General features: G+C 38.0%; 1 protein-coding gene across 1 annotated transcript; it reads left to right on the forward strand.

The window, feature by feature from the left end:
• The first annotated feature begins 8,804 nt into the window (after nt 1–8,804).
• Nucleotides 8,805–34,625, forward strand: GPM6A (glycoprotein M6A). The gene is made up of 5 exons (XM_074154266.1): nt 8,805–8,894; nt 23,374–23,527; nt 25,192–25,268; nt 26,505–26,570; nt 34,473–34,625. Exons 1-5 carry the CDS (start codon nt 8,805–8,807, stop codon nt 34,623–34,625), a joined length of 540 nt encoding a protein of 179 aa, XP_074010367.1.
• The last annotated feature ends 37,464 nt before the right edge of the window (nt 34,626–72,089 follow it).

Below are 72,089 nucleotides of genomic sequence, written 5' to 3' on the forward strand. Positions count from 1 at the left end.
CAAGACACCGGCCCAGGTTGCCCAGAGAAACTGTGGCTGCCCCGTACCCGAAAACATTCCACGTCACGTTGGATGAGGCTCTGAGAAACCTGGTCTAGTTGAAGATGTCCCTGCCCATGGCAGGTGGGTTGGACTAGATGACCTTTAAAGGTCCCTTCCAACCCAAACCATTGTGTGTTTCTATGAAATCAGCAGCACGAGGTAAGTTTGGTGTATTTCCCAACAGCGCCTTTTCACAGTTTCTTCTCTTTAGTATGCTAGGGCAGTTAGTGCCATCTGTCACGTTTGTGATATATAGGCCACGAAACAAGGGAATCACGCTCTTACAGTGGAAAATGAAGAAATCTTCCCAGTAAAAACATTAACAACATTTTCCTACCACCGTCAGAGCTAATTCAGGTCGTTGTAAATTCACTTCCTTTTAGACGTGTGAAAACAAATAGTAAACTAAATGAAGTTACAATCTGCAAATTTGTTGTCACTGTCTACTCTGTTGGAAGTGCCTCAGACGCTCTACTGGAGCCACCTTCTTACAGCTGAAAATTTCCTTCCTTTTGATATTCTACAGACAATCTGCTCCCTGGGTGTTTTTGAGAGGTAAGCACTGAAGATGAGGTTCGGAGTTGAGCGGAGGAGTCGTATGGTTTCATATACACTAGAAAGCAGTTTTTTTCACTGAACCCAGTGGTAAAAAGACTTGTAATTTGGCTAGTGAAAGTTCTCACTAATAGCCCCCTTTGAGCTTTTGTACCTGGATTCTGACCCTGCATAGAAGAATGAAGTTATCCCTGCAGGAAGACCTGACTTTGGCCCACGTCTCCTTCTGTATTATAATTTGACAAGAACTACCAGAGAGAGCACAATATCATCGAAGATGGTCAAGGTCAAGTTGGATGGGGCTTGGAGCAACCTGGTCTGGTGGGAGGTGTCCCTGCCCAGGGCAGGGGGTGGCACTGGATGGTTTTTAAAGGTCCCTTCCAACCCAAACCATTCTATGAAGGATGCTATGAAGGATTCTATGAAGGATTTCATTTTTAAAAAATGCAGTTTACTTAAGGAGAAGAGTTTCTATTTCATTGGAATGGTTCAGTCACACAGAAAAAGTAAAACTGGACAAATACAGCACATTAAAGATTAGATGCAGAGCACAGCATTTTAGATCTGGTTTCACTCAGTAGATGGACCAAATCTGACAATAGGTGCCAGCACCGGAGAACATGACCTTTGCAAGATTATACACTGCTGAAAACTCACATTTCTGACCTTCTCAGCTGTATTGTGTAGCCCTAGTGTTATGTATTCTGAGAAAAGCAAAAACAGTAAGAATATATGTAACGAAAATTTAGGATTTGGGAGATAACTGCAAAATTGTGGTCCTCCTTTCATGAAATAATTCAATAAGGAAATTCCTAGCAGTGCATGTGAATAACAGCAGAATGATCTTATGTAAAGATTTTTTTTTTGGTCTTCATCTGTGCAGATACAGGCCACTACTTTTAGGCAGAAAGCTGTATTATTTATTACTGCATTAATCAGCTCTCTTGGTTGTCTGGAATTTTAGGTTGGCCATAATCAGTGCGTGCCTGTGACCTGAAGCGTTTGCAGTAGACCTTCCTCAGCGGTCAGTTAATCTGTGTAGGAAATATAATTTTCTCTTTTAAGTGCCTTTATTTCCTTATTGTCTTAGTTAATAAACACATGAAAAGGAAAGCATATATTCCTATGGAATTGTCCCGGTTTGAAGTAAAACCGAACCAATTTTCTGTTCTGTAACTTTACATCCTAGCTCGGCCTCCTCTAACTGAAATTAACAGCATATTGTGGAGAAAACTGCTCGTTCTCAGAATGATGAGCCCAATGTTTGTGCTCCGTGCCAAGGGATGGTGAGCAGGGAGGCACTTGCTTATCCTTACTGCTGTAACAACCAAGGGCAGCCAATTTCGTTATTTGCCCCCTTAGAGGGTCGGAAACGGAAAAAACGTAGAGGGGTCACATCAGTGGGGAGGAGTGGACAGGAGAGGTGACCCAAACCTGACCAACTGGGGTATTCCATCCCGTCTGCCCCATGCTCAGTATAAAAGCTGAGGGATCAAAGGGTCAGCCCCCTTCCTGCGATGGCCGACGTCCAGAGAGGACTCTGTCTGTTCATCTGCCTTTGATCCCGATCCGTGTGTTCCTGACTCCAGAGCTGGAATCCAGTTCCCATCCGTCGCTGACTCCAGTCTGGGACTTCCCCAGTGCCTGCCGGTGACGTGACTGTCATCCTGGGAGCTCGATACGGTTTTGTATATATTGTATCTATTTCATTATTTTCTTCTTTATTTTTATTTTAATATTAATTCTTCATTAAAGTAGTTTAGTTCGTTCTAAACTTCTGAATCTCCTTATCTCTTTCTCCTCCTCTCTCTTCTTTTTTTGGGGGGAGAAGGGAGGGGGGAAGGGCCATCTGTCGGTCTGGTTTTGGTAAATTAGGCCAAAACCATGACAGGACTATACGTATTGCTGAATCTTGCTTCGGGTGCCGTGCAAAGCTAAGATAACTGGCCTTTCCCCAGGAGATCCGAAAAGGGTAAAATTAACTATTACCATCCCAGTCTGGAGTTTTAGCATCGAGTTACCAGTCTTACGCCATCAGTATTTACTCTGTGTGATTCCAAGTTCACATTTGTAATAATGAAATACTTACTAATCCTGTGATATGCTTTTGGCACATCTTTTTGCTCTTTATTGCTACGGAAAGTTGCTGGGAATTCAGTATCCATAGTGCACAACACCATCCCATAACTGCCAGAAATCTGCATGTTTCTGTGCACTATTTCCGATATTTTTTTTGGCTGCCTTCAGGAAAAGAGGGATCCAGATTTCTTCTCTAATTAGCATCTTCAAAAATGTTTCTAAGAAAGTAGTCTTGCCTAGAGGTGAGCAGACAGAACAAGCCTAGATTATCAGAAACAACTCCTAGTAAGCGGCCTCATCCATGCCGCATACTCAGAATTTTGTGGTTTGGACTCAAACATTTCATGATTATTTAATGTCTTATGCTGAATCCTTTCCTTTTCCAAAAAAGTGACAAGATTCGCAGGGCAGAAATGGGGTTTTCACTGTTCTTGCTCCTCTTCCATTGGCTTGGGAATTCTCTACTGCTTTGAGAGGTGCTCCATGAAATCTCGACTCAACTGTCTCATTCCTAGGAAGGAAGCAACCATCAGACTTTTTGAGGATGATGATTTAGGGTTGTGTTCTGCATACTTATAGAGAATTGCATGCCACAAATCAATCTGCTAAAATCAGTGGGATCTTATGTCACATCACCTGCTCGTCAGACAATAACAAAATCTGGCCCTTGCAGAATGTGAGTGTTATAGTGTGATGACTTGTTCTTTGTATAATTTATATAATTGAGCAAATGATCTATATGATTCCATACAAAATTTCTTCCAGAAGTACAGAATCATAAGAATTCTGATTTTAGAATTGTCAGAGTTGGAAGGGACCTCTAGAGATCACCTAGTCCAACTCCCCTGCTGAAGCAGGATTGCCCAGAGCACATCACTCAGGGTTACATCAAGGCGGCTCTTGAAAATCTCCAGAGAAGGGGACTCCACGACCTCCCCGGGCAGGCCTTTTTATTATTAATTTCTTTTTATTATGTTTTATTTCTACTTTAATAAAAAATACTTTTAGGTCCTTGTTGCTCTTATCCTTTTTCTTCTGTTAATCCTTTTCTCCTTTTATCATTTCCTGACAAACATTAATTGAGCATTCTGTACTCCAATTTTCTTTTCTTTCCACCTGAAATGTAGAAGTTTAGACTCTGTATTAACGTAATCTCAGAAAAATCCCCCATGGACCTGTGCTGACATTTTCTTCCTCGTTTCATTTTTCTCTTCTCCACAGTGAGGATATTTCAATATCTTTTACCTCATTTATGTCGCTAGCTGGAGATTTTTGGTCTTACTTTGCAGGTAGTGCATGATTATTAATAAATCCTTCTTTCTCCCTGTGGGCTGTATGTTTTCCTTCTGAAGTTTGCCTTTGCTTGTCTATTCCCTACGCTTCGTGGTACCAACATCTTTGCACAAACTTCTTAAGTGTATGATATCATGAACTTACACCAAGAAAACTGTTCCCAGCTGGTTTGCAGGAAACCAACACCTCTTTTAAAAAATTCCATGGGGCATGGCTTCTGCATACACTAAACAAACCCTCCGGCTTGAAAACATCCCTTTATGTCTTGTCTCTCTTCAAAAAAACACATTTTTGAAGCTGTTTCTGCGAGTTGGAGGTAGCTGGAGGGGGCAGGCTGCGATCTCAGCCTCTTAACAGCCTCTTGGGATCAGTCCTGTGGAGGGCAAGAGGATCAGCATGGAGGCCAAGACTGATTTTTTTGCAGAGTAATTTGGAGATTATCGTGCATTCTAGATGTGAACATCAACTCCTCAAAGTCCCTTGTGATTGAAAAAAATAAATTCATGGAAAAAAACCCCACCCACCCCCAAAAGGCAAAACTAACCTACCCCAATGGCAGTGATTACATGTATTTCTCATCTTTCTAAATTGTCTATGCCAGCTATTAAAAAAAAAAAAAAAAAAGCTATTTTTAATTAGGAATTGTACTATGATAATCTAACAAATTTTTTAGTACTTTGATAGCTTTGGTATTTTATTTTCTTTATTGTGGTTTTTTAGCTTGGAAATAGGTATAATTGCGTGGATCTACTTGCATTCAGAGAGTATAGGTACAGTTCGCTGGCAATTATGTGCTATTCAGGACCTGTAGTATCTGAATGTCATTATCTGTATTTGGAGAAGTTATGTTATAAATTCGGGAAAAGAAATGTGAAGATGATCCATAAATGCTGGAAAACTAGTTCCACAGTAATACCTAGTGCCCTGGTGGGCGAGGCCAACCAAAGCCTCTGTAACAGTAGGCTTATATCTCTTTTCAGGCTGAAGTGTAGACATACATTATTTGAATAAAAAGCTTTTCTGGACAGCGTGAGAATCATGTGTCACAGGGCAAACTAATGTGGGTTATTTTGTTGCTACTAATTGCAAATAAATGTCTGCAATGTATTCCTATATTAACCAAATTAAAGGAAAATATCCCGAGCTAGTATGTAGATTGTTCCAAAGCAATATTAAGTAATTTTGATAGAAAAATATATATTTGGGTGCATTAGCTGAGGGCCAGCCTTCAACATTGAGGGTAGAAAGTGTACCATGATTAGACTGAATAGTGTAAATCCTTCGGGGTTTCTACAATTTGCATTTCCTTCTAGGACACACAGTAAAATATAAAGGGTCAATGTTAAGTTCTTGACTTATCTGTTGGGGTAGTAAATCCATTTATTATGGTGGGGCAGTACTGATTTATTCCAGTGAAGCAACTGGTTCCTCAAGCTCAATATATTATTATTTCTAGACAGAGTTAACAGAAGATAATTATGAATATTGAAATACTTTAGAAACAGGATGTAAGAATTGTGAGCTCAGTTGATTGAAGGAGTCTCAACAACAAAAAAATAACCAATTTGTTATAACACACTTTTTGAAAAAGCCTGCCAAATGTACACATGACCATTCAACAATTAATCTTTTCCCTTGATGATTATTTATTTTATTTTTTAATCCTTGAATTTGCCAAAGCACCATGAAAATACACAGCAGGAAATCTGCAACGTCGATCTGACTCCCTGAGAATGTTTTCCCTCCCCTCTGACTTGTCTCTGCTGGAATAGTCTGCTCCGTACTCAGCGACAACCTGTTCCTTGAGATGTTACCATCGATGGCTTCCATCAGTACCTTCTGTCAGAGGAAGAAAGTGTTTTCTCTAGAGCTATTTTAATATTCATCTTGTCGGATAGAATCCAGACTCAGATTAATGAATTAGGAAGTTGGCTTAATATGAAATAATTAATGACCCAGCAGCAGGAAAGGAACTAAAAATTGAAAGATCAGCCTGATTTAAATCACAAATTGAAACCAGTGATGTTTGGAAATCAGATCTGGAACCCCTGGAGCCTCTACAAGATTAGGGCAGTATGCTAAATGTGCCTTAGATTATTCTGTAGAAAAAAAAAAAAAGGGCTTTTACTAGTTTCAAGATGTTTTTCACAATTTATATTTAGATAATCATTTGGCTTATTCTGCCTGGCAACCCAGGTTAACCTGATTGTCCTTTTCTTTTGTCCTTACCCTCCTCGCCCGCTGGCTCCCATTCATCCTTCCCTTCTCCCACCCTGCTTGCTCTCCTGCTCTGTCTGCAGTGTTTGAGACTTTGCTGAGACACAGATGGCAATTAATCTCCCGGAGTTCACCCACAGAGAATCAAGTCTTTATTTTAAAGAGAGGCAACCTCCCTTATTTTATTATCTATTCTAATTTATACCTATATTTTATTATCTATTATGCCTATATTTTATTATCTATTCTAATTTCATTGGAAAAATCAAAGTTTATGTGAAATTTATTAGATGCTGCAGAATAATTTAATACCAACACTATCTGCAAAGCTATATGTATATAAAATGTTACTGTTGTAATATGTTCTCTTTAAATACAGCACGCACTAAATGGAGTTATATTGCAGTACGATTCTATCTGACTTTTAAAGAGGTAGTCGAGTGATCGTTCCACAATTTTAATTTATATTTTTGCTCTTTGCATTCTACAAGATCCTTCCTCCTTGGAGTAAATCTGGCTGTTTCATCTCTTGTGGTCTGATCAGGAGAGGTTTTACTACTTCTCTCTGTAGAGGGTGTGTAAGGGAGAAATTGATTTCTATATTTGATTAGTGTATAGCTATATATATTTTTTTTCCTTGTAGAAGGCTTAAGTGAAAGTTATTCTTTTAGTTACACATAAGGCTGAGGAAAAAGTAGAGCTCTTTTAGTAAGCTTTTTGATAGAAGCGGCTCAGTGGGAGGCTCAGCACAGATGGTTTAAAGGGCTGTTGCAAGGGCTGAAATAGTCGCTGGACTTCCCAAAAACCCTTAATCTCTTTAGGGAAAGGAGAGCTTGTGATTTCTCCAGCACCAAGCACGCTGGGGTCTGTGGGGAGATGCCGCTGGCAGAGCTCCCAGGCTTCGGCCGCTGATGGAGGTCACCATTTTATAAGGTGTATAATATCAGAATTGGAAGAGATCCCAAAGTTTCTGTTTGCACGTTTCTTGTAAGTTTATTTTCATCAATAATGACTGGATAGGCTTATCATTTTCCTGTTAGAATAGTGTTACACTGGCTGAATTACTATAAAATTAGGGGAATGGGATTTTTGCAATGAATCAGCACCTATATTTATTAAAATAAATTGCATCTTTGCATGATCTAATAGTGCCTATAGGGTTAAATTTGTTTTGCCCCTGTGAATAGTGCATGTATTTATTCCATACAGATATACAGGTCCCTTCCAACCCAAACCATTCTATGATTCTGTGATTCTATATCAACTTACCCAAGTTTTCACTCGAGCATGAAAGAAAAAGTGCCGTAGAGGAAGCTGAGAGGGCTTTGTTATTGGAATGCCAGAGAAAATCATCTCCTGTCTCATTCCCAGAACTCTTCAGTTATTGCCCGCTGAAAAATGCTCCAATAGGTGCCAAGAACATTCATTTGTTATACTTCTCCCACCCCCAATCAGGTCATAAGTTTAATTGTGTTTTTATAAGACTAATGCAAACTTAAGGTACGTTCAGTGAAGTTGTAGGCACAGTCATTCATCTGAAATATCACCCATAAACAGGAATCTGACTTTGACTCTTTTGAAAACCACCCAAACTCAAAGATATTTAAATGGGGGTTTGAGCTTTGTTATTGTGTTGTACACGTAAAACATGCGTTGATAGTTGTCTTTTGGGTGATGATGAAAATTGTGAACCTAAAGGAATGTTACTGTTAAATATTTCCTTTAATAGCAATAAAATTATTAATCTTTATGTCTTGAGAAATGTCCAGTTTGGGTAGTTGTTTGTTAGATGTCAAAAGTCATCTTGAATTTTCATCATTCAATGGGTCCCTGGTTTATTTTTTGTCTTACTTTTTTATGAACTGTTGCTGTCTTGACCTGGACAATAGGACTGGAACTTACTAACATCTTAAACCTGCTTATTACCATTTTCTGAAGAGTTACACAAGTCCTGCTGTGTCGTATGGATAAACTGGAATCTTACTGGGGCTGGTCTTTTAGAGAGGCCCAAGCAGGACTGGTTTGAAGTTAAGGGATCTCTCTTGATGGATTTATTATTGTGTCTGTTGGAGAATAAGTGGAAAAATGATAACAAGGAGAAGACAGCACAGACTGGCGTTACAGCTTGAGAACTACCTGTACATGTAGAAAGGTTTATTGAAATTGTGACAAAATACCTTTTCTATAACCTAAGTGCTGGATACAACATGTTACTCAGGAGATGTCTCAGATTCTTGTTTTCTTTTTTTTCTTTTTTTTTTTTTTTCCTTTGCCACTTTATATAGAGGAAAACTAAAATTTAAATTATCTGACTTTTAAATTATTCAGACAAACTGTTCTGTCTTACCTACACAAATCCATTTTTACATTTTATTAAATTAAATAACCCAGTGTTTCTTATATAAATACTCTTTTATTCCAAAATTCACTCCTCAGCTCACTCCAGTGCAGAAACTTTGAGGCTTAGTGGGTCTGATTATCTCACCCTAAAACTTCAGAGTCAGCTTTAAATATTTATGCAGATAAATAATTTTTTGCTGTTCCTTTACAGGATTGACATCTTCAAGTATGTGATATATGGTGTAGCAGCTGCTTTCTTTGTATATGGCATTTTGCTGATGGTGGAGGGATTCTTTACGACTGGTGCCATCAAGGATCTCTACGGGGATTTCAAAATCACCACTTGCGGCAGATGTGTCAGTGCCTGGGTAAGTGGTACTTATGATGATTTCAACGTGGTTTGTATATTCATAGTGCTTTGTGATGTTTATTTTTTGTTTCTTTAATGTTTTTTGATACTTCACTTTAGCGGTTCAAAATTATAGCAATAATTAGAGAACAATTTCTAACACTCTATTAGAGTGTTAGAGTGTTAGAAATGTTCTCTGTATTGGTTAATCTCTAAGAAACTCTTCCTGTTTAGGAGCAATTAATTCCACCAGTTGTTTGGGAAAGCTTCTCTCAGCAATGTAAGCTGTTGGGACAGGACTAAAAGTGTGTAATGCCTTCAGCGGTACTGGACAAGAACTATTTTTCTTACTAATATTTTCACTGTTATTTTAGAAATCTTGCCTGTTCCTCTTGGGACGAGCTGAGACCCATCATCAGCTTTTGTTTTGGTTTTAAATGGCAAACAGTCCGTTATTTACTCCTACCTTATCTCTGGTTTGGAGAGACCGTTCACTTATGACCCTGGGAAAGCTAGATTCAAACCAATTCTGATTTGTCCTGGGACTTAAATGGAGGTTGCTCATACTAAAATTGATGACTGTTTGAACTGGGTTTATTTTAAGATCTCACTTCAATATCAGGTAAGTAACTTTTTTTGATATTTGACTCTTCTGCATCTAAGGTAAGAGGCCTGGACACTTGGTTGTTGTTGGATATTTCTGCAACCACCACCAGTATCAACAAATCATAATATCTGATGGAAAATAAATTATTAAATGCAGCCAGGTAGATCTGGGTGTTAAGGTACACCTAATGTTATCATATATTTACAATTACTGATACATAAAATAATAGCCAGAGAGGGTTTCCCACTGTACCCTCCTACAAATATCAATATTTATTAAACTGCAATACAGACTAGGAACAAATATAGGCAATAGAGAATACTTTCCAGTCCCACTAAAGCCTATCAAAACTAGTATTTTGGATGTCCTGACATTTAAGGTTAAACTAGACACATATCATCTACACACTGGAAATTGGGGAATACGGCACGTATCCCATCCCTACATAGATGTAATGTGCTCCACAGAAATGCTGCTTTTTTATCTTTTTTTCCTTTATTCTTGTCAAATGTCACTATAGGATTTTGGCACTTCGACTGAGTATTGTTCTAAAGCCTTTAAATAAATACATAAATAAAGATGGGGAACATTTTAATGAAGAACAACCATTGCTTATACCAACGCTGCTTTCATCTCCTGGAAAGAAATCTCTGATCCATATTCACTGAGAACCTACTGAGCTGGTTCAAATTCTGTACAGAGCAGCACATTTTTCAGAAGGTTATTATTTTTTCTTCACAGCTCCCATAAAAGCCTGTCCTTGGTATTGCAGCAGAGCAAAGCTGCATCCTCTCGGTTTTGATGCCCTCGCAGTATAAACTGCAATTCTGTAGTATATGTCTAGAAGAAATGAACAGTTAAACATCTATTCTATGGTTAATATCACTGTTGTTATTAATGATTCATTAAATTAGTTCCTTCAGCATTTTACTTTCCTCATCAGTAATTTGTAATGTTTGTGTTTCATAAAATTCCTTGGCTTTCACATTGTGCAGCTAAGGTTAGGGCTGTATACTGTTGATGACCACAATTAAAATAAGCCATCAATTATTTTGAGTTAAAAATACATTGTTGTTATTATTCTTGAAGTTAGTAGAAGTTTTTTCTTTCCACTGGAAAGGAAAAATAAATCTGCAGTTTGATTGCTTGCCTTATTCTGATGATATATTAGTAAGGTTGCTATGCAAATGTCTGGAGTTATTTGGAGTTATTATTCTGGATTTTGCTTCTGTGCTTTAGAGGTTTGAGAACAAGACAGTATATACAGCATTTTTGTCAATTAAAGCTTGAGATTTATTTTGATTATCTCATATTTAAAATTCTTAAGTGACAAATAACAGTTTACATTAAAAAAACCCCACATTTGGAATTAGGCAATATTTCAGTCCAGCAGTGACATGTTTCAGTTCCTTAAATCATGCAGTGATATGAAGAAATATGTTGTGACAACAACAAAAAGATGACTGGAGAGGTAAATCGAACCTAATCAGTATCCTTGAGTGTCAAGCCCAGATTGTTCTACTGCTATGCAAATTTGCTGTAATAAATTCTGTGATGTACAGTTGCCAAAATGAGATCATGCCATTGAAGAGGATTGGCAGATACTACATGTTGCCAGAAAGCTTCCTTGTGTACAATTTTGAGATGGAAATTTTGTAAATATCAAAATCTAAGCTGTCGAAGACTAAACAGTTGGTTTCTTTTAGCAATGCCTTCATACTAAGAGAAATGTACACACAGGATATTTGTTGTTCTGAAGAATTAAAATGACAAAAATGGCTCCAAATCAAAAATACCTTTGTAAAAATACAGTTGTGATGATGATTTCATATGAAATTTGCTGATGTCTTTCTAAAACCAGTTTAGCATGTGGAAGTCTGAAAATGAAATCCTTCTGCTTTACTGTTGTCATCACTTTCTTCTCATTAATATTTTTCATGAGCATGTTTATTATGTCTGTGACTAAACCACCTATTAGGAAAAGGGAGGAAAAAATATCAACAAAAAAATTCAAGGAGGAAAATCTTGTTTTACCTTGGCATGGACAAGCTGTATTTCTCACTGGAAATCTGCAAAGTAACGTCCTTTCTTCTTTCTTATCACAACACCCTTTGAAAAGCAGACTTTTAAGAAAGAAAGGCAACATCTAGAGAAACTTTTCCTGTGCCCTTCCTGACCCCCCTCCTTCACTCTGACTAACTCGCTTTCTAGATCTAGAAAGGGAAAAAGGAAATTCTTTTCGCCTGAAGTAATGGAAAAAGAGCTATCTCCAGTGACTGTACAGGTGATTAATTGGGCTCTGTGAGCATCCAGAACCGAGCATCCCAAGTGTTCCCTCTCGGGTGGGAGCGGGGGCCTGTGAAAGTGCCCGTGAAGAGGCTCCTTGGCAGAGTTTTTCAGAATTAATTTCCTGTGAAAAGTAAAATCAAAGGGGTGTAACAACAGCGGTCACGTTTGAGGAGGGACCGCTGGGTTTTCAGTCTTCATTTTTCAATGCCTGAACATGCTTTTAGAGAATCAAATAAACAGTTGTATATAATGGTGCTGCAGCGTGATTAGCGAAGGACAAGACGGGTTGACATAGTGCTTAGAGACATAGTTGAGGGGTTCTTTTGTATGGTTTTCTTTTTTTTTTTTTTTATTTTATCAGAGTTAGGTTGATGGTTGGACTAGATGATCTTAAAGGTCCCTTCCAACCTAGACAATTCTATGATTCTATGATTCTCTGACAGGAGACAGGCCTGAAACTCTGACACTGTTTGTATATTTGCGATTTAATACCCTTCCTATTTATAGTCAGAGAGCTCGGTCACGGAAAGCCTCATTTACACCTTGTTTGAGAATGTCTGCTCACAGAGGCAATAAAAAAAATGAAGAAAGAAACACAAATGAGGCTGTTTTTTCGTTGAAAAGTTTTACTCTTATGAAAACTTAATGCTATGAAATGGGAAAGTGCTTCTTTTTATTTCATCAGAAAACGCTGGCTAAAGATTTCATTCTGGCAGTTGCATTTCTATTTCTTTGTATCTTAGCTTTTAAAAGAAACATGTTAAGCCTCTAAAGATAGATGTTTTGCATTCCACGTTGCACTGACTAATGTATTTTCTGTATCTTGAGTATTTAGGAAGCTTTTATTTTAATGAGTGAAAGGGATTTTTCTGCCTTTGAAAATTATTTTGCCTACCTGGATACCTATGTGCTCTTCAACCCCCACTTCTTGAGCGCTTAAACTAAAACTTGAACTTTCGCAAATATTTTTAGATTTTTTTTTTGCAAGAAAAGCCACAGAAGCTTTGCAAATATTCTGAAAAATCCTCTGGAAGGGATGTGAACTTGTCACCGCGTCTTGCCCGCGCCAGACTGGTTATTCCCAAGGCGGTGAAACTGCATCATATTGACCTTTGATGCTCTGTGTAAGGGGAGGAGGAGAGTTCGGTGCTGGCTCAGCTGGCTTTCCCACCCCCAACAGATGCGTCCCTTCTGAATGCTAGAAATGAAGCTCTCGTTTCTGAACACCAGATACTGTGTTATCTGGATATTCTGGTGGCAAAACGCTCAGCTGAGAGAGAGAGGGACCTTGCTTCTGATGGGATACTGGTGCCTCTGAGGAATGCGGGATGCTTCATGCCACTGCTGCTTCATTTGTGAGAAGGAGAGAACCTTCTCTTCGAGACAGCAGATGTACTCATGGATCTGGGATCCCTTGATCCCATCTTAAATAAGGAAAATGTCTGAAAAACCCCCTGTTCCCATAAATGTTAAGTAGCATACGCCATCAGTAGTTTCACACACTGGCGTGGGAAATGGGGAAGGTGGGATTCGTATGGTGGCCTGACCTCTCAGACCGCATAGTTAAAAACCAGAATCATCAATTATTGCCACAAATGACCCAAAAGGTGATGGAGAAGTTAATTTCAGAGGGAATATATTGTGACATGGATGTATCCCACCTAACTAGGAATGTCACTAAGGTTGCCAAGAGAAGGAGTCCTTCAGTAAAGGAGGGAGAGGGTGTTATCATTAGCGAGACTTTCTCACATGAGCTGAATATTTCTGCAAGTGAATTTCCTATTTTCTGCAAAGAGAATAACCCTCAAGTCTTTTAAGTTGGGTCTTTTACATTAAGCACTTCAGTCAACTACCTAAATTTAGGTAAATGTATCCTGCTTGGCCTCTTAATTGGAGTGTAGGTGAGTAACATTTGCTGCCCGGACACTGCTGGAGTTAGCAAATAAAATAAAACATGTCAATGATTTTAAAGGTTTCTGGATCTTATCTCTGGATACCAGACCGGTGTTGGAACTTTTTTGAGAGGACTGGGTTCCTTGTAATCTTCTGTGCTTGTTCTTGGCATAGGAAGGAGAAGTACTGAAGTACTTCAGTGGTTTCAGAGGTTCTCTCATCTTTATGCCATTACTGTCCCAACTGCATTGTTAATATACATATGGATTCTTCAAAAGATATAAGAATGAAAGTTATTATTTTTTTTCTCTCTATTTGTAATACTTTTAGAAATCTTTTGCAATGAGCTCAGAAATCCTTTTGGGATATATTTCTAGATGCTGACTGTACTTTTGGTCTGTCTTATTTCTGTCATCTTTTTTTCTTTATTTTATACTTCCAGATTTTCTCACTCAGGGATATCACACTTCTAATATCACTGTTTCATCTGTTTTTTCCTCTTCTCCCATAATTTACCACGTGTTTTAGATGCAGCCCTTTTGTTGACCGCAGTGTCCATTGCTCCCTTTAAGAGCGGTGCCAGACAGTGCAACGTGCCTTACCAGCAGCTTCTTGGCTTCTCTCGGTCCTGCGTCCCATGGACTGAATTTGTTTTGTTGGTGATAAACTAGACCAAATGGTTTTGCTTGAGATTGTGCTGTCGGTGTGTCTTTCACATCAAGGACAGAATTTTTCCTTGGCAATGCAAGCTCAGTCAATAACTAGGGGTTTGTTTTTCTAATGAAACTGTTTTCTGAGAATGTGCTGTCATACATTTCTAATGCGTGCTTGGCTCTGGGATCTGTTACACTTCCTCCATGGCTTTACCTTTCTATTATGAAATATCATAAATTGTTCAAGGTGACAGTTTTATTTCCCCCAGGTTCAGGAAATCCTTCTCAGCTTTAACTTGAATGGCTTCATCAGATAACCACAGTTTCCCCTGAACATTGTTCTCCCCTGGCTGCCTTATTCTTTTTCACTGCATTTACACACCTTGCTCTATTTATAGTTATTTAAACCTGTGAATGACAGTGGCATTAACATAAATTCACAATTTTGTGGTCAAAGATGTGTCTTTTATCCACTCCCAATGGTATCCAGCCTGCTTGTTTTTTCAGTTCTCCCACTTAAAGTTACAATTCCCAAAATCCACATAAATCATATAAAGCTTTTTGTTCTTCATATCAACTGCATCTTCCTATTGATGCCTTATAAATTCAAAGTTACCACTTTCAATGTTTTTTGGTATTCCTTGTCCAGGAAGAAGGAGGGAAATTTTCCCCCTCACTGCTTATATCCTTTTATTCCCACACGATGATTCGCATTCAAGTTTAGCTGGCCAGACCTGGCAAAACAGTATTTTTATCAATACTTCTTTCATTTGAAGAGCTTGAACATTTAAGGTCACATTTTTAGAATCCTCTGGATGATTAAAAGCCATGTTATTGACTTTTGCTGCTTGACAAGACACCAAAGGTGAAAGGGAGGTCCCTACCCTTTGATTCTTCGCAGGTCCCAGTAAGAAAAATCAGGAAAGAACACATGCTCTTATTTTTGACAGCCAAACATTCACTTAGAGTGACACATCTGTTTAAAAAAGTTATAAGACTATTATTTCTGCTTTCTAGTTTAAGCTTCACTGTCTTGTTCCCAAAATCACAGTCTCAGCAATGCAAAATATGTAAACAATCTGTATCATGCAGTTGTTTCCCATCTGGCTCTTATCTTTTTCTGTGTATAGAAAACTTGTCGTCACTGAAACCCATTATAGTATGGATCAGTTTTTTTAGAAATAGGTTATCAGTAATTTGGAAGCGAAATACCTGGAAAATTTACTCCTAGGACCTGTCTACATTGCCAGGGAGTGGGTCGTGATAGAACTGATTGTTTTTTATATTTTATGTCTTTAAATTGAGTAGGTATGTGGCGTGAAGCCAGTCTGAAGAACCCATGAAGGAGCAGTATTTAATGAAGATATCTACTCCATCTTTTTTTTTTTTTTTTTTTAAAAAAAGCAGTTTTAAAGCCAGATTATTTACCTGTAATCACATTTAAATACAAAACTACTATTTTAGTTATATTCCCAGAGAGCACCCCAAAGTGTTAGAAACACCACTAAAAGAAAAACAAAAGGAGGAGAAAAACTTTGAGAAAGTGAAAATATAAGCATATACATTTTGAGAAAAAGTAATTCCTATCTGGAAGATTATAAAATTAAATAGGAAATTCAGCTGCTCTTCAATAGCAGATAAGATCCAATGCTCTCTGTAGGACTTCAGAAGCCTGCTGGATGACAAAAATGATAGTCTTGCCTGAAGGTCATATAAAATAACTAGCACTAATGACTTTAAGCAGCAGAATGCTACAAAACCATTGATGTTCTAAAGAAGATTCAGAAATAATAAAAAAAATGGTATAATTGATTTATAAGGAAGTACGGAAAAGATGAATTATAAAATCTTCAGGGAAAACCTAGTCTTGCATCAATGCAAAGTCATGTTCTTCAAACTGAGTATGTGTTGACAGTGAGTGGATTTGTTTACAAAGCAAAGTTTCAAAAAATGAATCATTTTGTTAGAGAATCTTCTATTTTTATTTCTGATACAGCTGTGGAAATCTCCTCCCCCACTGCTACCAGTAAATCAATTTGGAGTAAATCAGAAAGTAAACTAGATTTTTTAGACATCTAAATAGTTATAAAGCAATAGACATGACATGTAGAATATTTCAACCTTGAAATAAGCTTTCAAAGGAAATTTTAGAAAAATGTACATACAGATGAGAAGCAGAAAGTAACAGTAAGAATTGCTATTAATTTTGTCAAAAATCACTTTTTCATCCACCTAACATGTCTGTAAAAGAAAAACATAAGCCAACCAACCAACCAAAGCAGTTCCCTAAAATGGTTGCTTCAAAATTTAGGGCTTCAGAGATTTAATTTTCTGGTAATAGACTTTAACAATCTAAGGAATGTTGCATTAAGTAGTATTTAGTATGTGGAAGAATTGCAATTAGGTAAACCTGAGAAGTATGTACCATTATGAGGAGAAATTTGGACCAATATTGGCTTTTATTTTTTTTCCTCTTGAAGCAGTTGACTTGAACACGAGCCAAGAAAAATCAGCCACATGACAGTAATGGCAGAGCATGAAATGTATCCATGTTTCAACAAGACTCCTGGAGCTGTGCCTGGGAATATAATATGTCAGGGAGAGAGAGATGGGATGAACATGTTTTGGAGAGGCAATAATAAATGTCCAACAAGTGATTGTTAACAATGAGAGTGGTATTTTAGACCAAGCAGAAAAGACTTTGTCAGTGTGTCTTTTCTGTGATTTATAGTGCATTTAATGGTAATATCAGAGCATCAGTCTCTTTCTTCCAGCAGCACTGTATGTAAAATGAGATAAATTGAAATACTTCTGCTTCATCTTCTGTTCAGGAGTGAGGCATGAACGTAGGAGGTGCTCGTTAGCACAGACACAGGAATGGTAGAGAAGGCTATTCGGGTGTAAGCTAATTAACATTCTTTCTTAACCGTGTTTAGATTTCATACTGTGTGGAAGGAGAAGGCGCATGAATACCACAAGAGGTCGGTGAGGATGGCAAGGGGTTATCTGTAACGTTATTAAGCATTGATATATCAATGAATTTAAAGACATCTGTATTATTTTTTCAGTTTCTCATTTGACTATTTAAGGAAACATTATGATTTATTTAGATTTAAGTAAATAAGAATAGTCTTGCTGGTTCTGGTCAACCTAACATTTTTAATTAAGCAGAAAAGGCTGGTTTAGGTCTGCAATGTTAAAATCCTTTCCAGAGGAACCCAACGAGTTTTCCACTTGCTTTCTCCAGTATTTGCATATGGGGAACTGTACATTTAAAATGCTGTCGCAAAAAACATTGGGAAGAGGTTGAAGTGTTTATGTAGAAATTCCTCCTTAAAAGTGCAAAAATTGCAAAATTCTATTGGATGAATTCTGAACCTCCCAAAAGTAAAAAGCACTAAACACCTTTTAGATTGCGAATACAAGAATACAGATTGCGAGCAGGAACAAAATATCTAATATTTACACTAATCTATGATAAAAATGTATTAATCAAAGCAGGTTACTGAGCTGGGACCATAGGTGTAAGGTGGTCAGCAGAACCTTTCATTATAGAAAATATAGAATGGATAATAAAAATATAGAAAATAGAATGCAAATAAAGGATAGGTCTGAGGCAGGAACACACATAGTGCTTTTAACTCTGATTTCAGGTAAACTGCAGAAAGACCTCTCAGTGCAACTTCATCCAGACAAAGTTCAGCACTTGAGAAAATCCATGGTGACTACAATGAATAATTGAAAAGGAGTACGTAAATCTGCTTGTGCAGAATGTGCACAGGGCAAGGAGGCGGCAGCATTAACTCGGAGGAATTTCTCCAAGGAAAAAGGGACCAGACTGAGGCTGAAGGCCTGAAAACCAAAGGTCATTTATAAATTTAAAGCTGGGCAAAGTGTGAAAGCTAAATACATTCTTATTTGTATTGAAATCAAACCTATAGATGATTGAATGTTAATAAGACGGGTCAATTCATGAAGAAATTGAAAAGGTCTTCCTGTTCACGCTCCTGGGTTGCCATCAAATGACACAAGGGACCTTCTTCTGCCCTGCAGTTGGGAACCAGGACTACACAACGCACTGCCAAGGGCAGGTGCCCCCCAGTTAGTCCAGTTAGAGACAGCCAGGCTCCTCCCGGCCTCCTCTTCAGGTGATGTTCTGCACTGGTTTCACCATGGTGAAACCCATGTGAAAGGTTTCATCATGAAGCCTCAGAGGCTTTTGGCAGGATGGAGGTACATGGTCTCTGTAGATACAGGTTTGATCTCTGGATAAAACTGTCCAAGAGAATTTCTCAGCCTGTGAAGAGATTTGGAAGGAACCTCTGAGATCATCCAAGCTGAGAGTACACAATGAAGTTATAGGACAATAAATCTAGATGAGACTTATTACACCTAACACAAGGTGTGCGTCTTCTTGCAACTCTCTGGGTTGACAGCTCACCTCAGGGAGTTCATATAAAATAAGTAAATGACAAAATTGAGAGTAAGTGTAAATGTAAGTAGCGAGTGGTTTGGAACAAAGATTAAATTAGGTTTCTGGAGTTAAGTTTTATTTGGGCACTTCTGAATTTCTTGCTACACTTCTATATTTATTTTTTTTTGTAGTAAACAGCAGTGTCCTCATACACTAAAACAACTAGAGTCTACTTTATTTCTTTTTCAGTCCATCTCTGTAGTAGCAGTATCTTTTAGATATGATTTCGCCGTCTCCATCCCCAGGGTCACTGCAGCAGTCATATAGTGTTACTTCAGGGGTGTTAAAATATTTATAACAAAACTAAAAGAAGAACAGTGTTTGAAATTTAATGAATGTGCTTTTCATGGGACAAGTACCCATAAATTTTAAAAGGAAAGCAGCAACTGAAATCTTGATCTGATTAAAATAGATAGATTTGAGTAATGTTTTCAGTGGAAACAGGATTTCAGCCAGCGACGACCACCATGAAAGCTGTTGTGCTCCCTACAGACCATTTCAGAATGTCTTCTGGAATCTCTACTTGACATTGGTGTGGGCAACAGATTATATAAAAAGTATCTTTCCAGAAGGGTTGATAATTTGCTTATTTTAATAATTTATTGTTCAGGAAAGCCATTACTGGCAATGAAAAGCCTATAAAATCTGGCAAGAGGGTTTCCCAGCCATGGTGTTGGTACAAGAAATTAAGCGCTACAGAGGTTAAAGATTTGGTTTGTTTACTTTAGATTTTCTTTCCCAATGTGAACCTAGTATTGATTAGTGAACTTTTCTCTTCATGATTTAGTAGATGAATTTTGCTATCACTTACAGTTTGTTTTGGGTTTATGTGTTTGGCTTCTTACAGTGAGAACTGAACTGATCAGAGAAAGCAATTTTCACTACCAAGGCAATTCATAGCATACTAAAGAACCAGCTGTGATGCCTCTTTAAGATGCTGTATTGCTATTTCATAAATCTTTGGCTTGTCACGTAGCAGAACGCTACTTCAAAGGAGGAAGATCCCTTTGAATCTCAGGAGTTTGAGTTCTGAATTTAATTCCTGGAGTGAACAGGCTCCTTAAGCATTTCGTGTAAGGTCTCTAGAGCAAAGAGGGAAGATTGTAACAGCAGAGAAAATTATCTAAAAAAAAATACTTTAGTCCTTCACCTGTGGTTTAAAAAAAAAATATAAATTCACAATTTCTTTCTGTTATAACAAGAATTTATAAGCTAACACCTTTTGTTGCTAGAAAGTAATAACTTGTTGTGCGAGGTTAACCTTTTGCTTTTTCCTGCCCCTACAGCAGAAAGTGTTTTATTGCCCAGGCCACATTTTTGTGGTTTGCATCACTGATAGCAGCTTCCAGGGATAACTCATAGCTGCTAAGTGATTTAATGTGAGGTTTTGCATTTTAGTTATTCTTACATAAGACAAATAATATTTCTCTACTTTTTTCCCCATATCATCTGGGTGTTATGACATGAATTTGGGCATAACATTGGCTCTTCAGTCAAAAGTGACTGAGAGAGGAAAGATGAAGCTCTTCCTTTTCTAAAATATGGTTTTTAAATGAAATTGGTGTTTGATTTGCTTTTTCTGAGATACTCAGCAAACAGATTTATGTTTTTAAAAGAGAAAATCCCTTCATAAACAAGCAGTCAATTCTCTCTGAGCAGGCAGCTCCTGTGGCTCCGGGCAGCGATCATCTGACAGATTTCTCCTGCTCTGATTCTGTGCCCAAGGCAGATTTTTTTTTTTTTTTTTTTTTAAGAGGCTAATAAGCTCTGTTTTTTCCCCTTTTTGCTATACCAAGGCTTTGTATTATCTCAGTGCAGATTTTTAAGCAAGCTACTCAAGCAAGCAAGGCTACAGAGAGTGGCATCCCTACTACAGAACAGAAAATAAAAATATATTAAATAGGAATTGTAATGCTCATAGTAAGGCTGATGTTTTTCCTCCATTTGATGGTAATCCCAGAGTAGGAAGATTCCTGACTCTGTGCAGAGCCCAGTCTTAAAAACAGTTACTACAGTTCAGTAATGTAACTACCATAAAAGATTTAATTCTCCATTAAATTATTATGCATGTACTCCACTGAGAGATGTACTAAATTTATTAAATATTATTTAGTTCAGAAATTCTAGAAGGCGACTCAAAAGTAAGGCTTCAGAGGTACCTTATTATTGGCAAACTCACAGAATATAAACTAGGAGGCTGGTTTTACTTTTAAAATACTTCTAGAAAATAGTAAACTAAGAATTTAAAGCCTTTTTTTGAGAGCACACAGAGAGCCTTCTTTCTTATTTCTTGCTCCTGCTTTAGAAAAATTGAGTGCAACTCTTTAGCTTGATAATAAATTAAGATCAGACATAGCGTTTTACTTGGGAATTCATAGCCCTGAAGTGAATCTACATTTCCAAGTAATTTTCCAAGTAATTATTTGTGAATGAGTGCCTGGGGTTGAACCAGATGTTGTCTCATTAACTTTAACACTGTAATATGGAGAAAAAAAAAGAAAACAGTAAAGGAGCAATAATGAAAAAATAAACAGGAGTGTGTACAGAACAGCATTTACTTATATTGACTATTTCCTCTGCAATAGGTGGAATAGAATTTCCGTTATATAAAGCAACTGACACACAGAAAATCCTACTGTAACATTCAAGAGTGTATATTTATTATAGACTTTGCTATCACTTTCTCTAATTTGTCAGTTGATTTTCTAGTGAGTGGGGTTTTGGGAAAAGTTGGAAAGGAAGACAGCCATTATCTGCAGGAATACATTTTCAAAAATATTTAAACATAAATTAGATGCATCATTTTCCCTTTTAAACTAGTTTTATGTTAAGGGGAAGGTTGAAATGGTTCATAGCTTACAAAATGGCAGGTAAGGCTGAAACGTTGAGTACTAGATGAAGAAAAAGATAGAAAGCAGATACCCAAAGTATTAAACAGAATACTTCTATTCCTTGTTCTGCTTTATCTTTTACTTTCCTGCATCCTTCGGGTAATTATTTTTAGAACTATAAATTCTCCAGGTTTTCAAACTACTGCTGGAAGTGTTATCTACCTAGGGACTATCAGGAAAATTAATCTGAATTGAATTTTAAACTGGATTAATTAAACTACATTAAATTCCTACGTAAATACACTTCCTCAGAATTAAAATGGCTTTTATTTAATATTATTTGGAAGTGAGTTAAAGTAAATCAAATTAAGGTCTCTTTAATATTGCTTGAGAATGTCCATCCCATAACTTCGAAGTAATAAAAGTGCCTCACCTAAAATTCAAACCTTTTGCTGGTTTGGATTTCTTTTCCTGCTTAGGTCCACATGGACAAGCCACCCCTCTAAAAATTTTTACAACCATTTACACCCCTTTTGAATCTGACCTTACTTGATTTCCATAACTAAAATATGTATTTACAATAGGCTTTTTCCTTGATCACCTGATGTGAGAGGTCTTACATTAAAAAAGAACTAGAAAAAGTCTTCCATTTTCCTCTTATTTACTCTTTAAGGTTTAATTTTAAACAGATTGTGGACTAGATAACTCAGCTTTCAAAAACAGCTCTTATTTCTTATTCTCAGAGTCAATGTTTTTCTGTGGTAAGCAGCTAGAAAAATGTTAGAAATATTTTTGTCTCAGTAATGTTTTTAGATTAATTGGCATATCTGAAGCCATCAAATCTTGGGGGTATTTGAATGCAATTTTTAAATGCTGACATCTTCCCCATTTAAACATGTCGCATCTTCACATCCTTTCCACAGCATAGAGTGAAAAGCTAATTTGTTATTGATGAATGTCTCTGCTGGTCATCTCAGGTTAGCAGCAGAGCGGTAACGTGCCATGCTTACATGTTTAGAGAAGCTGGGTGTGCTGGAAAAACTACTGGCCCCGATGGCAAGTAGAGTTTTATACCTCCTAGAAGCAGATTGCTATTCTCTGGAGAGCATAAAACCAAGGAAATGTGTAGACTTTGGAGAACACATGTTGCAAAGCATGTAATTTAATGTGTTTATTACTAAGCGCCCTAGTTTGTTCTCAATGACAAATTCCCATGTATGAAGACCCCAAATATGTCTAAATACAGTAAGAAAAGGACAAATATATTGTCCTATTGGTTCAATGCCAGTGAGATCCTGTGGCAGCCATGGATAATGACTCATTTTTATGAAGACCCAGATTTTAAAAGCAAGCAAAGCTATAGTATTTCATTCTAGTTGTTTGCCTCATGATTGGTAGTGGAAAAAACAACGACATGGCCTCTTGTCTTAACTCTGAAGTAGCAGAGATGGGAAAGAAGGAGAGACGTTCTTCCCAAAGCCCGCAGTTCTCTGGGCTGCAGATGTGGGGTTGTGGTCCAAGGGGGACCAGAGACTGGAGAAAGATTATGTTGGTGGAAACGTAAGTACTTGTTCTTCAGAAACGTCATGTTGGTGCTCCATCATGCACTTAGACCAGATCATGAATTGATTATCAGACCAAAACGAAACCGAAATGCGTTTGTTACTTCCCTGCGATTCCCTTTTTGGCAATGGAGCATCGGTTAAGCTCAGATTTACCACTGGTTTTGGTTTTTCCCTCTTTTGCTGCAGTTTATTATGCTGACATACATCTTTATGTTGGCCTGGCTTGGTGTGACAGCTTTCACTTCTCTGCCCGTTTACATGTACTTCAACCTGTGGACCATTTGCCGAAATGCCACCGTGGTGGACGGAGCTAATCTCTGCTTGGATCTTCGCCAGTACGGTACGTGAAGGAACAGCACTAAATATAAAGCCAAGATTTCACAAAACAAAGCTTCTGTGTATCTGAAACGAACTGTTTCAAGTGTTTCTGAAACAACTGTTAAGTATCTCTTTCTACCATTTTACCCACTCGTCAAGACAGTTTATTAGAGACGTGCTGCATTTCCAGGCCTGACACCACTGAATCAGGGGAGACCTTCTTGCTCTCTACAACTCCCTGAAAGGAGGGTGTAGCCAGGGGGTGTACGTCCCTTCTCCCAAGGAAGAGGTGATGGGACAAGAGGAAACGGCCTCAAGTTGTGCCAGGGGAGGTTCAGATTGGATATTAGGAGAAATTTCTTCCCGGAAAGGGTTGTCAAGCCTTGGAAGAGGCTGCCCAGGGCAGTGGTGAAGTCACCATCCCTGGAGGTATTTAAAAGCCGGGCAGACGTGGTGCTGAGGGACATGGCTTAGTGGTGGACTTGGCAGTGTTGGGTTAACAGTTGGACTCAATGATCTTTCCAACCAAAATTATTCTATGAATCAACATTGTCCGTTGTCCCAGAGTACTGAAAATTTGGCTTGGGGCTTCTGTGTAGTCTCTTCTTTTGGAATTTCTGGAACTTGTCTAAAATGCTTGATTAGTCATTTATTTGGAGAATGACTCTTTAATCTTGTGATAGGCCACCAATTTGGAGATGTGAGATCCTAGGTTATCATCTGTCCCTGCAGAGAGGAACCGGGATAGGACAAGATTTGTTGCTTGCAAAAATTTTGATGAAGAGGAACAATACAGACACCACCAGTCTAAGGGGCTGCAGAAAAAGAGCAGGGCTAAAGCCTGAACTGGAGGGGTTGAGAATAAAGTGGGGATACAGACATAGGTGTGTTCTGAGGGGATGGGAAATTTGGACAAAATAGGGTTTGGAATCTTAAAAAAGTCTGAGAATTCTTGTGTTGGTGGTGATACTGCCTGCAAATAATTTTTCTGGGGTTTTGATTACTGCGCTGATAAAAATCTGGAATGAAGGTATTTTCAATAATGACTGAAAAATTATTCTCTGCATGGTTCCTACCAGGGCTTTTAATAAACAGATGATGGGTTAGTTTTGTGATGGCTGAAATTATCATAGAACCATAGAATGGTTTGGGTTGGAAAGCACCTTAAAGCCCACCCAGTGCCACCCCCTGCCCTGGGCAGGGACACCTCCCACCAGACCAGGTTGCTCCAAGCCCCCTACAGCCTGGCCTTGAACCCCTCCAGGGATGCGGCAGCCACAGCTTCTCTGGGCAACCTGGGCCAGGCTCTCACCACCCTCACAGCAAAGAAGTTCTTCCCCAGATCTCATCTCAATCTCCCCTCTTTCAGTGTCGAACCCTTTCCCCTCATCCTATGGCTCCCCTCCCTGATCCAGAGTCCCTCCCCAGCTTTCCTGGAGCCCCTTTAGGGACTGGAAGGGGCTCTAAGGTCTCCCCGGAGCCTTCTCTTCTCCAGGTTGAACCCCCCCAACTCTCTCAGCCTCTCCTCACAGCAGAGGGGCTCCAGCCCTCAGAGCAGCAACAAAAAAATGAATTTGTTGTTAAAAATGGTTCTGCAATCTGTATTTCTTAGCTTTTTTGGCTCATAGGAAGTAAGTTGCTTTGTACTGGGAATACTAAACACTGTCAATATTTCTTCTGCTCCAGGTATTGTAACTATTGGAGAGGAAAAAAAGGTTTGCACCTCATCAGAAAGTTTCATCAAGATGTGTGACTCGAATGAGGTGAATAAATGTGACCATATTTTTGACAAAGCCATACTGTATGTTATAGTAGTTAGTAACTTGTGTGTGCTTTTTAGAATATTCTTAATGTGAGAGTATGCTAGCTATGGTGATGAAATAAAATCCCGGTGGAAAATACAGTCAGATAGTACTTTTCTTAGTCTTTTACCACATACCAATTTTATTCAGTGCAGTTTCCCCAGCCACTTGTTTTCTAAATACACTTGCATTTTTATTTTTTTTTAAGAATTCTATTGTCATGTATATTTTTACCAAGATGTTTTTGAAAGCTAGTGCACCTGCTGCATGATGAATCGGTCTGTAAAACGAATCACTGTTTGAAGTTCTCTGATTACTGTTGTGACAGGAGAGTAAGGCTTTCAAATGGATTTGACCAAATCTCGCAGAGCATTAGGATAATAAATCCCAGTGCGTTTCTTGTATTATTTTCCCCTTAGGCAAATACCCCCTATTTCAGTGCAGTGGAGGTTTTGGGGTTTGTTTTTAAATGATCAGGGATGAAGACAAGACAAGACAAACAAAATTACATCTCTCTAAAACAAAAAGAAAGGCTAAAATCTTGATCCCTTTGACGTCAGAGGTTGCTTTGCTAAATGTTTCACTGGGTCTTAAATGTTTGAATAAATCTTAGCGTGAAAGTACACAATCTGCCCTTATATCAAAAACATCAAAGAAAATGCAACCCTTGCTGTGAAGGTGGTTAACCTGGGTTATTTATTTAACCTGGCTTATATTATATCACTATGAACAGATTTTATGGGCATATTTGGGAGGTAAGTAAATCAATATATGAAGGTGGAAGGCTACAGCTAATGAAGGGGAGCGGGGTTTTCTTAGGCTGTCTCTGCCACTAGAGAAACTACCGCAAACGTTTCTAGATCTAATAAAGTAGTATTGTAACTGAAATAAATGAATAAATAAAAATAAGAAAAGTGCTGGATGGTTTATTTTTAAATAATAGGTTTTTTAATATTTTATAATTTAAGTAGAATATTTTGAAATAGAATTATGAATTATCCCTGATATGAGTATTGTAACAAAACAGGCACAAACACGATGTCATGTAGCAATGTCAGTCTCTTAGAAAATGTAATATTAATTGTTACTTTTGTAGAAGGGCAGCACCAGGAAGGTAGTTATTTGCTCTATGTTATTTTGTTCAGTTTCTGCTTATGGAACGACCACGAAAGTCCTTTGCTTTGTTCCCCTTTGCAGTTAAACATGACGTTCCACTTGTTCATCGTGGCTCTTGCTGGAGCTGGTGCAGCGGTCATCGCCATGGTAAGCCACCCAACGCTCAGTTGTCTTCCCAATTGCTAGTTTCTAGTTATTTTCTGTGAATGTGTCAGTTTTTCTGTCAGGACTAATTTTTTATATAATGAAGATTACTTTGAATTTGATGACATTTTGCTAGTGAAAATGTTCCACTGAGAAAAAATTGTATGAGCCGGTGCCCTGCTCTTCCGCCTGTTGTTTGCGGTGTCTGCTTAACCATAAAGGTGTTGTTAGAATGGGGACTCTGTGCCAGTGTGGGATTGTGTGACACGCCGGAATGGGAAATGTAAAATGACTCTTACTTGGTACTGATGCATTCCATAAGAAAAGTTTGTGATGGTGATTACTATTCCTATTGCTAGTAGAAACTTTTCATTGAATCCCAGCATCATAATTTTTTCGTTTTACTTAGAATCAAATTTATAAAAAAGGACAGTCAGTGAATATTCCATGAATCTAGTGTTCCTGTTGCATTAGGGATTTTTTTGTTTGTTTTTCTCTGCCATTTTTTTAGTATTAAATGACACCCTGCCAACACAGCAGAGATAGCTAAACAAAAGAAATGTATTTTCAATGTAATTTTTGTTTCAAGACCACAAATAATAGGTATAACCGTAGAATATAATTAATATTAATAACTTAACTGATTTTCCAAACAGAGAATTTTCTGCTTCCAGCTGAAAAGATGGTGACCAAATAGTAATTATTATAATATATACATTACTGTTAGGTAGGTATATCCAAGAGACCATTAGTTCTCCAGTGCATTGCTGTTTTGAAGTATATTCAGAGTAGTAGTTATCAAATGCTAATTTGTTCAGATAACAATTCTGCATTTCAAAGAAGAGTTCTGAATCAGAATAGCCAGCAAAAGATTTTTCAGTGAAAACAAACACATCGGTGGAAGCAAATTAAATAGGTATGTTGAGCCATGTAGTTTAAATACATGATACATTCAATGAAGTTTAAAAAAAAAAACCCTTCAAAGCTCAAAGTACCGTACCAAAGATGCCATAGATGTGTTACACCAAGCACTGATCCGCTAGGAATTCACTTTGATGGCTCAGTTTTATTCACATATTTATGAAAGGTCACCCATGCCCAACTATGCTTTTTATTGGATTCTGTGCCCAGAGCAGGCAAGATAACACTCTGACTGTTTCAACAGAAATATAAGTTAAGGATCTAAGTGCTAGTAAGTTGTATAGTGCCCAAATGCTGGTAAGCATATGCTTTGTGAAACGGTTGCAACTGTGCTGTCTATATTTCAATTTTGTAACTAAATTGGTTTTAACCTGCCCTTTTGATAGGTTCCTGGTGAAGACAAGCACATTCCACTCTTTGGTGGTGGTTATTTTTAAAACCTGCGTACCAGACCCCATTTATAGGTTATATTCTGTGTCACACTTGACACAGCAGCCCAAAGACTGGGCATGGGACATGAGGGAAAGTTCAGTATGTTGTGGTTGGATGGGCAGATATTAACAGGTTCTTTTTCTCTAAGGGAATCATAGAATCATGGAACATTTTAGGTTGGAAGGGACCTCAAAGATCACCTAGTTCCAACCCCGCTGCCATGGGCAGGGACACCTTCTACTAGACCAGGTTGCTCAATGTCCCATCCAACCTGGCCTTGGACACCTCAAGGGATGGGGAAGAAGAGTTTGCTTTCCCAAGAAAGAAACAGTTTAGGGGAGGGATAATGAATTTTGGGTCCTAAATATCTCATATAGAAAGAAGAAAGTCGTTTTTTTGTTGTTTGTTTGGGTTTTGTTCCTCCAGATCCTACTCTCAAATTAGTAGAAGGTGGTAAGGTATCAGCAATGGCCTAGGGTGTGGGACAGTGAGCAGAAGCCCTTTAAGTCACTGGAGAACCAATGCCCTTCCCAATATATGCTGCTGCAGGAATAATCACAAATACGACTTAATGAAGTTCATCTTCGTATATATCCACAACAGTAGCAGATCTCCATGATTTTAACAAGACTTCTCCATGCTATTTAACAATCTCCATGCTATTTAACAAGACTTCTTAATGAAAAATAAGATTAAAATACCAGCCCCTTACAAAAGAGAAAGATTTTTAATTTATTGTACTTTTAAAACATTTCTTGCAAACAGTCACTTTAAACTGTAATCTGACTAAAGTAGAAAGTATTTTGCATTTATTGCAAATTACTAAACGTGCATCATCAATGAGAGTACTGAATAACTGAATTGGTAAAATCTGCTCTTTTAAATGAAATTTTAAGTCATGACATTGATATACTGCATTATATCCTCACTTCTGGATTTGTGGATATTTGCAGGAGCCAGATTAGTTAATATGTGCAGATTTCTTTAACTCTTTTAATGTCAATATTTGTCATGAAATTCACCAAAGAAATCAGCTTATTCATAAATATTAAGACCATCTGTCACCAGGATACTTTTCATTAATCTGTATTTTAAAAATGTATTTTAGAAAAATGTAGTAATTTATTGCAAAACCCGCAAAAGAAAAATTAATACTTTCAAAACCATTTGGTCACAAGTTATAATTTCCCCATATCTACTAATTTAATCTCTCTCTTGGTCTCAGATTTGTGTATGCACGTTAGGATTTTTTCACAGTTCGTTAGCTGCCTCTTTAGTCTTCAAAGGAGAATGCTGTTTTGGGGTTCAAAAAGGGAATTGGCCTATGAGTTAGGATTGATGTGTAGGAAAACATATTTTTTAAAGTATGTGTCAGGGAAAGCTTTATTTTGCAGAGAAGGAAGATGTCAAATAGTTTGTTTTGAAAATTTATGATTCTTAGACTTCAGCCCAAGATAAAAAAAAGCTGGTAGAACTATTTATGTTGTAGATGCTTTTTGTGAGTCTTCAGGGCAGAATCAAAAAATAGCCAGGATTTTGAATCATACTGAATTTGGACAATGTATGATTCTGAACATTAATGCTCTTTCTCATGTCTGGCTAGATAATAAATGGAAAAGAAATGATTGCTGAAGTAATACATATTAGTTTTACTGTTTTCAATGTTGTGGCAGATAGAAGCAGGAGACATGAATTTGTTTAAGTGCAAACTCTCCCATCCCAAAGGGTTGTTCTAAGGCTATTGAGCATCCAGCCCGTGGATACAGCAAAACTGTATGAGATAGACAGTTTCCCTTCTCAAAAATAACCATGTGAGCAGTGCTCTTCTGCCTGAACCTTCACAGAAACTATGTCCTGTAAGATGGAGACGCAATCAGTTCTCCTGAAACAAGGAGAGGACAGGAAGGACACAGACCTGTTGGAGCAGGACCAGAGGCGGCCACAGAGATGCTGGGAGGGCTGGAGCCGCTCTGCTGTGAGGACAGGCTGAGAGAGTTGGGGGGTTCAGCCTGGAGAAGAGAAGGCTCGGGGGAGAACTTAGAGCCCCTTCCAGTCCCTCAAGGAGCTCCAGGAAAGCTGGGGAGGGACTCTTGATCAGGGAGGGGAGCCATAGGATGAGGGGGAAGGGTTTGACACTGAAAGAGGGGAGATTGAGATGAGACCTGGGGAAGAGATTCTTTGCTGTGAGGGTGGTGAGAGCCTGGCCCAGGTTGCCCAGAGAAGCTGTGGCTGCCCCATCCCTGGAGGCGTTCAAGGCCAGGTTGGAGGGGGCTTGGAGCAACCTGGTGTGGTGGGAGGTGTCCCTGCCCAGGGCAGGGGGTGGCACTGGATGCTCTTTGAGATCCCTTCCAACCCAAACCATCTTATGATTCTAAGGACAAAGGAAATGTGAAAGTCATCTAGTTCCTCTCACCCACTGTGATTGCGCTCTTCTGCAGGATGTTAGATGGGTGTAAGGGGAGGGAAAAATGTTATTTAGACTTCTGCCTTGCTGAGGTAATGACATGTCCCAAAAGGAAAGGAAAAACAAAACCAAACCACTTCTTAACCTAGACACGATTGTACAGTTTGAAAGGCTGAACCATAATTTCCCTTTATGAAGAAATCTAAAGGGGAACGTTTCATAGAGCATGGAAAGACCCTGCGCTGTCTCGCATATGTCCGTAATTGGAACATCCCGAGGCAGACTGTGGAAGCTGCCCTGCTTCAATTTGAATAAGCCTTGACAGGGCGCTACCAGCTTCTGGCTACTCAGCTCATGGGAGTGTGAAACGCAATTAGACAGCCACTTAGAGATGACCTCCTTAGTGTGACAATGTTGTCTAGGAACTTGGTGTTAAACAGAAAAACAAAGGTGGTGGCCCTGTTAAACATGTATTCCATTATATAGCATGGATATGTATTTGAGATTATATTCATTACAGAAGCTAAAGCAGTTGTTTCCAGGAAAGTCGTCCTACTTATAGAAACTGTGAACTCCAAGAGTTTTCAGCAGTTACTCCAGAAGTTTGGGTCCGTGACTTTTTAAGGAAGGGATGGGTAAAGAATGGGAGTCCGGTGAAGGTCAGACTGTGGCCAATGCACCTTCAGAACGGTTTGTCTGTTTTTTTCTTAGTAGAAGAAACAAGCCAACTGCACCTGCAAGGCATTAGGTTAAAATTTATCTCTTACTGGGTCATTATCAAATATTTTGTGAGGATAATAAATGTGCCTACACAGTCCCATTTTCATCACGAATTCTTCAGCTGCAGGGTTTTCAGACAGATGTGTTTTAAAAGATCAGGAAGGTGTGAGTACACTGCTCAGATGCCCCCCCCCGCCCCCTTCTGGGATTCTCATGTCTATAGTCTGTTTGAGGTTTGGATTATATTTTTTTAATTGAAATCTTACCCTCAAAGGACTGATATTTTCATTCTATGCAAATTGTAATTTTCTGAGATGACAGAATTCTTAGGATTACCATCCCGTTTCTTTTGATTTTTTCCTTAGAGTTTTACTGTGGAGGAATTTTAAGGCTTTTCACTCATCAGAATGGGGATTCAGCATTAGTGTCTCTCTTTTGATCTAGAAATGCCTGTTCCAGTGAAATCTTTTGGAACAGCTGAGTGAGCTACAAGGCACTTCTTCGTCTTGTGCCCTAAATTATGACCAGGATGCGTCCCAGAGTAACACAGTATATGCTGCCATCTCCAGCACTTGCGCTGCCATCACAGGTTGTGCTGCTAGGGTTGTACTAGAGATATTAAGAAACTCCGGAAGATGCGTGGAAATACCACTATCTGTAATCTTTTTCCGGGAGGACAGGTTCTCTGAACACTTCTTCCTATATTGTGGCTCCTCAACTCAGACTGTGTTCCCCAAATAGGTGAAAACTTGCCATAAACCACCAGGACAAAAAAAGACACCAAAAAATACTTGGTCCTTTGAAGAGTTTCAGAATATTTTCCTTGATCTTAATTAGCCAGATTAAGAAATGAACATTAGCCTGCACTAATCAGCAATGATCGCCACCAAATGTTTGTGGGAAAAGCCAATGTTGGCATTTCTCAAAGAAAGAACATACTAACTTGGTTCTGTTCATTTAGTATGAGTCTAAGATACTCATATACCTACAACAGTCCAATTTCAACAGAATTTGCATAACCTCAAGGTGTTTTCAAGATTACTCTATTCCATTTTCTACTAATTGAATCCTAGTTTAGTTTTTCGATTTCTTAGGAGGAGGTGGAATCTTTTTGATTTCAGGAAATTATCTGTGGCCTCTGAGGCAGTTGATTAACATAACTATGAGAGATGCTCTCATCAGAAAGTACCTGAAAGCCTGCTAGGGGAGGAATAAATGTCCAGAGAGACCTGGAATAAGCCAGTTGAATATCATTACTGAATATTTTTATTTTCTGGCTGAGTACAGAGCCAACAGAGCGTGTACTAAGAAGGTCAAAGGCTCCTTGCAAGCAGATCCAGCAGACTGAAGGTAGGACATTTGAGGTCCACCTTTGAAAGAAAAGCTTTCAAAGCCTATAAATGTCCTGAAAGGCCCAGAGTTGGGAAGCTGAAGCAGACAGGAGAGCAGTTTCTTGCTCCAACAGCCGAAGTGGACTTTATACTGTAGGTGGCCACAAGCGTGAAGACTAAGGAAACTAGCTCCAAAAAATGACTGAACGGAGAAAGCATGTGACAGCCTCTGAAGGAGGAAGTTTAGAATAGAATCATCGAGGTTGGAAGGGACCTTTAAGGTCATTGAGTCCAACCATCAACCCAACACTTCCAAACCCACCACTAACCCATGTCCTTCAGCACCACATCTGCCCAGGTTTTAAATACCTCCAGGGATGGTGACTCTACCAGTGCCCTGGGCAGCCTCTTTCAAGGTTTGGCAACCCTTTCAGTGATAAAATTGTTCCTCATATTCATGCTAAACCTCCCCTGGTGCAGCTTGAGGCTGTTTCCTCTCGTCCCATCGCCTGTTCCTTGGGACAGGAGACTGACCGCCCTGGCTACACCCTCCTTTCAGGGAGTTGTAGAGAGCAAGAAGGTCTCCCCTCAGCCTCCTTTTCTCCAGGCTGAACACCCCCAGCTCCCTCAGCCGCTCCTCACAAGACTCATGTTCCAGAGCCCTCACCAGCTATTGTATTTTTGGCAGCAGTTTCTGGGAGGACTCAGCTTCATTCCCTGTATTGGTGTTGTGTTAAAATTTATCACTTGTTTAATCATTCATTGCCACCGTTCAGAAGACAGGACATCTACTGGTCATTAAGCTCAGTCATGGGCAGCCACACCATGTGATTTTTATAGACTACTAATCTCCATCTCAAATGCAATTAGGGTGTTTTACATCCTCTATTTATAATGGAAAACATTTGCAGAACATAATTTTTCTACTGGTAAGATATCTTTCACTGAGTTTCAGATTAAATTTATTCAAAGCCACATGAAAAACATTTGTTCATGTGACAATATTGCCAATAGCCTTTAATTGGCATTGAATCCTCAGGTGTATTCATAGACATTCTGTCCTCCCCATTCGCTGACATAAATAAACGAGGCTCTTTGGGTGTATAACATCGCTGCTCACCCAGTGATTCATCTCGGCTGCAAGTGAGTCAGGTCCAATCTCCAATGCTCACTAATAAGGATTTTTCCCCTTCTTTTCAGATATTTTTTTATTTTGTTTGTGGATGGAATACTTGGAAAGCTCTTAATTTTGTTGTCTTAAGAAAATAATTGAGTGTATTTTTACCTATTCAAAAATTTACATGGAACATGAACATTGTTTTTGCTCCATTCAAGATGTCTACAGAAGTTGTCTTTTGAAAATAACTCAAACCACTTTTTTGTTTTCTACTCATTTCAAAGAATGGCATAAATAAATTGTAGTATCACTAATATAACAGTGAAATAAAATTACTAAATTAAATGGTGACAGGTGTGTGCCCTTTTAAGACCTCAAGTTTATTTGTATCTATATTTTACCCAGCTGAACATTTTCTTCAATTTTTGAAAAACTTTTGCCAAATTAGTTGGTTCTAACAAAATAGTTGGGGTTGTAGATGAAAGAAAGAAATCACGGCTAAATGGAAAGCTAATGCTAGCTTTAAGAAGAAAGAAAAAGCAAATCTTTCTGTAGTTGTATTAGATATGTAATCATAAGACTATGGATGAGTCTACGGCACATTTGTCTCTTAAGCAGCTCCTTTAAAAAATAGTTGATTCATTGGGGAAAAGCCTGCAAGAAATTAGACCAGGAGGCCTTTTTCTGCATAGATTTACAGAGCAGCTGAAATGGCAAAACAGGGATGATGCGTTGATTTCTCAGTTCTTTTTTTTCCAACCATTGCTCCCAACTGCGAGTGGTGGGAAGAGGAACAGCTGTGGGGATTAATGAAGCTCCAGCTTGAACTTCACATCATGTTGCTGTTCTTCTTCTTGACTTGACAAAGTTGGGTTCCTTCTGATGGAAACCCAAGCTCCATCCCAGAGCTTTCCAGTTGGAAGGTGCTCTACTCTGACCAGCGCTGTGGGTTCCTAACTCCGTGTCACCTCTTCTTACAGGTCCATTATCTCATGGTCTTGTCTGCCAACTGGGCCTACGTGAAAGACGCCTGCAGAATGCAAAAATACGAGGATATTAAATCAAAGGAGGAACAAGAGCTTCACGACATTCATTCTACTCGCTCTAAAGAGCGGCTCAATGCTTACACATAAGAGAAACCTTGTCTTACTTCCTAACACGTGAATGCTTTGTTGTTTAACTAAAGGCCATCCAACCATCTTAAAAACAATTGAAAGTGCTTCTCACAAAAGATAGTTGGGGTGACTCACACATCGCCCATGTACAATTCTTGGTTGTCTAGCACTTGGTTTCTTAATTAGTTCTTACTTTGTGTGACCATTCTCTGCCACAGAGCTCCTAAATAGCCTTTCCTGAATCCTTTTAAGCTAATTAGTTCTGCTAGATCAAGGATACTAAACTATTGTCAAATACAAATATGTGTTTGATTTTTTTAATCACTTTGTATGTGTTATGCATAACACCTTTTGCATTGTTTCTTATATGTTTTTGGAGAAAAAAAAAAGTAGCTTTTTATACTTTTTAGTTTTGAGTTCAATAACTACTTTAACTACAGGTATACTTCAAAGGGACCATTGTACGTGATGTACAATATATAAAGAAAACGCTCTGATGACTTTCCTTTATATTTGGAAAACTTGCCAGATGGACCCTGATCAACTTGAATGAAGGTCCTAAGAACGTTTTAAACAATCAAAGGTGCAATTTCTAAATTTGTAATAGTGGGTAAAAAAAAAAAAAGAAAAAAAAGAAAAAAAAAAGAAAAATGAAAAAAAAAGAGAAAAAAGAAAAAAAGAAAAAAAATTAAAAAGTGCTTCTTATCTTTGTTAACATTGTATTATTATCGATGTTTTTAAAGAATATTCTCTTGTTCCAAGTTCCATGGGTGATAATTCCTGTTTGTATTGTGAGCATGCAGACCGTGGTGCTAACAATGCATGGCCACTTGCCTTTTGAAGGAATTCAATACCACGGCTACCTGTTAAAGAGTTATGGTATATAGACAACTGTTAATTAAGTGATATAGTTATCCATAGTTTTTTACAGAATGATCTCTCTTTAATTCAATGATGGTTATGCTAAATTGGAGCTGTTCATGTGACAATGTAAGAAATTACTGCTTAGCTACATTTATGAAAGTAATATATCAAAAATACAGTGACCGTAGGAGTCAGATGTCTTTTTACCTGCTTTAAAAATTTAAATGGATTGCACCTGTCTGAGCTGTAAAAGATATATTAAAGGAGACTTCCATAAATGTTATAGCTTGGCTTCTAGCTTTCCTACACATATTGGTTTACCTGTACTATGTTAAAGTAAGGTGAAAAACACTACAGAGCTTATTATTTGAAAGTGTAGTAATATATTTGAACCTTTATTTTGATAGGAAAATGTTATCAGAAAGATAGGTCATCTTAATTTGAAAGAATTGCCTGTATCAAAAACAAAACAAAAAACCCTATTTAAGAAAAGTATTATTGGACCAAATTTGGTGGAGTTTTTCTTTTCTTTTTTTTTTCTTTTTTTTGCCTATTTCTAATGCTACAAGAATGCTGTAAAGTGTCTTTTAAAGTGATGTAGCCTGACAAGACATTTTTGTCAGTGTTAAAAAAATCTTAGGTAGTTTTGTGCACTTATTGGACCATTGTGAATTCTCTCTCGGTGTAAGTGCATTTCTAATAAAACTTCTTGAGTAAAACTCTTTGTACTATTACTAGTCATGCATCATCAGTAATTTTTAACAATTCTTGTAGTAAGTAGAGGGTAATACTATAGTTACTTGTGGCATGATAATGCATTAAGTAGTATTAGTTGATTGAATTTTTCTTTTTCTTTTCTTTTGCTTGTTTTGGGGTTTTTTTCGTTGTGTTTTTGATTTGGGGTTTTGGGTTTGGTTTTTGGTTTGGTTTTTTTTTACACTTAGGCTGTCCTATGGGGTCAACAGTTTTCTGATAATGTGCAGTACCGGTATTACAGTTCTGCAAAAAGTAGTAGGAACCTCTTTTTGGATTCTATATCGTAGTGTTTCAGTTTCGTGTCTTCAAACGTTTGTGCTGATTTTTAAAACTATGTCTTTTAAACTCATGTAACGATGTTAATGCTTTTGGCTCTTCTCTGGTTATTAGAGTTTGTATTTTCACAAAGAATGCTTTGTAGCAGGCATTACGATTAATCTGTTTTGTACATAAATGTGCCAACAGCTTGATGGTGGCGTTTTTGAAATGTAGAACAAAGTGCTTGCAAAAATGTAATAAACACACTTGTGTACTTTGTGTACTTATTAATTGTTCGTGTTGCGTAGTTTTTTCTTTGCCTGTACTGGACAAATCACTGTAACCAGACATGGAAGAAGCTTGTCCCTTTTCTTGTCCTTGCTATTGGAGGACTCTTCTCAGTGTTATGCGTTTTTTGGTACAACCTACTTTTAGATGTTCTAGGAGATAGTTCCTTTAGCAGAAGATTATGAGAACAAAGAGTAAAATTTAAAAAATACTACTCTGGAGATGTTAAGTTAATTACAGAATATGTCTTTGTCAAATCTGTGACAAAAAATTCTTAGTGTGATGAATAATTTAAAAAAAAAAAAAAGTCCAAACTCTAAAGAATGATATTCTTATCCCCTTTTATGACACAGTTTCCTCCGGCCTGTACCTTTACAAATCACACATAGCTGAAAGTACAGTGTGCAGCCTTCCCACGGGCAGAAATTGTGCCTCAGTTTTGGGTAGTTTGTTCCACTGAATTAAAACTCTTGGTTATTGCCCGTACGCAGGTTACTTCAAATATATCTCTTAATCAGCATTTACTATCAGAAATGTTGTAAGAATAAGAGCAGAATTTCTTCTAAGAGCAGAATTTCATAGTCTAGGAAGAGCAAGGTAAGATGAGCCAGGCTTGTTATACTTTTACACTATTTCATATTTATTTGGCAAGATTCACATGACTGGTGTCGTTTGGAAAAAGCTCAGCAGAAGGTGCTCTGATGCCAGTTTGGGTGTTGCTGAGGACACTGGTATCCACGCTACGTTACTTATGGGCATGTAAAGCCATATAAACGGTTAAGAGAATCCATAGTTGTGCCAATTAGCACGATATCACTAAGGAAGACTAAATGAAAGACAGTTCCACGGTGTGTTTGTGTGCTCCTGGTGAGAACACATGCCATCGTGGCAAACAATTCCCTCAGCAGCAGCAGGAGCCGAGGAAGCAGGGGAGGTTCCCACAGCACAGCACACCCGTCGTAACGGATTCACTTCAACGTCTGCACTTATTTGGTTTATTCCAGACTCTCCTCTGTTTGTTGACAGCCCAAGCTGATTTACCCTGAGGTAGGTCACATGGATCTTGATTTCTATAGACTCTCCTGTGCTCGGTCTAAACCTGTGGCTGTTGTGCTCTTCAGAAACAAGAAAAACAATTGTAGATCAGGGGGTTTTGCTGCACAAAAGGGTGTAGTTCAATGAAAATTCCAAATTGAGAAGTTTCCAGCCCTAGATCCTCAGGTTTGCATTTTCTTCCCAGTTTACTATGCCCATCAATATTCCTAACAGCATGTTACAAAACCGATCCAAAAATTGCTTGAGTTAGAAATCCTTCCCACCCCTTTTCCCCTACCTGCATCACCTCTTTTTATTTTTTTTTTTTACATGGTTGTTTTCTCCCTCAGCAGGTTCGTATCAGTCTTTCTGTTTCCAGCACAACCACACAAACCATTTAATCAGCGTGATTTAGGCAAGAATGAAGTGCACGGCAGACGTGGGGTTGAGTGTCCACAGCAGGGGTGGAGAGAAAGGGAATTTTTAAGCCAGCACCATTCCAGAGTCCAATATATCGTCTAGTTGGGTGATATGGTTAAGCAGGAGGCATTGAAATTATTTGCTAATTTCATGTTTCTAAGTAGTTAATAATATTGGTTTGTTTTTTTTTGTCACAGGAGTTACAATAAAATGAGAATTTCTACTGTAATTGGAAATCTATCTATAAATGTATTGAGTTTAATAATAGATGCAGATGGGGGGTTGGACTAGATGATCTCCAGAGGTCCCTTCCAATCATTCCATATCAATCCCATATCATTCTGCAATTAGTCTTGGCATAGTGCAGTTATTTAAAATGGAATATACATGCATTGATCATAAGTATTTGTTGAGTATGACCGTGGTTGCAATTCACCTCCCATTGGTGTAGTAGATAGAAAAGCACATTTCTGTGCTGTTCTTCCTATAATAATCAATAGCAAAAATTTATAGAGTTCTTTCTATTGTTAAGACCCAACATATTTTTCAATTCGGTTCAGGGTTACTACATGTATTAATACAGCTGGTTTTCTGAAGAACACAGCTCTATTCAGCTAAGTCATAAAAGCACAGGCTATAATGCATTTCATCCCAGGAGGGGAGGGAAAGGTGGTGTTTATAAAAGCTCTCTTAAATATAAGCAACATTTTATTTCCATTAGGTTGCACAGAAACCTGCAAATAGATACTGTAGGGCAGCAAATGGATTTATGTCTCTAGGTGACAGCACATTCCAGCACGGCCTCCATTTTGGGTAGATATCAATTGAAAAGAACAAGCTCAAAGCACTTAATATATTTAACAGCTCTTTCTGTCCCATGTGAATTCTCCCAACTTGTATTTTTCAAGAGGGGAGAACTCCAGCAGTTTCTGAATTTTGAGATTTTTAACACTAGTTTCTATTTCTTTCAGATTATCTGCAGAGGATCCCAACCCTGCAGAGGGCTGCTCCTGTAATTAACAGTTACTAGCAATGATGGCAGCAGGTAAGGGGTTCTGTTGGTGCAGAGGGAGTGCTCGTTCCTGGTGGAGAAGTGGATTATCTTCAGCTTAGAAGAGAAGATCATAGAATCACAGAATGGTTTGGGTTGGAAGGGACCTTAAAGCCCACCCAGTGCCGCCCCCTGCCCTGGGCAGGGACACCTCCCACCAGACCAGGTTGCTCCAAGCCCCCTCCAACCTGGCCTTGAACCCTTCCAGGGATGGGGCAGCCACAGCTTCTCTGGGCAACCTGGGCCAGGCTCTCACCATCCTCACAGCAAAGAATTCTCCCCCCTTCCAGTTTGAAGCCATTACCCCATTTTTTCTTAAGGATAAATGTTAATTTGGGGAACAAATTTATCCTCAAGTTCACGCAAATCAACTCCTGGAATTTTAGGATTCAGCCAGTACAACCACACCCTCACAAGTTTGATCATTTGGAGTCAAGAAAGCAGTGTTGAACCCCTTGTACTGATGCCATTATTTACATTGTGACACCTGAAATAACTTGCTAGGCAGGAATACCTCATTAGTGTATTTAATTCATACCTGTGTTTTCCTTTCATGATTTGCTTTTTCTCCTTGACATGCTGTTCCTTGTGCTGTAATTTTAAGTGGAACTGGAGTAACATAAAACTGGCTCCTACTGAAAAGGGAAGGTCTCACCAAGGCAACAGGTTGAGACCTAACCTGGAGTACTGCCTCTAGCCTTGGAGGCCTCAGCACAGGAAGGACATGGGCCTGTTGGAGTGGGGCCAGAGGAGGCCACGGACATGCTGGGAGGGCTGGAACCCCTCTGCTGTGAGGACAGGCTGAGAGAGTTGGGAGGGTTCAGCCTGGAGAAGAGAAGGCTCCGGGGAGACCTTAGATCAGCCTTCCAATACCTAAATAGGGCTACAAGAGAGCTGGGGAGGGACTCTTGATCAGGGAGGGGAGTCATAGAACGAGGGGGAAGGGTTTGACACTGAAAGAGGGAAGATTGAGATGAGACCTGGGGAAGAACTTCTTTGCTGTGAGGGTGGTGAGACCCTGGCCCAGGTTGCCCAGAGAAGCTGTGGCTGCCCCATCCCTGGAGGGGTTCAAGGCCAGGTTGGAGGGGGCTTGGAGCAACCTGGTCTGGTGGGAGTGTCCCTGCCCAGGGCAGGGAGTGGGACTGGATGGTCTTTCTGGTCCCTTCCAACCCAAACCGTCCTGTGATTCTATGACTCTTGGTTTCCCTTCCCAGTGTAAGCAACGTGATGGCAGAGCAGATGTCTCACACGTGCAGCAGGATGGAACCCTCACGTGGAGTTTGTGTCATTTAAAGCAGCTTGGGGGACGATGCAGAAGAGGACCGTGATCCTGGCCCCTCTGAAGCAAGGTTGTATTTCTCTAACAGAAGAGGAGAAAGGCAGGATTTGAGGTTGCCCAGTCTGGAAAATCCAGGGTTTGTATCATTTGCTTGAAACCAAACATTAGGATTTTCTGCAATATAATAGTTAAAGTTAAGTGGTTGCATTTTTCATATATTTTAAATATACACACAAAATATCTAGTCTGATAAAATAGGGTTTTTTTTTAAATATACATTTAATCAGTGCCCTGTTGTCTAAAATTGTACTATTCTAGTTATAGAAGAACAAGAATCAGCTGAGATTCTGCAGACTTTAATATCATTCTGGTGTCCTGTGGGCCTGTAAGCCCATTATCTTTATTCAAGAGGGTTGGTTTTTTTTAGAATCTAGAGTAAAAAATACAATTAATGGGTACGTGGATAAATCAAATACACTTGAGAAGACACAGCATGACTTTTATAAATGGAAGTCTATTAACAAACCTACTGGAGTCTTTTGAGGGTGTCAGCAGCCATGTGGTTATCAGCAGTCTCTTTCATTTCCAATTTATTTAGACATCCAAAAGGCTTTTGACAGTTTCTTGTCAAAGTATTTTAAGACTAATCAGCCATAGGAAAGTCCTCATATGGGTAAATAATTGGTTAACAGATAATAAATAAGGCAGTTCTTATAAAGACAATTTTTGGACTCTGGGTTCTAGGCTAGGTCATCTTTGAGGATGGATGGTCCTGATTCTGTACGTTCACCTCCATCGTTCTTAGGCAGAGTGTCTGGTCATGAGATTGTTTTGCACTTCTCTGTCTTTTGGGGCAGACTGTGTTAATCATTTTTCCCAAGGGAAAAAGTTCATTAAAAAAAAAGAGAAAAAATATCTCCTTATTTAAAATACAAGACTGGCTAACTGTATTCAGGAATGACATGCATTTTAATGTTTTGGTCATGTCATATTTTTGCATTTTGACAATAACTACATAGATTCATATATCCACTTGTATCTAATTTCATTAAACTGTAATAGAGAGCCACGTACATTGAAGGAGACATCAATCTGTGAAAGTCATCTCCTCTTACCAAAGGTTTCCCCGTGTGCCGTGGGGAGCAGTAAGAGTTTGTTATCTGCATTAATCTCTTTAACTGGATTAAATTCTTGAGCACAAAATCCACTCAGCTCCTGGATGAGTATATGGGCCAGATCTGTGGAGCAGGTATTTCTGAATAGACAAGCAGGCAATTTGACTGTATTCCAGTTAAAGTCTGTGCCACAGGTTTTCCCAGGAGGCTCACTGAGAAAACTGTGGAATTTGAGACTCTTTTTAGGGTCATGATCCTTCTAATAAGTCTATTGTTTTGTTTTATGAAAAAAAAATAATAAAAAGACTATAGAGAGCTTTCTGAGTGAAAACAAATCTGTGTTTGATCCAACATCGTTTTGACTACTGCTTGTGAGTTTTTGGTTCAATGCTAGAGAGGGACAACAAATACATAATGTAGTATTACACCTCAGTTTGATAAATGTTGCAGAGATTATTCTTTTCTTCTCCGTTATGAAGCATAGATCATGGTCAACAGTATAACAGACTGCATTGTCTTGAAATCTGGTGTCAAAATTCTCATTTGCTTGTGGAAACGTACCTTTAATATTCTATATTTTTTATTTTGGCAGCTGCAGGCCTGACTCTGACTTGATATTCTTACAGCTGACCTAATTTAATGTCTTCTGTGTTGTCAGTAGAGAGAATTTGTCAATAGCTCTCCATTTGTTTGATGTTTCTGATTATTTTTGTAATACTTTTTTTTTCTGTATTAATATTTGAAAATGCAATAATCTCAGCTCTATTTCTTTCTAGGAATTTGTTCAGACTGAGAAATCTAATTAAATGTACTTATCCTTTCTTTTTAAAACATTATAATTTTCAAAAGGTCTCTGAGATTCCAAGTTCTGAAGTTCTTCTACCTAAATGATTCAATTCACAAAAAAACCTAGATGTAACCAAGTAAAAGCACTGCGGTGACACTGAAATGGGATAATAGACATACTTTTCTGTCCTGAATTACATGTCAGCTTGTGTTGCAAATAGCCTGCAGAGCGATGTGCTGGGTAAAAAATCTTGCCATGAAATTCAGGCAGTTTGTTTCTTGAGGACCAGACCCATCAGACCTGTTTGAGGTAAGTTAAATAAACAGCAGTATAAAAGCCTAAAAGAAGTGAAACTATTATGGAATTTGTGGGATTTTTTTTCCTGCCCTTATGACAGAGCTCAGTGTTGTAATCACAGCAGTATAAGACACTATTGTGGGTAAATTGAAAGCATGTTGATCTTCCTCATTACATTTAAATATCTTTACATACTATAAAAAAATGAAATAAGCACAGCACAAGGAGACTATCCATGTAAGGTATTATTTTGTAACTTTTTACGACAATGAGGAAAATGGTTGAAGACTGTGGTGAATCTCATACTGACATTTGTCTGACATCTGGTGGCGAAACTGTTTAAAACAGAAAGATGTGGCCAATTAGTTGCTTTAGAAGAGTATGATTCTAAATAACCCATCCCCATGCACATATGGCAGATATGCTAGGCCATCGTCTCTAAGTCCAGAATAAAAATTCTAAATCAGGCTGTAAGTCCAGAATAAGGCACCAAAATGAGTGACTAAGCAAATTCAAAGACACAGATTGTCTGCAGTCAAATTTCTAGTTCAAATGGAAAGGTTGGCAGACTTCAAAAGCACATCAGCTGCCAAAGCCTGACTTCAATGCCATTTCCCCCCTCTCATCCCTCAAACGTGTGAAACATCTTCCTGAGCTCCTCTCATCGTTAATTCTGCAGCCTCTGCAGTCTGGAGAGACCCCTGGAACTGGGCTTCTGGTGCGAAATGCAGGTAAAGGGGCCATCAGCATGTATTTTTAAAATATACTGATCATTTTATTTGGTGCACTAGCTTTTACTCATATTAGTACTTATGCTTATGATGGCAGCTTCTCTCCTTAACTGCCACATAACTGCCTGCGCTACACAGAGGCTGTTTAATTTTGCTAATTTGTGTATGCCTGTATGCGAGCCGATGTTGGGAAAGGAGGGCAAACCATTGCAATGAACTGGTGCTGGCGATGAAACGTCTGGTCGTGCAAAGCCATTGATGGAAAAATGGGCAAAGGGGTGTTGCTCGTGAGGCAAAGAGGATGTGATGAGAAAAAGAAGAGACAAGACAAAAGGAGAGATGACAGGGTAACAACAACTAAGAGCCTCAAGGGGACGGGAGGGAATCAGAGCTTGATGCGATGTAACAGGGAGCCCTGAGAGTGAATACAGACTGGGGACGGGTCATGCCCAGAACAAAGGACAGGGTGGGAAACCCACTGAAGAGGGGGGAGATAATCACCAATCTGGTGCAAGACTAGAGGGCAGAGTCGAATGAGAGGGAAAGAATTGAAAAAAACCATGCGCAAATAGATGTTGAGACACCTATTTGTAAAAAATAGCAGAATTTGGAGATCCTGGATGTGAGTCCAGAGAGAAAGTAGTTGTGGACAATTTCCAAACTCAGTGGAACCTTGAAATAAAAAATAAAGAGCTGTCAAGAGACACTGAATATGGGTGTCATTGTGTCTCTTGACAGTGGAAACATCTGGGAACACTTGTAATAAGGCTGAAATACATAGCTAAAAGAAAGATGAAAGATCTTCCGCTGTATGTCTGTGAGTCACTGCAAAGTGACTCAGTCATTGAAAGCGAGGAGGATCGCGTAAGAATGGAGAGCAGAATGAAAGAAGAGTGTTTTCTTTTGAATTTATTCGTAACACCCGAATTCTAGCAAGCAGCAAAAGGATTTTAAACACCTGACAGGATTTCTCTGCCCTGTTTTAGAAAAGTTGTGTAGAGTATTAAGAATTTATATGGCAGATAATTACAGGAAATAATCCAAGCATTCCCAAAGGTAATTTCTTTCCATAAAAATGTATATGTTCTTTATACTGCTGTTTACCCAGTCTTCTGTAGTTTGCTTTTCTACTCCATGGCTTTGGAAATGGAAAATGTCTTACTATATTGACCTACCAATGTACCCCTGAACACCCCAATGGGATATACAGCCTCTGTGATTAGGCAGGTACCACTTGCTGGCAACGTTTTTTTGGGTTTTTTTAAATTATGAAGATAGTGATAGCAATGAAAAAGATAAACCTAACAAAACCAAGGAAATTAAGTACAGTGCAAATGTTTACTATTAGGTTCAGAAGGTGATATACTTTCATATCCTTTATGGAAAAAGAATTTGTCTGTGCTGCTGCCCAGCCAGGAAGAAATCTGGTCTCTGATAGCTTCTCCAACCTTCAGCCAGAGCTAATGCAGAGCTCATGCCAAAGCCTCCCAGATCCATCTAGTGACATGGGTTAGTGGTGGTTTTTGTCAGTGTTGGGTTGATGGTTGGACTCGGTGATCTGAATCGTCCCTTCCAAGCTGGAAAATTCTATGATTCTATCTTAGGAGTCTTCCTGATAGGAGGTGAAGGACAAGGCAACATCAATATTTTTCTTCCAGTACTGGCTCACTTTGTTACACAGTCATCCCAGTTGTCCTTATCTGTTTTGTCCTTTTGTAACTTTTTGGGGTGATAAGACTTGTCTGCTGTGTTACTTGTCTGTGGAGCGTTTCACTCAACGGGGAGGTGTCCTCTGGCTCCTGGCAGATGATGATGTGCACACAGACTTTCATGTTGGCTAGAGTTATAGAACTACAGAGTGGTTTGGGTTGGAAGGGACCTTAAAACTCATCCAGTCTCACTCCTATGCCCTGTGAAGGGACACCTCCCACTAAACCACGTTGCTCAAAGCCCTGTCCAACCTGGCCTTGAACCCCTCCAGGGGTGGGGCAGCTTCTCTGGGCCATCTGGGCCAGTGTCTCACCACCCTCATAGTGAAAAATTTCTTCCTAATATCTAATCTATATCTCCCCTCTTTCTGCTTTCCCAGTTTTCTTTTGTCTGCTGCATCTTCTTTTCCATACAGTTTTCCAGCTCTCAGGAATGCCTTTTTTATCCTGTTTGTCTAGCAATAAGCAGAAAAATGTGCTGGCCTGAGGTTGTTCTGCGATACAAATATTAGATACACAACAAATGAAAATTATGAAAGGTCACCTAGTACCTTGCGAGTGTTTCTGGTCTATTATGGTAAGGGTCTGTTCAGATTAGCTGGAGGATACTGAAATAGTAGAGGGAAGTGGCAGACAGAAGTTAGAGAAATTCAGAAATGTTACTGTTTCAGTGGGTTTAAATGGAACAAATAGTTTAATTTTCAAAAATTTTCAAAAATTTTCAAAAAAAGACTGCCATGATGCAATGCAGACTTGGCCACCAGAGCTGGCTGGGCCCATAACCTGGTGGCCATGTAGCTTTTGGAGCCTTTGGGATCTTGGCTGAGGGCACTGGGAAGGCTCTTGGTACTGCTCCCCAAAGTGCCACGCTAAGGAAACAGTTTAATGTCTCAGAATTAGTAAAATCAGTCCGAAACGAACCATGTCAGGCAGCTTTGTTTTAGGTGGAACTCAACCAAACCAAATAATTTTATTTTAGTTTCATGTGGGGAACATTTTCCCAAATAACAGTTTGTTTTAGAGAAAACTATTCTTGTGTCACTCCAGTGGTGACTGGTTGCCTACTGTACTAGTAACTACTGATTTTTTTCTGAAGGCTAAAAACAGATCTCTTGCTGCCATCTGGTGTTGTCACATAGAGTGGTTGGAATAGTCACCCACAGCATTGAATTTGTTTTGCAATATTGTACTTTCTAAGCAATCTGTAAACACGGAGAAGACATTTAGTGTATGATACAGTTTCTAGGCTATACAGATTTTTGTTCATGAGACTGAAAGAGGATTCCAAACCCTAACTTTCTGACAAATTTAATAATGATATAAAAATAGCAATGTTATGCTAAGTGTATTGTCCTTTTTCTCATGAAAAAATAAAATAATTTATGAGTTTAGGTGCTATGTCAGAATGTCATCTGGAGGTCCGTTTACGTCTCTGCTCTACAGAGGCTGACATATCTGCTGCTCCCAAAATCTCTTGCTTACATATCCACATAAAAGCATGCACACAGCTCTGTCATTAAAAATAAAAATTAAAAATATATAAAAATATATAAAAATAATAAAAAAAAATAAAAAAATAATAAAAAGACAGCTGTCAAAATGCTGCTTTAACCAGACTGGAGCTGGCATCCATTCCCAGCCACCAAGAGTTGGAAACAGGGATCTCTCCCCGGCAGGGTATCAAAGGCTGCAAATGCCTCATAGAGTGACTGAAAAATTAGTGATTGAGCAATAAACCCAACAGGCTTCTGTGTAATTCTGTGAGGTAGAGAAGAGTTGCAAAAGCACTTCTCTGTCTGCCCAGCTGCAGCGGCTGGGCAACTGGAACATGGATCCTTCCAGACCCCCGGTCCTGGTGATTATATATGGTGTGTCTCGGTACTCCTTTCAGCTTTTCTGCCCACTTAGGCAGATTTTCTAAGATCTTTTTTAGAGGTTTATCACAGAAAAAAATAAAAACTTGGTGTTCACTGTTACATTAAAAAAAAAAAAAAAGAATCACTGCTATTTGGATGCCTCAGAGGATTATTACAAGCATAAGCCCCAAATTTCTAATGTCCTCTGCCACCAGCCCTGCACCCAATGCCAATGCATTGTGGAGCTCATAGCAATGCACCAATGAGGTATTTACTTTCAATACCTGAAAATATAATTAAAATATCCCACAAGAAGTCAGTTTATACGTTTTGCCCTTGAGATTACATTCTGATTAAGGTGTAAGGTGGACTGTCTGGTTGTTCATTTTGCTTAATTGCTAATTTAGTTGGCCAACTGATCCATTTTCAGACGATGTTGAGCTACAGATCTTGGGACGATGTGCACTGGGGAACGAGGAAAAATGGATGAGATTGAGCCAGGTTTGGCCTGTCACCTTACCAAGTCCCTTACCAGTAACCCAGTAAGTGTGTTGCCGTTATTTTTCCATGCTATAACACTCATCCTCAGTTCCCCATGTAAAATATTCTGATGAGGTATAATGCGTCCTTCTTTTTATGTATTTCACTCTGAGTTTTTAAAAAAAGTAAAAAAAAAAAAAGAATTATGTTATAGAGCTATAAAGATACCATATACAGGCTGGAGAAGAGACACAGTCAAGATCTATGGGATGTGGATGTGGGCAGCCTCTACCACTTAGGCTTATGTTGAGGTAATGGTCCCTTGCCCTGTTCCATTTGTTGATTTGTTTACATAATCTTCCTTTTGTTGGCATTTATCGTGTCAGTAATTCTCCCAATAGTGCTTCTGAAAGGTTTGACATTTTTACATTAAGATATAGCTTGGAGCAGGAGATTTAAAATCTTCTGGAAGGCTTTATACAAGAAGTGAAACACTGTCTCTCACTGGAGTCAGAAAAAAAATCACCCTTTTTTTTTTTTCCTTATTTGTCCCTAAGTTGAAAAGAAAAATAGCATGTAAAGAATAGAGGAAAGAAATATACCAGTCAGAAAAATATTAAGACTAGTATTACCACCTAGTTTTTTTCTTTAATGTGATTAGCAAAATTACTTCTCTTGTAGACTTGGAAATAAGTGATACCATATTTACGACATATATTGGATTTGAAACCATGCCAAACAAAGATTAGGAAAGAACAATTTTTAAAATGGCATTTTACTAGCTGAAAATTAAAGTGAAACCCTCTTCTCTCATTCTATGGCTGGTTGTTTCTCTCCTGTCCCACATCAACAAATAAGTTTGGCCAACAGAGTAAGGGAAAACAAGCAAAGCAAAAACTGAGGGGAGATGGTCCTGGTCTATAACAGAAGACTTGTATGACAGGGAACACTAGGGAATGAGAAATAGTTATTTAATCTATTAGCTAATGATGGAAAAGGAAAAATAGGTAAAAGTTAACTGTCATGGTTTTAGCCCGGAAATTAAAAAAAAAAATTCTAAGCCATTAATGTAAAGATTTTCTACTCTCCCTTCTAATGGAAGAGTAGAAGAAAAAAAATAATATCTTTTGAAACAGAACTTAGGAGTGATTTTGAAATAATTATGTCTTTTGTTTTCTTCTATAATAGCAAATAACCAGATGCAGTGATCACAACGATCATTCTAGATCTGCATTTCTGCCTTCATTTCCAAATCTTTAAATGCCAGGGAAAAATATATTTTCAGTGCCAGAAAAGAACTGGGAGAAGAGGAGGAGACAGGGGAGATGTCAGTTAAACAAGTTTTACTCTGCAGGACTTTCACCTCCAGATCAAGGTAAGATTTTTCTTTCATATAATTTCTCCATGTTCTCAGTTTCTTTTTGTTTAAATGAGCAATTCAGTGCTTCAACGAATTGTTTTGAGGGTGGATAGGATTAATGGTCAGAAATATAGTGACATCCTACAATATCCTGCAATCCCAGTTCAGTTCATCTCTAGCAGCTGTGTTCCAGATTCAAGTTTGTATTCAATAATCTTTGGAACAAGACTTAAACCTGTATTTTCACCTGCTCTGATACTGTGATCTCTCCTCTCTTTCCCTCTCATCCTCTCTCCTGGTGATTATGATAAACAGATTCAGCTCAGGCTCATCTAACCAAAAGCCTACGTTTGTTGCCATAAACTCCATGGCGAGAGGAATTTAAGGAGATCTTATATATCTATAATCTATAGATACGTTACACACTACACTGGAATGGTTTACATCATACCAATGAGTTTATTTTTAACCTAAGTAATAGTCTATTCAGAAGACTTCCACAAGGTGGGGATGAAGTGATGCTTCATATCAATACGTTTGCTTCATACAGGACTTAGTTTAGAGTTTGCACTCCATTAGAAAGTTTATGGAATAAAAATTTCATCTTACAAGTCAGGGATTCAAATAAATTATTCATGAAAACACAATAGCTTTTCAGAGTGATGTACGATACAATATAGGCTTGTTTTAATAACTTGAACAGTATAATCCTAAGGGTTATTAAGCATTAGCCCTGAGACAGTTCAATATTTTTCACTTTGCTTGATTTGAAATTGAACTTATGCTTAATTTGCCTAATGTTTTATTACCCTGGATTTAAACTTCAGAACTCTAATTTTGTAATTATGGAAAAATATGCTGACTTATAAAGTAAAAGTTCATCTTGTAACGCCGAATCCAAATAAGAATGGCTGTTGCAGCATAATATTAGAGAAAATTACATGCCAAAAAAAAAAAAAGGTTAATATACATAAATCAGATCTGATGAAATTATGAACAAAGTCTAGTAGGAATAAAAGGTTTTGCAACTTCATGGGTTATTTTACTGGAGTATTTGAGTTATTGAGTATTATAGAGTATTGAGAGTAAATGAGTTATTTTACTAGAATGTTTCACCTAGTTTGGCTAGTATTTTGATTTCAGAAGAGCCATGAATGATTTTAGAGCTTGCCCATTTACTTGTTTGAAAAAGATTTTAAAAGCTTTTGGTTATTAAGGAGGAAGCTGAGGATTGGCTGGATCAAGAGCTATGTGTGATTAGACAGGAAGCAGGGGACAGTGAGGGACAGTGAGGGACAGCTACATGGCAACCTGAATCTGAGCGGTGGGTCCTAAATCACTGAGTTTTTATCTATTTCTGAATCAATTAATTATGTTATGTCTTTATCATGCCATTTCTGTTGGTTATATTCAACTCTGTCTGGTTGCTGGGGACACACTCAAGTTCCAGTCATGAGCAGCACCATATGATTAATTTAGGACATGTAGATTTACATATTACATTTGGGTTTATATTTTTTTCTCTGCAAGCACCCACTGCATATTTTCATTGGTATTTAAGCCCATAAACATCCTTTTCAGTAGTCTATTCTTAAGCTCCTTATAAATTGCGTGATCAAGATTGAATCCATAACATGGCTCTAGTAACCAGTATTCACATTTTTCAGGCCTGTGTATCATTGCTTTATCTTATATGTTTGATTTTACATGCTTGATCTTACATGATACTTCATCTTACATGTTTAATCAGGTATTGTTCTCAATCTTCTGAATCATGTTCTATACTGGACAAGTCTATTACTAAAAAGATGCATGAGTAGACAATTTCTGCAATTCTTCTCATGATGGAAGTTCATTGTGGAAGGCAGAATACTTTTATTATCACTAAGACATAAATACATTAATTGAAGCTATTTAATTGCTTACATAATAACATTTTTATTAGCCGTTGGCAATTCCATTAATGTTATTGGGTCGTTAACTTTGATACAACAGACAAGTGCAATTTTGTTGTAATCAAGAAAGTAATAAAGGGATAGTTTGCGTATCACAGCGCAATTTATAATAGCAATAAAGTCTAATGAATTCTATTATTCATTCTTGCCTTTTAGAGGTTGAGTTTAGATTATGATGTCAAACATCTGGGGAGCGAGGAGAGGGGGCATTCTGTCCTCATATGGTATTTGCAGTGTGCGCTCAGGAGATTAGAATGAAGGTATAGAAAATAAGCAGTTTCCCATGGGTCGTGTAGATGTGATGCTGTGATGGCAATATTTTGAGTCTCAGAGGACGCCTATTCTTCAGCCTGGTTGTGAGTCAGCGAGATGAACCTCAGCTAGACTTTACTTTGACTGTTGTTACAGCACCAGATCCCACCGCTGGGTTTTTAGGTGTATATAAAGAGGAGTACAAAAAAGAAATTGTGGATTTATCCAAGATGGGCAGGGAGGTTTCTTTTCCCTCTGTCTGCATTGTCACTAGGCTTGACACAGATGCCCTTGTCACAAGAAAGGTTGGTAAGGCCATTTTCTGTATGTGAAAACGGAAAGTTGCTGTTCTACCCAAAAGCAGATGTGTAAATATCTTGCAAACGTGTAAATATCTATCTCAGACTTCAGGAAATATGAAAATAATTATTTGCAATGAATCCTCAACTTTCGTCAGGCATTTTCAGTTCAGAAGCTATGAACTAGCTTAGGAGGGGATGGGACATGGCCACTAGGCTTTTCCCAAATTATTAGAAAGCAAATATCTAAGGAAAAAAAAACCCAAACTGTAAATGAAATAGTCCATCTGAAATTAAGAAGCCACTGAAGAAATAGTCATGGAGTCAAAATCAGAAGTCAGAGAAATCCGTAGACAGGTAACAGTCATAGTAACATTAACATTTGCTCCATAGCTCTAGGTGTATGTACACAACCCAAGAGGTTAATTGCAATTCATATTTGCAGAAAGGAAAGTGAATGAGAATGGAGACCTGATCAAAAATACTTGAGGAGTGATGGAAACAAGGAAGTGCAAGTAGCCAACCAACATAACAACCATCCATCCCAAGCAGCAGAAAGAACAGAACAGAACTTAGATTGTGCAGAAGGGTTGGGTTTGGACCTGACTTTGTAAATCACTCTCTTAAGTTTAGTGTCCCTCTTCCTAATGTTGCAGATTTAAACTCATCTATCAGCTTTTGAAAGCTTGGACTGTTTCATCTGTCACTCAGTGTAGTGTAGCCACTGTCACAGACCATGGCTTATACGAAAAGTTAACTAGTTAATCTTCCGCTGATGGAAATACAGAGCAGCTGGAAGGGTGGCTCGTGAGTTAGAAGGACCAGGCACCGCTGTCACAGGCTTATACAGGCTCTCACCACGGTTAACTTTTCTGTTCATGCAGGAAACAATTTTAGGAAAGTCAGTAGAAATTTTTGTGTCAATCACTGAAAGATCAGCCCAGAGCAGCCACAAGATGTCATTGTGGGCCCACCAAGATAACCATTGTTATGCTTGTAAATAAGAAACGTAAATTAGAAACCACAGCTAATTTTCTATTTTCTTAAATTAATCTACAATAAAAATGCAAAGAACTATTTTATCATATATTTTAAAAGTATTTTGGAACTTTTTCCATAGTTTTTATCTGGTCACTTTGGAATACAGAAAATTTAAATACAGAGGCTGATCTGTGATCAAAATCCACAACTGGGCTGTGTAAAGGAACAGAAAATTCTTTGAAGAAGTTGCAATATTTCTCTTCTGAGAATTCTGTTTCTCTGAAAAATCACAACATTTCAGAATGTCCTACTCAAAAATGAAAAATAGAACCTTTCCTATTAAAAAATGAATGCAGTATAAGGTTGAAATTTTATTCTGGCATCACAGATGTTTCTGTGACACAGACATTACTACACGTCCTGAATGGATTTGGTGTTTTCCCCAAGTCAGCCCATGTTCCGTTAAATAATGACCTGGGCTTCCATTACATCTTAAAGACATTTGCAGTAATTGAATGATCCTCAGATTCTGTGATATGACTCCCAATAGGATAATTGGGAAAATTATTAAAAGGGGACCCTTAGTTTTAAATATTAGCCTTTTTCTATGATTAAATAATCACACATTTGTTCAGCACCTCTAAGACGTTTTATGAACTTCAAACAGAGTTAGTTTGCTGAAGTGAAATAGAAATATTATTATGAAAGGAAAAATGCAAGTAATCTTTTTGTTACTTGCAGTAACACAATTCCCTCGACACTGATAGGATTAAGATATGGTTATTGCTGTTCATTCCTGAACGTAGAAATGCTATCCAGAGAGTGACAAATGGTTTTAGCATAATAATAAGGAATAACTCTGTTTTCACTGTAAAGAGTTATTTACAGGTTTTGGACAAATATTTTGCAACAGCTAATGATTGTCATGTATGACAGATTTCACTTTTCTTGTTTAACTTACAGTAATCTGACAATAAGACAAAAAACAATTAGAAAGAATGTGGATCAAAGCTAGAGCTATAGGGCACTTAAAATTTACAGTTGGAATGTATAGTTAGATATAAATATCTAGAAAAAGAAATACAGATATATTTTTACAGTGATGTATGGAACAGAAAGTAGCCATTGGATATTTTTATTACATTTTGCCTAGACATCTTTTAGTCTCTAGAGGAAAAATTGATTCTTACTTCTTTTATTCTTCTATTTTATTGCTATGCTTATGTCTAAATTTATCAACAGAAAGTTTGTATTTCGGTGGGAGCACAGCTGGGGTCTTACAGCCAAATCCTTGTTAAGTTTCGGGTTAGATGATAAGAATTTGTAAACCTGGGCAGGTTCAGAGTGTAACAGATAGAAGAATAATGAAGTCGTCAGCAGATGGTAGTGATTTTATGGAAAATTATTCAGTAAAAGTATCTGAGAAAACTATAGGGGGAGGAATGTTCAAATAATGGCTTCAAAGGGTCCGTTGTTGTGGTAGGAACTCCTGTTGCTAAGATGATGAGACACGGGATGGTGGCAGACGCTGCCCTTGTGCTAGTTGAGATGTTTAAAGCAGTGGTGTTCAGAGAGTTGTTGTGGTGACAGACTGTCTCAGCATAATCCTCTCCACCAGAAAAAAACATGCAGGGAATGATAAAGGCAAGGTAGAGGCTTTGAACTCTCTTCCAATGTGAAGACAATATGTATAAAGCCAGGGATCACTTAGTAATAGTGTATATAAAGGAATGGGGAAAAGGAATATGCAGAAAAAGGCTTTCTGAGAACCTGAACCACTGGTAAAGTAAGGAAAGCCAACGACGGAGATGGATTTTATCTGTTTGTTTGATGAGGTGAAGCTGAGTGAAAAATCTGTGCATCAGGTAACGTGAAGATCAATATTGGAAGAAACAGAACAAGAATTTTCAGTGGGAAAAATATGTCAAGTGATTATGACTGGTCCTCCATGACACAGGGACAGGGACATTAGTTTGCTGAGGAGGTTTGGTAATGACCGTCTGCTATCAAAACGGGAATATTCTTTTGAATGCCGAATAGGTTAAGATTCGGTAGGCCATGCGATAAATCCTATTTTAGGTTAGTCCCATTGTGGTAAAGAGGAAAGAATTTAGCTGAGATGCCTGGATTATGGTGAGACATGAGATACATTAGTTGGGGAAGGTCTTCATGAAATAATAAATAAAAATAAAAAAATAAAATATAATAAAATAATATTCCTCCTTAACCCATTCTAGAAATACTTCAAGCTCATTTTCACCATTCCAGTGCTTTGCTCTTGACTAGACTGTGTCGCTCAGTTAAATAAGCTAGTGTTACTAATAGAAATATTATGCTAATCCCTAGTGACATTCAGTATACATGAGTGTCTGTATATTTAATTTGAAAATTTATCCTCTGCAAAATACGAATACTAATAATTTATCTCAGTTCAAGACTTTACCTTCCTGTCCCACACTCAAAGCCAAAGACAGTCCTCCATCTCTCTGAAGAAAATATAGGTAAAATGAAAGTCTTCTATTCTGGATTTACATCCTTATACTAGTTAGAATCTGAATTCTTTAAATTAAAAAAGAAATTTTACTGTACGGGCACTTTCAACTTTTCCCACATGATCTTACTTGCATATTTAATACTTAATGTATTTAAGACATTTTTTATGATGCCAAATGATGAAATACCATTGGCCAGTATTACACCAAAATGTATGTGGTTGATGAAAAATATATTCTTGGTATTTTAATACATAATTGAAGAAAATGAAATTAAATTTAGAGAATTCATATAATAAGTTGTCCACTTCATAGTTCTAGCAGATTAATCGGTCAATAAAGAAGGTAAAAAAAAATATAATAATACGTAAGGTCGTATTCAGTGAAATTTAAACCTCTTAATTCTCTAATATGAACTTAAGTTTGTGATGTGATAGATTTTTTTTTAGGTATGTATTGATAGTGATGGGATGGTTCTTAAGTAAGTATTATAAAAAGCTTGGGTAGAGCCTACTTAGATAAGTAATAAAGTATGAAATTATTTTTGTGGCAGGTGGTTCTGAATAACTTCAGAACTACTATAGGGTCTAAAAGATTTGGAATTTATTTACTCTTGATTGAGAAATTCTGCAGGGAGGTAATTTAGACCCCATATCCCTCCTCTACTTTTTCAGATTTGCTTCCATGATAGATACAGCAACTTTTTTTCATTGTTTTATTTTCTTTAGGTATTTTGCCATCACTCCATGCTTGAGTTCAAAATCGGGAAAAAAACCCCCAAACAACCGTCACTACTTGTTCTTTTGAGGGGAGGGATAATCCTATATTATCTTCTGGTTCTTATTGCATAACTGTCATCTTGCATTTTTTTTCCCCTCTCTGATTTTCCTTGTATTTATATGGTTATGGAACTCTACAATTTGCTTTAATATCCTTTGCAGGATATCACTTTGTCTTTAAACAGTTCAAATGACCTCTTAGATATAATCACCTCTTCTTTTTTAAAGTTTTTATTCACTCAGAGATCAAAAAGAAGCACTAAGTACTACAAATAGAGATAAAAATGGAAAGGATAGCATTAAAAGAAGGCAGAATGTGAAAATCTATGTCTCTTAAGCAAAAATTAGTCCCGACTAAAGACAAACTTTATCATTTGGGACATCTGTGGTAGTGTATTTGGGTTCAAGAGTGGATGGAAGAATACACAGAACCCCGGCAGCTGCTAATGTAGCAAAGATGGGATCATTTGGAAGGTGGGAAAGGTGCGAATCAGCAGATTTTGGGCTGTAACACCATGGATTCCTTCCTAATTCCTAATTCCTAAACTTCTACACTTAAAAAGACCTGAATTGAGCGTAGTCAGAAAATACACAGTGACAGGAAAAGTGAGAGAAGAAAGGAAGAACAAAATCAGAAATTAGCTGAGACAAGGTGAGTGACATGAGGTAAAAATCAGCGACTGAAAAAAACCCTTGTGATTTTTTTTTTTTTTTAATTCTTATTATTTCTGCAATTCCTCTGTGTGATGAGGATTTTGCTGGTGCTTGCATTTGTGCAGAGCAAACGACAGTCCTGGTGTTCTTAGTTACGTGCTAAGCAGAAACGGCTTGCAAAAGCACTGGGTGGAGGGAGAGAAACAGAAAAGAGAAGTGACTCATGGAAGGTCAATGGCCCAGTAATGGATGGGATGAAGTTCCACATGCTGTTCAGTGGCCTTTCTGCTGAACTCACAGCAGACACAGTTTGCCTGGTCTTATATTGCGTTGTTTAGGAGAAATATGTAGAGGATAGAGAGAGAAAACAGGAACCCCAAGAAAACTAGTTGAGTTATTTTATTAGTTCACTGCCTACACCATTTTCAGTACCTCTTGTCAAGCGGGCATCATCTGATGTGTATGAAATTGATTGTTTTTCCCCATAAAGTATAATATATGAGCTGGTAGGAAATGGTGAGGGAAGCACACAGCAATAGTCTTAACAAGTACAGAAAGCCATTAAGGTACACATAAAGCAGACTCCTGGGAAAAAAAATGAACTCTAGGAGGCAAGCATCAATAAAATATTCTATTTAGACCTATGGATATACATATATATACACAGATGTATACACCACCTTAAAAAAAAAAAAAAAAAGGAAGCTATCATACAGAGAGTGAACTACAAGCATTTGATAAATTAAAGTGAGGGTATTTTATTCAGCACTTACAAAGTGAAGAATGCATATTTCCTTCAGCATTGCAATATCTGAATTAGCCAGAGATATTGCATTATACATGGAGATTAGACCAGAATGGAATTCAACAGAAATGGAGGAAGAAGCCACAGAATTTTGAGCAGTTTCGTGATACTTCAGCCTGTGTGGCTGCTGTGAAGATTTGCTCTTCCTAATGAATAATGCATAGAGTATGATTTCTTTCAAGGGAATAATAGCCTATCTCATGAAAACTTTGAAGAGGGTTACAATTTACCTGCCCGAAGTGAACCAAAAAGAAAACAAACCTGCTGGATTCCTTATTATCAAACAAAATAACATCAGCCCTGGCAAAAGTAAAAAGCAGTTTATTTGTTCTCTCAGTTTCCAGTTGTTTTACCACTTGCTTTCTGTCTGAAGATGATGCGTTAAAAATGTGACATTTCCCATGTTAAAACAAAAAAGCAGTTTGGACCTCACTGGATCAATGTGTATTATTTTTTTCTATATTGAAGTAAAAAGATGAATGACAAGTTGTCATAATATGCCGCTAATCTCAGTGTGTTACCCACCAGCAATACGAGCACATGCAATATTTACTTTGTGCATTTATTTTTCTTCCCTTGTCTTTTTTTTCTTCATTAACTTTCAAATCAGAGGAGACTTCACTTGAGTGTATCTCTTGTTGCATATTACATTTGACACTTGTAATTTTGTGCGGAATGCGTGGATGGCATGTGTTCCTGGCAAAATAGCAAAGTGTCAGGAAAAGGAAAATTAAGAAGAATCAATATGTCTGGTGAGTTTAACATGAAGACTTTTATTCAGCTGTAAAGAGCGGACGGCTCCTCAGTGACTTCATTGCACACATGTGGCATACAACAGCGGAGAAGGGAATGCAATCTGTAATATCAATCATCCCGGAAAGATTCATGAAAATATTAGCATAATTACTGAACGGTCTAGAAGGCGGAAAGACTGTCTGCTTGTGTGGGATGGGCAGAATTACTGATTCTGAGTGAATTAGCAGAACTGGATGTCAATTTAATATAAATTTTAATATAAAATTTTAATTTTAATTAAAATTTTAATATACAATTTATGACTTGTTTTGGTTTTGTAATTAACATGGTAAGAAGCAAGCATGAAATGCATCAGAAACCTAACCGAAATGAGTGATAAAACAGAACTGTTCAATGCTCAAAAGCCATACTTTATGTCCTCTTTTTCCTGTTTAAGTGTCCCCTGTCGTATGATCTATTAGATCAATGTACAGCAGAAATAAATCCACCAAAGTTGCTAGGGCGAGGCTCAGAGTCAAATGTATAATATAATATATAATATATATATAATATATATATAAAATATATATAATAATGTATAATAATAATATTTGAACGAAGAGACAGAAAAAAATCCAGATTATTTTATTTAGAAGCACCCTTTCACCTCCAAAGGCTCAAAAGCCAACACCGTTTTGTAACCCGGTCTCTGCATGTTTTATAAAGTTTACTTTGTACTGCAATTGATTGGAAGATATTTGGCAATTGCTTGGTTGGTCAAATCACAGAATATTCTGTGCTAAAATGCCCAGGAGAAGTCCAGCTCTTACACAACTTCAACCTCTTTTGTCATGTCTAGAGTCATAGAATATCTGGAGTCCTGATAAATGTTATTGCAGAACCTTGGGTCCAGGAAGTTGCAAATTTCTTCCTTTATGTCCCGGTTTGAAGTAAAACCGAACCAATTTCCTGGATCACCATTTCCAAGTGAAATTTAGTCAAACTTGCTGTGCAAAAATCAACCTTACCATCCTTCCTTAACTGCATTTACTTAAGTATAGAAAAATAATAGTGAATGGTCAGAATCCATTTTCCAAATGATCATTAAAAAAAAAGTACTATTTTTAATCACTGAATCATAGAATGGTTGCACAGAATGCAACACTTCAAGATTAAAAAGATATTACCTGCATATAGTTAACAGAAAAATACAGAGTTGTTGTAACATTGTAAAAAAGATTCTGTGGCAATGACATTAAAGGACTGTTCCAGCATTTATCTATTGTCTTAGTAACAGCTTCAGCCAGAATTAGTTCATCCAATTGTAGAGCTGTTCAAATAAATTTAATTATTTTTTTTTTAATTTGAAAATTACCCTTCTGCTCTTTATTAAAAAAATAACTATTCTGTGAATAATTTTCTTAATACAGTATGTACAGTATATTTTCCTACTCTGCGGGTAGCACAAAGTATTTAGAATACAGGAAATGATCAAAGGAAAAGTAGGACTCCAAAATTATAATTGCTTGTCTTCAGCTCTGCACTTCTATGCTGGGGAGAACCATGGCTTCTACAGAGGAAGGGAAAGAGAGGATTAAAATGAAATGTATTTTTTCTGCAATTACTAAAAAATTTCCTTTACCAGAGGAAGAAAACTCCAGCTATCATTGAGAAGACATATATGTTCTTTAGAGCTGAACAGCCTATTTGGTACTTATAAGTCTATAAAGAGAAGTTCTGCTCTGTGAGCAGTTAAAATGAAAAGAAATATGTCTGAGGCCAAATCCCAGTGCTATATAATAGGTTGGCTTTATATACTTTCTCCTTGCATAACGAAATCTATTAAGCATGCTTTTCACAAGTATTTCACGAGCTACTGTTCCCCAGGAAAAGCTAAGGGGTTGGCTAGCAAGTGATTAATTATCAAGAGAAGACATGAGAAAATTTCATCAGTAGCTTAGAGTTAGTATTAAATGGTTGATCTTATATACTAATGTAAATTTTTATATTATATTACTATAATATAGTAAAATAAATTTTATATAGTTTAATAATTATTGTACATCAAAAAAAATCTGATTACATAAGTGGCTTATATGGACCATGTATGAAATAACAACATATATATATATACAAGCAAATTTACATGTACACATGTACGTGCACTAGTATTAACTATCCCTTAAGTGATTGCTTTCAACAGCATAAAGAGAAGCAACACAATATAACACAAATCGTTTCATTAGGAAAAGATTTACAATGTATGAGAAATTCTTGCTCATATCTATAAAGTCTTGGTTTCTGAAAGACTGCAAATGGTCGCTAAAGGAATATGTTTAAAGTCTTTATTTAAAGTGTTGCTAGTTCTGAAGCTTTATCAAGTTAAAAAGCATAATTAAATGTTGTATATAGCAATTCTGATATTAGCTGATAATATAATTAGCTCTGATTTCTATGATCTTCCTTCTTTTTCCTTGATCTTATGGGATATTGGACTGTGGATTATTCACAAGATTAAAGCTATGCAGTAAGAATGATTTGGAAAAATGTAACCGGCAAGGAGTTGCTCATTTCTACCAGATATATGTATTAATATTTGCCCTCAACTTCTACTTTTCCATTTGATTTTATATGTTTTTCTTAAAATACAGACTACTATACAGATGCCTGCTTTGTGCAGGGATATTTTAGCACAGCTGCTGTTATACGCTTCTCTCTGTGTCTTAATTCTGTGACTGTGTCACAGAAGCCTTTTCATGTAAGTATAGCTTAGTCACCTCTAAAATGGGCATATGAGTTGAACACCTCGGAGGTTTCAGGTTGAATTACAGAATGTGGCAATGCAATACGTAACACAGGCCGACAACTCTGAATTCACTGTTATATTCAGTGTCAAGCCGTGCTAAACTAAAGGGCAGAAAGGTGTTGGTTTGATAGTGTTCATCTGCCACCCAAGAGTGGTGGGCTGCCCAGTCCTGACCTCAACAGCCACTGAAACCGATGGTAGATTTCACCAACTCCAAATGAATTCCCTCTAAAATTAGAGGAGTAAAACCATCGGTGTATCAGTGCTGTAATGTCAGACAACTTGGTGCTTGCCAGACTCTGGCAGAAGCTCACCTTATGAAGCAGAATCACAACCTTCGTTCATGGCAAAGACTTGACTTTGTGGTCTTCAAGTTGTATCTCTAGCAGGCTTCCTCTGCTAAGGTGTTAAAACACAAAATCATGTCCCATGGGACAATATAAAAATTTTATGGTTTCTGTCTCAGCTTTTAAATAGGGATTGAAATATATGTAAAAATAATGATATAGTAAATTACATTTGTCTCCCAGCTTTGATGTCCACCTTTCATTCCTGTCACAGGGGGCTGGGCCACCTTCTAGTCAATGAATTTTTCTTTCTTACTTCGGCTGCATGTCCTTTACCATCCTTCTGACTCTGTCGTCCATTCTCCTGCAGATCATTCATTTATAAATCACAGCTTCTATAGGAACTGCTTTGATAAATATTTTAACAAATATTTACTATGAGGATATATACATTAATCAGTGTCATAGAAAGATTCCTTACTTTTTCCCCCCCTTTTTGAGGGAACTGCCCACTCATCATCCTGGAAAGTCATGAGGTACGGAAGATAAATCATTGGGACAGAGGGTGTTTTACAGCCATCTTTAATGTATATAAAGACATTAAAGGCCTATTTATCTGCATTATTGGTCTTCACATTTGTTCATATGGTGTGTAGGCTGTTGTTATGCAATTATTTTCTTCCAAATATCATGCTTGGGAACATTATTGCTGGGACTTACTGCCTGTTTATAAATGTTGAGTCATTTCATACGGTTAGTGATAATAAGCTGTAGATGATGTAAACAAATAAGATGATAATAGTCTTAGTTAAATATATCATTATATTACCAGATGCATGTACATATGAAGAATTTTGAATTTATAAAGAAAATTAATTTTAAAAAAAGGTAATAAACCCCACATCTTTAATGCTTACCACCTTTTCCAGAGTTACTTGTCTGGAGTTTTTTTCATACTGTTGGTTTTTGAAGTCCACTTTATCTTTGCTAAAGAATAAGGTAAGGTGGGAAGTAGGTTCCATATTGTGTGCTTTTGTGTCTAAATCATAATTTTAAAATATTTACTTCTTTCAGGTTGCATCTATTCATATATATATAAACAGGCTACATTATCAGTAAGTATAAATTGCAGAAATTTCCATATTGGGATGAATGCATTTTGCCTACTTTCTAAACCATTCAAAATGGTAAATCCAAAATTTTAGTGGATAATTTGAAATTATTTATGTTTCGATCTAATACTTCACATTTATAATAATTTATGTTATTTCTTGTTTTAGAACTACTGTAGGTTTTTTCTAGTTCTGTGTGGCCTTTACCATGACACATTAATTAATGCCCAATAAGAAATTTGAAACTGTGTAACAATTTAAGCCTGGTCTAGAATAGAGTAGGGGTTTTTCTGCATCTCTAACCGTAGTGTCAGACTGCTCTTCTCACAGCAGGACTTACAGAAGCAGTTACAGATGAAAGTCTTCAGAACTATAGCAAATATTTTTTCAACTCCGATATAGCAAAGGTTTGGAGGAATTTATATGAGTGGAAGCAACTCTTTTCTTCTGATTTGTTGAGCTGCTCTCAGCATTCACGTCACGTCCCTTTGAGTTTAAAATTCCATTTAGCAAGTATAACCAACGCGCGGGACTTCAGAGACAGCAATATTGTTGATGTATAGTGTTCTGAAAAAACATTAATGATTGCTGCTCTTCAAAAAGATATTGAAAAACAGTGCACTACGGTACTTTAAACAATCCAATTGCAAGTATAAAATATGCATAACAGCGCAACATCGGGCATATAATTCTAGATCACTAGTCTTGCTTTAAGAATGCCATAATATATTTTACCTGTCTGTGCCTTTATTACATTCATTTTATTCAGCTAACAGCTGAGACACAGGCTGGGTCTCAATCTCTCAATTTGTGGCACACAGTTTACTGTCTATAAAATGGGGATATTTTATGGCTTTCCTTATTTAGCCACTCTCTGTGTTTCTTATTTACATTTACTTTTCTTCTTTATGTGTGTTGCACCTGGCTTAACCAGGCTCCATTTTCTCAGAGGTATCTGTGCACTACAACAATAAGAAAGGGAAACAGTCTCAACTTTCTAAGAAATTACTCTATTTCCTTATTTCATGAAAATGACATCAGACTATTTTAAAGTTAATCAAGTAAATGTGAATGGTGATGCTCAAATCTTTGCTTCAGATATAGAAAAATAACTCAGTTGCATAATCAATAGAAAGTCTGAGAGTCCTCTGTTGTGATGATACCCAATGTCATGTGAAATGTTTTTGTTCAAAACATTAGCCAAAGGCTGTGTTTTCATGTTGACTAGAAGTACTTGCAAATTTGAGTCAAAATTGTTGCACTTTTTGGGGTGAGGTCTCCCTCATTTCCTTCCCCAAGGCAATGATTTTATTGAAATAGTATTCTATTTACACATTTATAAAATACAAGATTTCCGTTATGAATTTTTTAAAAGAAGAAAGAAATTTACAATTTAATACAATCAAAAAGTAAATGAAACATTTTTCTGGATAAGAGGCAATTTCTTGTCCATCCCAAATAAGCTTGGTTTCTGGTTTTGGGTTTTTTTTGAGAAGGTCATAGAAGCAATTCTGTGCATTTTGAGTCAGTTTTCTACTTGAGCAGTGAAATGAATAGTCTTTTTTTTTGCATAGCACCCTCCTATCCCAAGTGTCAGTTTGCCAGTATGGTACTAACACTGTTTAAATAAAACTGGTTTTGTTTCCGTGCTGGCAGCTGAACCAGTGAGTTGTGATGGTGAGAACTGGAATGGGCTGTTCCCTGGAAAATGCAACAGAGCGACTGAACAGGGACTTAACTAACTACATAAATGGGCCGTATTTGCATCGTGAATTTTTAATATGTGACATTTCAGTTAAAAATTTGTTATTTTTATGACTCATGAATAAAAATTTACAGACAGTTTAACTGTGGTCAGCAAGAAACTGTTCTTCCCTGTATAACAAATGATAAGAAGGGTGAATACATAATTAAAAGCAGTTTACAGTTCCCTGATTTTCTAGAAAAGCAGCCAGACTGGTATAGCTGCCACTGGCAAACCCTTTTTATTTCATTTAATAAGCTTTTAGTTGTTGGAGCAGGCCCAGTCTTGCAAAACTATTTGGACGTTGCCAGACACATCTCTCGGTCATAAAATAAAGACAGAAACTCTGGGACCTCCCTCCCACTTACAGTTTGCTAATTAGGTGGTGAGCAACCAACCAAGCAGATGTGATCCACGTACTAATTGCAAGGCATTTTGTCTGCTGAATCAGGGCAATTAAAACTCTATCAAGTTATATACAAAACTATGGGAAGTAATTTAGAAAAACATAAGCATGAGAGCAATTCCTCCAGAGGAGCTGATGGTGGGAATGGGTAAGCATCATGCTCTCTAAGATTCCTTCCTTTGCAAGCTTCAGATTTGGTTTTACATTCAGCCACAGCCAGGTGGTAATTACTTACTTCTGGCAGTGCTTATTTGGGTTAAACAACTTCAGAACCAACAACAGCTAATTGAAAACAGCTTGGCATCTCCCCCCCACACTGTTAACCACTCTAACTGAGATTGTAACAGTCTATAATGCTCTGCTGTTTGATAGACGGGGCAATTGTAGAGCAAGCCAAGGAAGATTAACAGATGGTTCAGATTGGGGCCAGGAAGAAGGGTCTCAGACGCCCATATCTCATAAGGTGAGCAGAGCAATCCTCCTGGTGGATGGATTTCACCTGAGTTCCCTGGAGAGTCTTCCAGCTGGCATGAATGATAAGAGCCATGAGAGACACTTTTGCAACCCCCAGTTTTAACATGAGGGATGAGATAAGCCGGTATTTCCAACTTGTTATGGAAAATGCACAGCCTGTCATTTCCTTACAGACATCTTAAAGTGTTAGAAGATGAGTCTTCTCACTTGCTGTTTGTATGAAAATCATTTTATAGCTTTGATTATTCTTCTTGTCTATTTTTAACCCCCCACACACTATAGGCTTGGGGAAGAGTGGCTGGAGCTGCCTGGTGGAAAAGGACTTGGGGGTTTGGCCGACAGCTGGCTGAATATGAGCCAGCAGTGTGCCCAGGTGGCCGAGAAGGCCAACAGCATCCTGGCCTGTATCAGAAACAGTGTGGCCAGTGAGACTCGAGCACTGATGAGGCCCCACCTCGAGTGCTGTGTCCAGTTTTGGGCCCCTCACTCCAGGAAAGTCATTGAGGTGCTGGAGCATGTCCAGAGAAGGCCAATGGAGCTGGTGAGGGGTCTGGAGCACAAGTCTTGTGAGGAGCGGCTGAGGGAGCTGGGGGTGTTCAGCCTGGAGAAAAGGAGACTGAGGGGAGACCTTCTCGCTCTCTACAACTCCCTGAAAGGAGGGTGTAGCCAGGGGGTGTCAGTCATTCCCAAGGGACAGGTGATGGGACAAGAGGAAATGGCCCCAAGTTGCACTAGGGGAGGTTTAGGATGGATATTGGGAAAAATTTCTACACCCAAAGGGTTGCCAAGCCTTGGAAGAGGCTGCCCAGAGAAGTGGTGGAGTCACCATCTCTGGAGGTATTTAAACCTGGGCAGACGTGGTGCTGAGGGACATGGTTTAGTGGTGGCTTTGGCAGTGTTGGGTTAATGTTTGGACTTGATCTGAAAGGTCTTTTCCAACCTAAATGATTCTATGATTTTACAACTCTACTCCTGTAACATCTTCTCTTGAAAGAGGGGACCAAACGGTGCTGAACATGCATTTACACCATGGATTTATACCTTTGCATGCTTTTTTCCCCCCCTGTTCTTTGTATCTTTCCTCACAACTCTTAAGATTTTATTTTCTTGCTGTTTTGATGCTGAAGAAGTGAAACAATCTTTTGTGTAGCCTCTTCTCTTCTGGTGTAAAAAGATGTGTCGAATTTATAATCCATTTGAGTTTTGAGCACAATGCCCACACTAAAATGGTTTAGCAGCCCCAGGTTTTCCAGGGTTATATAAAGAATTGACTGGTGTAGTATTTCAGCTTGTACTGCAGTAAATTGGTCCTGTATGATGTGGGAATATCTTATTTTTGGAATGATGGTGCTTTGATATCACTGGTTTATTAAATTGTATGCTTCTGACGTTGCTACTGTTAACAAGTAATATAAATAATAGCAGTAATATAGTGTTTGTTAGTTGTTTTATTTATATAATCCAAATAACACTGGAGCATTTCAATGGATGCAGGTAGACCAGAAAACATGCTATTTTGGTGTATTTGTTTATACAAGAGGAAGCTATTATGGCACATTATTTTAATCCCATCAGATTTCCTGCTGCTGTAGAATACAAATGGTATTTTAAATGTAACATATAGTGTTTCTGTGGAGTTTATTGCTATAGGAGATTTTCAAGGGAAATATTATGATTGTTTTTAAGTCTTAGAAAATAATATAAAGACTTTTAGGATGTGGAATATTTACTAAAAGCAGATAGGGATATGGGTGACGTGACACACTTCTGCATCACAAAAAACTTCTACACGTGCAGGGTACCACAGGAGAATTGGAGCCATGATACTGGGCTGAGTCAGATACTGCTAAACACAAGAGGCTAATAAAAAGCTGTGGTATGCCAGCTTCTGTGGAAAAAAAGAAAATCTAAGATAGTACCGTACGTCTCTCTCCCATCCATAACAGAATTACATGCAGTTTGTTTGCCTGGATTCCAAATGGTTTTCCCCTTTGACCACAACTGCAGCTGAAGTCTCAGAAGAGTATACGGTATGACTAGTTTTATAACAGCTCAGACTGGTGCATGCCCTCAGAAAGTTACAGATGTATTAAATGAAATGTAATTTAATATTTCCTATTAGAAATCTAGGCAAGATCGTGCTTTTCTATCAGTGTCTCCTAACTGTGTAAGTATTTCTTCTTTTCCCCCTCCCTTTTTTTTTTACTGTACCAATGGTGCTTGCACCTTCTTCCACAGAATCCGGCCAGTACATGGTGTATCTTCAGCTGCTTCATTTCACATCACTTGAAAATCCAAGCCAACAGAACTATTCCTTTGATTTAAGTCATAATTACACAACTACTGTTCCAAAACAGATGACGACTTTTAGTCTCGTCACACTCATGATATATTATGGTTTTTTTCTGAAGCAGGTTAGCTATGAGAAGTACCAGGGCTGTTTTCTTAGGTAGAACACTACACACTTTGGTATTTGGTAAGACACTCTTATTAAGACCTGTTCATTGATGAACAAGGTGATAGCTTATATACCCTGGTGTTCTTTAAGTAAGATTTATATTTCTTAGGGCTCATGGCAACAAAAATGACTTAAAATCAGGTAAGCAATGTCCTACTGTATTAAAACATTTATTTTTTCTTTTGATTCTTGATCTTTTTTTTTTTAACTTTGGTTTGCTATTGCTTCTTTAACCCAGGAGACCAATATCCAGCATGTTCACTGCATTATCCAGCTGCATCCATCAGCTTCTGCACTCTCAGAAGAAACAACCTCTACCAGGTCATTCCACCTCACACTTAGCCAGGGGTCCAAGGAGGAGAACTAGAGCACTCAGGGTCTCCACTAGCACTATATTTGGATAAAACAGAGTACTTTCTCCTAAGGGAAACATCACTACCTTCTCTTTTTTTTTTTTTCCCCTTCTTTCCTTCTCTTTGAAAAATAGAATCAAGGAAAAAATCAATCACCCTTCTAACCAGTATTTCATTCCTTTTTTGATAGATCATTTCACTTTTACTACTAAGGAATAATGGCTTTTTATAAACCTAGGCAGATTTTTAAAAGGAAATTATAAACTGTCTTTTGCTCAGAATAGATGTACTCTTTTTCTTTTCCTTTTTTTCTTCTGTTTTGCCAAAACTAAAAATATAGAATTCGTGTCTGCTTGGACACATGCAAAGGTGCTCTGATATTAAGAGAAATCTTATAAAATAAGCTGGCTGCAAGATGTGCTTGTTTGAAGAAACACAAAATTTACAGAGGGACTTCTGGGAATCCCTCCTAAATAGGTTAGTGTCTTACATGATAATCTCACAATAAAAATGTATTTGGCAACAAGCAGTATCTCTTGCTTGTTCTCACTCCTTTTGTAAGGGTGCTCATGAATTTGAGTGACCAAACCTATTTCACTGCATCCCCTTCCCTCCGCACTCCCCAAAAACGGGGAAGTTTGTGGAGGGGGCTGGGGCAGCTAGGAGTTGCCTCATGTACCCTATTCCCACTTTATTTGTTATTTAATCCCTGCACATTTTAATTCTTACCTATTTTAAGATTGGTTTGCACCAGCAGGAAGCATGCATCTGCTTTTTCTTCTTATCCCCCATATTTGCTTAATTGTACAATTATTATATTTTGGTAATGCATTTTCTTACAGATAACTTTCCATCAGTTTGTACCTATTTTTTCATATAAAGCAAATAGAAATGCTGTTAACTAAAAGCGGTTGCTTCCATCGATGAAAGTTATGCACTTGCTTGCTTAATCTTGATACTAAATAATCAAAACACGGAGAAACAGAGACTTAAAATGGCAGATGTATAACTAGTTACTTCTTTGTGCACATTTTATGTTTCACTATTCTTCTTGACCTTTTTGCAAACATTAAAAAATCATTCTCGGAGTAATATCAGAATGAAAGAAATTACTTTTCCAAAGTAATTCAGCTATTCTCAGTTTGTGAGTTAGTTCCGATTAATAAACCCACGGGTATTTCCATGATGAAGCAAATTAATGGTCACTCTAATTTTTAACCTGCTCCCACAGTTGATAGGCTTTTCAGCAGGGTCTGCAACCAAGTCCTGCAATGGCCATTTCTGAAATGTTCTTTGCAACTTCCGACATTGGTTAATATAACTGTACATGTTCTCTCCATCTTATTTTAATAATACTGAGCACTTAATTTTGGTGGCATGTCCTGGCAGTTAATTCCTCAAGACAGTACTGTTTTCCAAAAATAAGAATTATCTGTCCCCCTGATGTGTTTACATATGTTGTGTTCAGAAGGCCCTACAGCATCTCAGACAGGTCAAATATTGGTATTTAATTCTCTTTCCTTCTCCCACTTAATATGTTATCAGCCATCAGACAGTCCAAGTCCGACAGCCCCTAAATGTTTTTGCCAAGTAATTCGAATGGTACGTCTGTATCGATGCAGTTTCATATGTTAGAAAGATTAACTGTTCTACCATTCAAGGTACTGCTGGGTGGTTTGTTTTGAAATAGAGCTTGGTGGGTTTGCAGGTGAGGTATAATACACTGGACGATTCAATGAAATAAAGCTTTTGGCACCTGCTGAAGCTATGCTAGGTGTTTGCTTTTCAGTTTTTAAATTTCTTAGGGTTTTTTGCTGGGATATGAGTTCTCTTAACAATGAGCTTTGACACATCTATGTTGCCGAAAACCAATATATATAGGCTTTTCCTTGTTTAAACAAATCACACTAATATGATGTAAGTACTTTATCTCAATATTAGCAAGAGAGCAAAGCCTTGAAAACACCAAGGAGAGATTCCTCAGGGACCAATACTGCAACTCCTGTTGCTAGGAGACCATTTTTATTTGTTTTCCTTCAAAATGACTAAATCATTTTATGCCTGGCTTCAAAGGCGGCTGGGAAGATGGGAGCGGAAGGGAATGCATTTTAAAAGTCTTGCCTCTTCTCCCCCCCTTCTTTCCAACATGAGGAGAGCAACGAGTTAATAGGATTTGGTGGCATTCGGGCAAATAGATGAAGAATTGATCTGATAACAGTAGGGTCTGCGTGTGGGTGCGTTGGGGGAAACAGGAGGTGGGTGTTTGGGGGAGCAGACAGTGGAGCCCCTGGACTTCCCTGGCTGCCACAGCAGCCCCTCTTGTACCACCTCCTCCTTCCCGGGGGTACCTGCCCCACCAAGAATTTCTAGCAGCTCCTTTTCATCTGCATTTTGTGGTTCTCTGGATCTTTTCCCTTTCAGCCTGCTCTGTCTCTTCAGCCCGGATTTCCCCGGAGAGGTCGGGTGGGTGGCCTTCCGGTCTTTGGTCCTTCTTCATGTCAGGAGTTTTCTTACTTGGCTTTTAGTTTTTTCCTCTCCCCTATTTCCCTGCCCATCTCCCCACATCCCGTGTCTCCTGCTGTGCTCCAGCCTGGGTTGGACCTCGGGCCAGAGGCAATGAAGAGGCTTCTCTGGGAGCAGGTGGGGAGCTGGGTATCTTTTGGCACCGGAACTGGGAAAAATTGAGAATGCAAATTGCTTAATAGCTCTTAAAGTTATGGAGTACAAGTCCAGTAGCTGCTCTTTTCCAAGGAGGAAAAGCACCAGCGTGAACCTGTGGGGGAGTAAAGGGTTTGTGGCTCCCCCTCCCTCCCCCAGTATTTCACACAGAAATGGCTGCTCTCCTGGTTGTGGATTATTGAGTTATTAACTAATTCACAATATTCAAATATGGGTTCTCGGTTCTGATGTTTCCCTTGGCAATCCTTTTCCCCTGCAGTTCCTGTATGCCTGGTCATAAAGGATTTCATGTTTGAGAATAGGATTTTTTTTTTTTTTTTTTATAATTTAAAAATTCTGACTAAACCAATCTTAACTCGCTAAAACTGAGCAAGCAAAGACAGTCTAAGAGAGCAGGGAAAGGGTTTGCGTTTCGTTCTGGGCAGTGCTGAAGACGGGATGGTGAATGCAGAGTTGAGGAGTTCTTTTTGCTCATTCTCAACAGGCTCTGGGATGATCCCACACAAATTCCGTTCCAGTTGAGAAGGGGGGGGATGCTCCTTCTCCAACCCAGCTAGGTCTGGGAAAAAACAGTGCTGTAAATCAGTCATTCTGGGAGACACACCAAGTAAAAGGCTTTTCTCGTAGCAATGGTATATGTGTTATTTCCCAAGTTAATGCATTTCAGGAGTTACCGTGTGCCACGGGTAACTGGTTTTTCTGCCTAGTCATATATCATTCCTGTTAATACCAGCAGGGCTTGAGTGGGCACCCCAGGAGAGAATCTGACTTCAATTCAATGACTTGCAGTCGCACTGCTTGCCATTGCAGTTTATAAACCAGGTTCCTCTGCAGTCTGTGTTGCTATGGATTTTTCCCTGTATTTACTGAGAAGAGGTGGGTGATTTATTTGTCTGGTGTCCCAGCGGATTCCTTCCTGCTGTGTTTAGGGCTTTTTGGGTAAGGGTTGATTCTGATCTCTTTCAAATTATGAGGAATTGTCTGGGTTTCCAAAGTATTTAACAATCTTTGTGCTTGTTTAAATATAGGAGTTAAATGAAGAAGGGTATCTCTTCATTGTTTTAAAACAGACTGAGTTTAGACTGACTTAGCAGGTTCTCTCCTGTCTGTGACAAAATGAGATAATGCATTGAGAAGCAGCGGAACGGAGGGACATTTCTGTTCTCTTTGTGCACTGGATAGGGAAAACATTCAATTTATCATGTTATTTATAATCTGACACAATTCTAAAATCATTTACTGGAAATTTAAAAGCAGCCAATAAGACAAAGTTCTGCAAAGTGTGAAAAATGTAATAGTTATTGGTGGATGCATGGATGCCAGGGGAGGTTTAGGATGGATATTAGGAAAAATTTCTTCACCAAAAATGTTGTCAAGCCTTGGAACAGGCTGCTCAGGGCAGTGGTGGAGTCACCATCGCTGAAGCTATTTAAAAGCCAGGCAGACGTGGTGCTGAGGGACATGGGTTAGTGATGGCTTTGGTCAGTGTTAGGTTGATGGTTGGACTTGGTGATCTGAAAGGTCCCTTCTAACCATAACGATTCTATGATTCTACGACATTGAGGAAGTGAATCCTGACATCTGTAATGTCAGTGTCTCTGTCTCAGCCTTCTGGCAAAATACAGTTCCCATAATGTAAATCATAGGAAGCTTTAGGAGAAAGATAGGAGATAGAGAGAAAATATAGGACACAAGGGGAAATTAGCTTTATTATGAAGTAGTGGTGAAAGGAAAATGGTGTTTACATCATATGTTTGCGTATATTTTTGCAAATATTCCACATAACTAAGATATATTTCTAACTGCTCTGTTTAATGAATACTTTCAGAAAATGAGATCTTGTTCTCCACAAATTCTTATTCTGGACTGCTGTGACCTTTGTTTTTCCTCTTACAACTGTCATCTCACTTCTTTGCTGTTTGAGA

Source organism: Numenius arquata, chromosome 10, assembly GCF_964106895.1.
Source record: "Numenius arquata chromosome 10, bNumArq3.hap1.1, whole genome shotgun sequence".
Classification (NCBI taxonomy): Eukaryota; Metazoa; Chordata; class Aves; order Charadriiformes; family Scolopacidae; genus Numenius; species Numenius arquata.

Excerpts from the sequence above, each read along its gene's own strand:
- GPM6A (XM_074154266.1), top strand. The coding sequence starts at position 8,805 with ATGGTGGAGGGATTCTTTACGACTGGTGCCATCAAGGATCTCTACGGG. Across the intron at positions 8,895-23,373 it reads GCAGATGTGTCAGTGCCTGG|TTTATTATGCTGACATACAT; the intron begins GTAAGTGGTACT and ends CTTTTGCTGCAG. Across the intron at positions 23,528-25,191 it reads CTTGGATCTTCGCCAGTACG|GTATTGTAACTATTGGAGAG; the intron begins GTACGTGAAGGA and ends CTTCTGCTCCAG.